The sequence below is a fragment of the Pinus tabuliformis genome, chromosome 6, assembly GCF_031772625.1.
Source record: "Pinus tabuliformis cultivar Carrire ecotype Pingquan chromosome 6, CPIR1, whole genome shotgun sequence".
Classification (NCBI taxonomy): Eukaryota; Viridiplantae; Streptophyta; class Pinopsida; order Pinales; family Pinaceae; genus Pinus; species Pinus tabuliformis.
In genome coordinates this window covers 1,096,698,496-1,096,770,584 of record NC_142292.1, presented here as the reverse complement: position 1 = coordinate 1,096,770,584, position 72,089 = coordinate 1,096,698,496, and the positions used below count along the sequence as shown (strand labels likewise).

The 72,089-nt window shown below is 37.7% G+C and overlaps 2 pseudogenes; both read right to left on the bottom strand.

Moving 5' to 3' along the window:
* Nucleotides 1-36,791: 36,791 nt before the first annotated feature.
* LOC149262744 (putative galactinol--sucrose galactosyltransferase 2 pseudogene) lies at nucleotides 36,792-37,767 on the bottom strand (annotated as a pseudogene).
* A 3,879-nt stretch (nucleotides 37,768-41,646) lies between these two features.
* Nucleotides 41,647-42,629, bottom strand: LOC149262743 (putative galactinol--sucrose galactosyltransferase 2 pseudogene; annotated as a pseudogene).
* Between the last annotated feature and the right edge of the window lie 29,460 nt (nucleotides 42,630-72,089).

Below are 72,089 nucleotides of genomic sequence, written 5' to 3'. Positions count from 1 at the left end.
TTACAAAATCATGGAAAAACAGGCTTATGCACTTGTGAAAGTTATTCAAGACTTCAGAGTCTATATATTGTACTCACATGTAATAACTTATGTGCCAAATGTTGTTTTCAAATATATCGTGACTCAAGATGGAATTGGAGGCAAACAAGGCAAATGGATAACTAAAATACTGGAGTATGACATTGAAATAAAATTTACAAAGCTGATAAAAGGACAGGGATTAGCTAAACTCATGACTGAAACAAACTTTCAAGCCCTAGACATCAATGAACTAGATAATGAACAGGAGATGGCGACTCCACAAATCAGCCAGGCCTTCTTAGAATCACCTTGGTATGCTGATATAATTCATGTATTATTAAACCTGCAGGCTCCTACAGGGTTATCCAGAACAAAGAAAATATTTTTAAAGATTCAAAATTCTGTATTTTAGATGGTGCTCTTTTTTGGAAAAATCATGAATGTATTCTATTGAATTGTTTAATAAAAGAAGCTGACAAAGTTCTCAAAGAATTTCATGTAGGGGACTACGGTGGGCACCTTTACTGGAAATCAACCGCAGACAAAATCCTAAGGGTTGGATTTTACTAGCCATCCTTGTTCGCTGATGTAAAGAAGTTTTTCACTGCTTGCCACAAATGCCAAATTTTTTAGGGCAAGAGAAAACTGCTACCCTTACCATTGAGACCAATTTCCACCAAAAATCCCTTTCAGCAATGGGGTTTGGACCTCATTGGAGAATTACACCCTTCCTCTTCTGGCCAACACAAATGGATCCTTACTGCCACAGACTATTTCACCAAATGGATAGAAGCCATTCCTTCTAGACAAGCCAATGACACAGTGATTATAGAATTCTTAGAGACCAACATATTATCTAGATTTGGCTGCCCTAAAAAGATCATAACCGATAATGTTGCTATCTTCAAATCCAAGAAACTGATAAAGTTCTGCAGCAAATACCATATTACTTTAGGCCATTCCATAGCCTATTACCCTCAAGGTAATGGTCTAGCTGAGTCTTCCAATAAAAGCTTGATCAATATCATCAAGAAACCGCTGGAAGAAAACAAGAAAAATTGGCACAAGAAGCTCACAAGTGCACTATGGGCAGACATCCTTACTACAAAGAGATCAATTGGAACCAGCTCTTATGAGTTAGTTTATGGCATGGAGGCTATGTTTCCTTCATCTTTAGGAGTTCCTGTGATGAAATTGCTGCAAGAAGATCAGGTGGAACCAAATGACACCCAAGGGAGAATAAATCAGACCATCCATTTGCAGCAGACCAGAGAAGAAGTGCACCAAAGATCTCAAGTGTTATAAGAAAAACTCAAGAAAATATTTGATAAAAGGACCAAAGCAGAAGATTTCTACATTGGAGACAAAGTTCTAAAGTGGGATTCCAGGAGAGAAGACAAAGGAAAACATGGGAAGTTTGACTTCCTATGGAAAGGGAAGTTTGTCATCCAGGCATTGCAAGGGAACAATACTTACTTTCTGAAGAGCCTGGATGGTACAGAAACAGAAGAAGGACCAGTGAATGGTCGAATGCTGAAACATTACTTTGATCCAGTTTTTTGATATATTTTGACTCTAACATGTACATAAGGAAATTTAGATTCAACAGCTTGAAAGAAGTGATCAACTTGTTTATTGCAGCAATGAGAATGAGGAGGAAAGTGCAGTAAATGTTGAAATCAATGAAGGAACTTTACCATTTTGTTTTGCCTCATTTCAGTTTATCAGAGCCCCAAAATGCCATTGAATGTCAGATTGCAGAAGAATACTTGGGAGCAGGAACAAATAATCCGGAACAAATAAATCCAACTAAAAGCTATCCAGAATAGATGTATAGTTGTTGGAATCAGCTCAAGAATAGTGTATATATTTTTTACAAGATCCTTTTGTACAGTTTCTAGATCTAGCAAAGGGAGATTTCAGAGCACAACAAAGGTTATTCATAAAGCCATCTAACCTGTTGTTCTTGACTTTCCACCAGGGAAAGCCATCCCCAAGTGGAGCCACTGTTATACTCCTATGCTAATAGGTGTCATATTTCATGATTGACTGGTTGAGCTCTGTAATATGTTCATCCTTTCCTTGTTGCAAAGGTTTCCATATTATCAAAAAATCAAAAAATATAAAAAATTTAAAGAGGGTATGCCCTAAAAGAAAAATCAAAGGGTAAAAAGAATAAAATGGTCAAAAGAAAAAATGAAAGCAATGAACCCCAAATAAAAAAGACCAGGAAAGTGTGCAAGTCCAAATGCCACTATTGTTTCATTTTCTGTAAATAAAGCATTGTGTGCAGTTTGTTCTTTTTTGCCACAATTGATGGATGGCCAAATAGCTTAATCTTGGCTAGTTCATGTTTTGAATTTCCTGTTTTAGAGATAGAGAATAAAATCTGGCCAAACTATTTAATCTTGGCAGGTAAGTAGATAAGTAGAGAAACAAAGGAGCTCAACTGTTTAATCCAAGTCCTTGGAAGTAATAAGGGCATACTTAGGTAGGCTTACCATGCAAAAGAAAAGAAAAGTTGATGAGGGTTTGCTAGTCCAAGTGCACCCAAGTAAAGAGAAAAAAATGTTAGGCAAAGTAGGCTGGGTAGGTAGATGATGCTGCAGAATGAGACTTGTGTTAGGTCTTGTCTCTAAAAAATGTGTTGACTTACACTTCTATCACAAAGTGCTATGGCAAACATTACTCTTGGAGCAGCTCAAGCGAGGCAGATTTCATAACTAATTTCCCTTCATGTCCTTTCCCCAAATCATTTGCTAATTTCCCCCCAAAGGTATTAAGATCTGCTTAATATCACTCACAAAACACTCCATCTCATTTCATAAAGTGCCTAAGTAAAACTTCATTTTACTTAGGAAATCACACAAATATCACATAAACCCCTCTTTTTTCCCTAAGCCTAAGTTTATCACTTAGCGCTTTCATTTACATTTCTTTCATATTAATTATTAACACTTATTATATAAATCCTTTGCAAAACCCTTATCCCGTATTATGTAAATATAATGAAAACCCCAAAAAAATATTAATATCTTGCCCCAGTTAACTATAACCATATCACTGCTTAAAATGGGATTAATTAACCCCACTTTAATTAATAACCTAGCCTCGAACCAATAGAAACGCACCCGAAACCATTAAAAAGTGGTTTATCATGCCGGGCCCGCGCATTAAGCCTCCTCCATATTCTGTGAGCGCCCACCATTTGATCACTGCTCCACCATCCGACGGCCGATAATCAATATCGCACCACCATTTTGACCGATGTTTAAGTCCCTGGAAAATGGAGGTTTTGGCACCTTACCTTTGCCATGCGACACGCTCTCGGGGTGCTCGCTCCCTCCCCGCCCAAAACTGCCCAAGCCCAAAAGCGGTGTGGGCAAAACCATTTACCCCCCCCCCCCACTGACGTCACCCTGCCACATCACCTTCTGTTGACGTCACTTCCGCGTCATTTTTCCCGTACCCTTTGTTGATGTCATCCGTCCTTCAAACCAAAAATTCCCGTCAATATCCATTTTGTCAAATAAAGGGTAAAAAAGTCAATTTTGTTATGTTTTCTTGCATATTACGCTCCGAGCGTAAAAGTGACCAAGGTCATAGTTCCAGTTTTCCACTGCCTCCAGACCACAAAGGCTCCATCAATGAACTCGTAGCCTCAGCCAAGCTGCCAGTTACAGTTTCCTTCCTTCAAAAACACAGTTGAAAGCAAACCGAGGGGCTTCTGAGCTTACAGAAGAAAGAAATGAAGATGTACAGGGATATTTACTACCCTATCCAGTGGAAACCTGTGGAAACATGCATCGCAACAGGAAAAGCGGTGAACAGGGGTCATCTCAGCATTAAAGAGCACCAAGAGAAGTCAAAGAGTATCAGTTCAAGGATTAAAATGTATCAGACGAGCATTGATGATGTCAGAACATAATTAAAGAGAGCAAATCAGAAGTTAAGAGCACATTTAAGGCAAGCAGTTGGCGCAGAGCTACTATAGGACAGTTGCAAGCCAAACCCTAAAGGCCTACCTCCAACACAACATCAGTTATCTTTCTCGAGCTGCTTCTATGTTACTTGTAAACTAATTTAGGTTAAGATCTAGATATTATCTCACAGCTTTTATGAGATATCTATTGTACATATTTTTTTGCATAAATACCCCCTTCATTAGAGTTTTGAAGAGGTTGGGTATGTGTAGATTTTCTAGACTCTGTTGTAATATTGAACTTTGGAATAAAAAGTTATTAGAACCATTTGTTGTTTGGTCTACTGGATGAAGAATTGAAGTAAAGGACTTGTCACAGAATTCTTGAATCAACCTCCGGATCAATAAGTCCCCTATATCTTGTGTTTTACAGTTTTCATGTTTATTATATCACCTGTGTTTCATAATCTGAATGGTAAAGAAAAAGGTTAAATCAGAATTTGATTAACTGCACTCCGTTCTCAGTCTTTATTGTTCTCTGTGTTTTCTTCAAAATTAGCATAAATAGTGAATTCTTAATTGCTCCTGTTTCCTTATTCTCTCATGTTGAGTATTTGCTAGGGAATTCTTAACTGCTCCTTATCAGTAATCATCCATTTTCTCTCTTTCAATATGTTGAAGGATTCTTAACTACCCTTTAACCATTTGAGCCCATTCCATCTGCTTCAAGTCTTTTATTTGTTCCCTGTTTGACTACCTTGCTCTGTGAAGCCATCCTGTGTTAGAAACCAAATCCAGCAAGCCTATCTTCTTTGACTCCATCATGCCCAATGGAATGAACTGTTCTGTTTTACCTCATTGTTCTATGGACTCTCACCACCCAAACTCAAAACAAAACCCTTGAACTTCATAACTAGCCTAACACCTTTAAAAATAAATCTAAATCATAAAGAGAGAGCCCTCTCTAGATGCAGATTGGCTAGAATCTGTATCTAAAAGATTGGTCTATGGTTACCTCGGCTGTATTCCCTTTCTTACAAATTTTGGGAACAACTTGAGTGATAATAGAAACCACTCATGCAAGTAAGGAAGCAATTTGGTTGCAGAGATTGTGTTCAAGTATGGGGTTAGCACAGGGATCTATAAGGATAGACTATGACAGCCAAAGTGAATTTTCTTGGCAAAGAACCTTGCTTACCATTCAATGAAAAAGCACATTGATGTTCAGTATCACTTTGTGAGGGATATGATAGAAGACAAAAAAGGTGTTGTTGGTAAAGGTGGACACTTTGAAGAATATTGCAGATGCGTTGAAAAAATCTGTGAGCTCTGAGAAGTTCTCTTGGTGTAGAGAAACAATGGGCGTTGCAGGACTAGATAAATGACTAAGCTCTCCTGTGGCCCCCTATATAAAGAAAACAATAAGTGTGAGAATTTTGGGTTGTGTTATATTCTTTCCACGACTAGCTGACGTAGTTAACCGGGGGGTTAGAGGGGGGGTGGAGTGCCCCCTTCGTTGTGCTAATTGTGCAGTGGGGGGGTCACAGGGGGGGAAGTAGCCCCCCCTATCTAGGGGGTTTGAGGGGGGTCGGTAGCCCCCCTCTACGGGGTCTGGGGCAGCGCCTCGAGGAAAAAAAATTGGACCCTATATTAGGTGGGGCGAACCTACCTATGGTTTTGTGCATGGTTTTCACACATTGTTTTGGGCACGATGGTTTTTGGTCCATGGTATTGGATGCTTCGGCATGTATATATATGTATTATAACATTGAAATGAACATAATGAAAAATCAAGCTGGTAGTCCCGGTTTTGGGATCTAGGGGAAAATCTCTGTGTATATGTGTTTTATGAGTTATGTTCTCGAATTGTTTATTTTATGTGTTTTAGAATTCGTATCTAGGTAATTTCTGTATGGGGTTAAAACCTACAACCTTTAGACTCCAAGAATCACCCAAAAACTTATTGCTCAGCTCCTCTTGCAACCTCATATTTCTTATTGCTTGATGGTGCTAAAATGTGCTCATATGCCATTTTTTTATAGTATTTTTACATTCACTTATGGGGCTAACTTGAAAAATGGGTTGTGTCGGCCTGCTTGTAATTTGGTTGGTTCATCCTCATGAAATATTTTGTATCTCCTCATTCCTATGGAAGGGAATTTCATATATTGTTGGAAAGGTCTCAGATTAATATTTCCAACCATATGTCCTATACTCCCATTTGAAGTAGGAAGTTAGAGTAAACAATCCTTCAATGATAGGGTATCCAAATGGGGCATCAAAAATCCAAAAATAATATTTCCAACAATCTTCATTTTCCACTCTTTTTCTTGGACATATGTAGTTTCCCCTTGTCTTTGAAATCATTTAGAACAATGTTTCCAACTATATCCCGCTTTGTTAACAATGGAAACTTGTTGTCACTTCGACAAACACCCTCCAAAATGTTTCCAATACTTGAATTTTGGAGCCTACTGTGGATCTTGTGATTAGTCGTTCAATAGTCACTTCTTGTTTTGTCGGTGCTTTGTTAAGGCTTCGAGCTTGCTTTTGGATCGTAAGTGTCGAAGTCACCTACACACACATTCTTAGTCCATAATGCATTCATGAAATCATTCCTTCACGCAATCTTGAATAAGCATGGCACATTCCACTAAGACAGTCCATCTGCAATGTTAAACCCATATCGACAATCGGTGTGCATTGTCATTGACAGTACCTCACTTTGTTTGCAATCGTACTTGTATTTCGGTGAGTTTCTTCGATTGTTTCCTTTTGCGGACTTTCATCTTTTCAATTGTCATTTTCATGCTGATGACTATTGTGTTTTATTGCATTTACTTTAATTAGCATCATTTTCATGTTATTTTCAACCTAGCATGTGTTGTTTTCATCGTTGTTCTTATATCGCAAGTCTCGTTTGCACTTTTCTCTTCATATAGTAAATGTCATCTTTTGGCATATGGAGTGTGGCACAACACATGAAAGCTAGTTTTGGCATGTTTTAAAGGGTAGTATTTGTGTTAATGAGTTGTACTTCCCATGTAAACATGTATCACACTCATTTCCAAATTTTTAAGCACTATCACACAAGTGTCGTCACAGTCATCACAAAGTGTATCTTTGGTGTCGCACTAAAGGAATTTTTTTGTTCTTGTGTTCTAAATGATCTATGTTGTGTCATCAATTTTTCTAAGTGTGTGATCACATTCAAGTCCTATCACTGTTCACATCAACTTCATCGATCCCACACTTAGCCAAAATCGTAAAAAAACTTCCGACCAAGAAACTTAGCCTCATCAAACCCTCTTGAAATTTGCATTGTGTGGTCTCAAACCTCAAGCTGAAACTCGACCTCTTGAAACTATGCAATGTGCAGTTCCTACCTCCCAGGACTATGCACTGCGTAGTATCAGTACTCAAGCCTAGACCTTGACCTCCAAAACCATTCAATCATGCGCTCCATCTAGGCCTAAACTGTGCATTGCATAGTATCAATCCTCAAGCCTCATCCTTGATATCCTGAAATGAGAAATTATGCAATCACCTGGCCTCCCAGCCTCCCAAAACTGTGTACTAGGAAAACTCAAGATTCAATCCTCCATCTTGAGTCCTTGAGTCCCTCAACTATGTATCTCCTTTGCTTAGGCCACTAGAACTACGCATTGAATAGTCTCAAGGCTCAAGCCTCTATACTAATTCCTTGATTCACTCAACTGTGAAATTCCTTGGCCTCTATCCTCCCATAACTGCACTGTGAGCATCTTTAAACCTCAAGTCCTAGCCTTGAACTCTTAAGCCCCTCAACTATGCAATATCTTGAATCTAGCCATCATGAACTTCACATTGCATAGTCTCAAGCCTCAGTCCCAGACCTTAGCCTATGTAACTATACAATCCCTTATCCAATCGCTCAATTAATCACTAGTTCCAGCCCTAACAGTTGAGTTCATGAAACATGTTAGATTATGTATTTTTCAAACCGATGTCAGCTTGTTGTGAATGGTTTTAAGTTGTAGGTACTCTATCTTATCATGGTAGGATGATGAGGGAGGAAAAGGAGAAGGGGAACATGCTATAAGACACATATAGAGCTGAAGAGATAAGATGATAATCATGTGAGAAGACGAAGGAACACTAGATTACAACAAAAGATCAAAGATCAGGACCATCTAAAGACTCCATCTGATTCTCAACCCTTTGGAGGGTGGATGTGAAGAACAAAGCATATCTCTCATGAATATGAAGCATTGTACATCTCTTATTGAAGACAAAGGAGCAGCAAGAATGGCTTGACATTTCCATGTCATCAAGAAGTCCTTGTTAGCAGTGTCATGCCATGTCATGTCATGAGTCATCATATGCAACATCATTTTTGTGGATTATGTAATTTCTTATTCGAAAATGTATTTTAAAATGGAAGTCCAAAGGACATGTACAAAATATGAAGAGTCATGTAAATTTGAAAAGTCATAGAAAGTCAAACAGTCATGAGGGTAGTCAAAGAGTCACAAGGGAGGTGAAGCATCACCCCATTGGTTATATATACACCCTCATTATATGAGAAAATGGATTTTCACTTTGGATTCTCCCGTAAGGCATCAAAGAGACAAATTTAGTAGTTTTGGGGAGCAATTCGTGGCTCCAATACTCCACTATTGGTGCTAGTGATGTTCATTGTATTCATGTACCTTGATAATTTTACTTAATACTTGAAGCTTGATGGATGACACGTTTTCATGCATGGATTGTGAATATTTTTAATATTTTTTCTGTGAATATTTATAATTCATGTTTTCTTTCACCTATACTAAATTAGTTGAACTATTTCAGTTATTTTAGTGCTTATCTAATTGAAAATGTGTTTTAATGGTTGTAACAATCATTGCATCTATGTGGACTATTCTACTTGATGTTAGGTAGTTATCTTTTTGATTGTGTGCACCTATACTAGGGTGGAACTATTACCTCTCTCTTAGAGGCTCACCTTTCCTCCCTCCACAGTAGAAGAACCTAGATACACTTGCAACTAAACATTCACTAGGCACACTTACTTGTTTTTCACAAAGGCACATATACGATCTCTCTCTTGTTGATAGTTAAATCCAAGGAAAATATATAAGAAAATATGGCAACTGGGTCAATACTACAGATGGGTCTCCTATTCCAAATGATGTGAGGTCTAATTGGGACTTCACATCGGGGAAATGCCCTTGGTTGACATATTTCTAGCACCATCAACAAATTTCACTAGAAGGAGGGCCAGACGGTAGGTTGTTACCATTGAGTTTGATTTGAATCTCTTATTCAAAATGGCTCTTCCCCAAATCATCATCCCAAGATGTTTTTCTAAAGAGCTTAATCTTACCATCCCTACATAGGTTTTCCATAACCTGTCATAATTTAAGTTTGATGGCGAGGGTGAATTAACTCTTCGTGAACATTCATTTCAAGTTGTTTGTTTTTTTATTTTGTAAAAAAATACATTGAAAGGATGTCATGGCTAGATTACTCACCCTCACATTTGAAGGTTGTATTAATAGATGGTGCCATACATTATCTGTTGCTTCTATCTATTCATTCGACTAGCTTGTGAAGGAGCTTCATAAAGCATTTGATAGGTATGATTACTGAAATGTTCTGAAAATAATTAATCAACTAAGAATGAAGCTTAATGAATCAATTGACCATTTTTTTTATTGATTCCTTCACCTTTGTTATGAATTTTTGGGAGAAGTCAAAAATGGGGATTTATTTAAACAAAAGTTTAAGCATTTCGTTCATTTCTATTTTCATGGTGAATCTCAACACCCTGATGCTTTTACCTCCCTGACTCTTGTAAATCACGAGGCACCTTGAATTTCAGAGGAACTTACTACTACTTTTGTTCCTTATCCTCCATCATTTCTAGTCTCGATATGGGTGCCTCCTTGCGATGATAATAAATTTAGGAAATACGCAAATCAAATTCCTAATCCATCTCTTCATACTCCTCCCACTTTTCATGATTCAGATCTAATGGAAGGAACCCTACAATGGCTCATGGAGCCCAGGTTGAAGGCTAATCATTGCATTACTCAAGATTACATTGGCACTCTTAACATCAATCTTTAATTTGGTTCCATTGAAAGTGTTACTTCTTCAAGTGACCTATGTCACTCTCTATCATTTACATGTCATGACTCCACGTATCATGATCTTCTTGATCAATTTTCTCCACCAAAAAACTCTTCATGCTCTCCTGATTTTCGAGTTGGTTCAAATTGCGATTAGATACAAAGAAGCCACATTACACTAGTATAGGAGGAGGAAAGTGAAGATGCTTTTGATCTCTCTTATATTTTCAAAATTACTCCATGTCAATATGATGTAGTTCCATTCTTGGATGGTTTTCAACCTGCTAATATTTATAGTGAATCAAATGAAATCAATTCTTCCAATCAATCCGTAGCCTTGGGAAACAATCATTCTGATGGTGATAACTTTGTTGATGTAAGCTATGAATAATTCCCTAGTGCACCAATTGATCTTTTGGTTTCTTATGAATATTTTAATTTAGATATAGAATCTAATTCGGTCAAAGAAGATGTTCTTATCGAAACTTTATTTTCATCTCACTATCCCTTGTGCTCTATTGTTTGTGATGTATCTAAATGCGATGAAGACGCTCCATGCTTTTCAAGTTCTCCATATGATGAGTTAACTTCCCAATTGACACAAGGTAGTGAGGTTATCCATGGAATGAAAGGAAATAATCAAACCATTGAGTATTCTTTACATCCCTCATAATCTCTTGTTTTGCACGAAGACAACTCTTCAAATCAGCTTGCTCGTGAAATTTCTTCGATTCATACATCTCCGGATTTGCGACTAGAAGATTATTTCAATTTGAGTAATATGGTTGTTGAAGTTTCATAATCCATTCAAATTAGTAACATATATGGATTTCATATCGTTAGTAGTGGTCCCATTGAGATTAGAGAAAGAAACTATCCTCACACCATGCATCATCTGATTCAATCTCAAGGATGTGATTTTACAATTCTTGAAAGTTTCGGGACTTGTCTGGAAATCAAAGCACCTCAATTTTCGTTGAGGGTTATGTCAGGCTCTCATGGCTCTGGTAGCTCCCCGAACTAAGTTAGATAGGGTTTCTCTTGCATAATCCTTCTATTTGCATGGTTTCGCTCGAGGTAAATTTATTTTTGAAATATGTTTGACATTTTCGATGTAATCTCTCAAACTTTAGAAATTCAATTTATGAATGGATTCAAGATTTTATTTCACATGATACATCTCCATGCAAGGCTCATGTACGTAACTCGGATTTGGAATATGTTTCTCTCATAGAGTCATGGAATTGCAAAGTTGATCATTTCAAAGGCTATCTTTGGCCAATGGAATCATTCCTATTAGATTCATTTATTAATAGTCAACTCTTGGTTTCTCTTGTAAGTGTTATATTGCAAGTATTTCCCTTCATTACACCTAAAATCCTCTTGAGTGATAATGAATGCACGATTTATTTGCAATTAAAATTCTTACTCGTTCACTATGTCCTGACTGGTCTCATGTGTTTGTTGTGTTGGCATTCCTTTTAAATTATTTCGATGATTTTGATGCTTGTAAAGCTTGTCACCAGTTTTAGGAAAATGGTTTTTCACATTTGGCATGTGAGGAAGTTGATTCTATTGTTCAGAGCATTCACAGAGTTGTTCAAATTAGTTTATCTTTGTTAATTACAAACTAGAACTATTATGCTTTAATCAACCCATTTGATAATGATTATGTCTTTAATGACTATCATTTAACTTACTATTTTCCCATCAGCACATCCAATGACAATTGTTTTACATCCTTTGATCTTTATGGTTTAACATCTCACCATCCGAGTGCTTGTCTATTAGTTGAGGCACCTCCATACATCCTGATGATTATGTCAAGTCCTCACTGCCTTGACATGCCTATTGAATATGATCGGATCTATTTTCCCTCACAAGATTCTCATCATAATCTTGTGCCTCTAATTAAAAATTAATCATTTCAAATATTTTGGGGTTTCAAGAGGATTGTCACAAATTTTATGATCCAAACACTGAATGGTTGGAGCAATCTTACCTGGCAAGTTTCATCACAAATAACAAGTTTCGATCTTTCCTCATTCTTTCTAAGGAGTTCGGTGTAGATGAGGACACAAACGCAAGAAGATTCTTAGGTTTGTTAAATGAAGGTTTTCATAAAAAAGGTAAGACAATGAACTGGTTAGAAGTAGTGGGTATGGCCTATCTTTCTACTGACAAGCAAGACCTTCAAATTTGTGTGCAAGTTATTCAAATTTTAATCATTTCCATTGCACATTGTTTTATATTTTTTCTAATTGATCATATATTTGTGATTGTAGGTTTGGAAAAACTACTGTGGCTACATTGGAAATTTGATTATACGTGGCCCCAACCTTCTAACTGTTTAGGTTAGGGGTAGGAATAGATGCATTCTGTTTCCCCCTCTCTTGCACTCATTCTGCACCTATTCTCCTTAGTCTTTTTTCTTTTTTATTACTTTTATCTTGCATCATGTCTTGGTTTAGCTTCCTTTTTCTTGTCTTTTGGTTTTTCTTTCTTGTTGTGTCATGTCTTTTCTTTTATATTCAATTAATAAGACATTTAATGAAGGGTTTCCCATTTGGGCTCGAAAGATAATGTGGCCAAACAAAAAATGGCTTTGTCACACTACAATATTTGGCTAACCTTCAGTCCTTCTTCTCCACCTTGGTTACACCTTTTTGTCGTTGATGTTCTAATGGAAAATATGATCCTTGCATAAAGAAAGATTTGTGTTGAACCATGATATCTGTGTCTATTCTAGAAACCTTATGCCTTCACCCTTTTGTTGTTTTCCATGCTTATCCAATTAAGCTGAGAAGGAGAAGGGGAAAAAATCTAATTGAGCAAACCAAAATCAGAGATCTTTATATTCTTCTATGAAGGAACAACCTCTTCCACTCTCAATAATTTAGGATCCCTTTTCTGCCCATGAAATGAATAAGTGCCTATGCACAATCCTCTATAAAAGACATAAATAAAAGAAAAATAAGAGAAAGGCTTCTTGCACAGAGAGGTGAAGCAAAGAAACTCCATTAGGGTACTGTCCAAGCTTGCTAGTAGTGGAGAAATGTTTGTGTTCCTGAAGTGACTTCGTCAGGGTATTTTCTAGGCTTGCTGGCAGTGGAGCAAAACCAGAGATGAAAATAATACTTTGAAAATCTAAAGCTCACGAACTATACTACCCTTCTCTGATTCAAAACATTACGATATTGTTGATCTTATGTTTTTATTCAACCCAAAAGGTACAAAGGAGACTATGGGGAGACCAAAGTGATTTTCACAGTGAATAAATACTCCCCGAAGAACTAGACCCTACACAAAAGAATCAACCTAGATAGAGAAGCTAGAGTTCTACCAGTGTGTCGCAAAGTGTTGTTGCTACAACAAACACCCTCCAAAATTTTGCCAATACTTGAATTTTGGATCCTACTGTGGGTCTTACAATCAATCACTCCATAGTCACTTCTTGGCTCGTCGAGGATTTGTTAAGTCTTCGAGCTTTCTTTTGGATTGTAAGTGTCGAAGTCACATGTTCACACATGCTTAGTCCGTAATGCATTCATGAAAGCATTCCTTCATGCAAGCTTGAGAAAGTGTGGAACATTCCACTAAGACAGTTTCCATGCAACGTTCAACCCATATCAATAGTTAGTGCACACTGTCATTGAGAGTCCCTCACTTTGTTTGTGATCATACTTCTATTTCACTGAGTTTCTTCGAATGTCACCTTTTGTGCACTTTCATCTTCGTCGGTGTCATTTTCATGCTTACGACTATTTCTTTTGCTGGTGTTTATTTTAATTAGCATAATTTTCATGTTATCTTCACCCTAGCATGTGTTGTTTTCATCGTCGTTCTCATATAGCAAGTGTCATTAACACTTTTGTCTTCATATAGTAAATGTTGTCTTTTGGCATATGGAGCATAGAACAATGCACGAAAGCTAGTTTTTGTGTGTTTCAAGGGTTAATATTTGTGTTAATAAATTGTACTTACCATGTAAACATGTATCATACTCATTTCCAAAAATTTTAAGCAATTTTGCACAAGTGTCATCACGGTCGTCGCAAAGTGTATCTTTGGTGTTGCACTTGTCGTCACAAAGTTGTCACACTGAGAAAAGTTTGTTGTTCATGTGTTCTAGATGATCTATGTTATGTCATCAATGTTTCTAAGTGTGTGATCACAGTCAAGTCATATCACTATTCACATCAACTTCGTCAATCCCACACTTAGCCAAATTCGAAAAAAACTTTCGACCAAAGAATTTAACCTCATCTGGCCTTCCTGAATTGCACATTGCGAAGTCTCAGCCCTCATGTTGCAACCTTGCCTCTTGACACTCTACAATGTGTAGTTCTTGCCTCCTAGGACTGCACCTACACAGTCTCATTGCTCAAGCCTAAACCTTGACCTCCAAAATTGTGCAATCATGCCCTCCATCCATAACTATGCATTGCGCAGTCTCAGTCCTCAAGCCTCAACTTTGATCTCCTAAACTGTGCAATCATCTAGCCTCCCTGCCTCCCATAACTGTATAGTGGGAAAACTCAAGGCTCAAGCCTCCATCCTAGGCCTCCAGAACTGTGCATTATGTAGTCTCAAGGCTCAAGTATTGAGACTGAGTCCTTCAGTCCCTCAACTGTGCAATTCCTTGGCCTCTGTCCACCTAGAACTGTGTAGTGAGAATATTCAAGCCTCAAGCCCTAGCCTTGAACTCTTAATCCCCTCAACTATGTAATCTCTTGAATGTAGAAATCCTAAATTGCACATTGTGCAATCTCAAGCCTCAGTCTCATACCTTAGCCTCTGGAACTGCGCAATACCTTATCTAGTCACTAGTTCTATCCCTAACAATTGAGTTCATGAAACATGTTAGGTTAGGGATTTTTCAGATTGATATCGTCTTGTCATCAATGGTTTTCAGTTGCAATTACTCTATCTTTTCATGAAAATATGGTGAGGGGTGAAAAGGAGAAGGGGACCATGTTAGAAGACCTATATAGAGCTAAAAAGATAAGATAATCACAGGCGAGAAGATAAAGGAACACTGGATTACAACAAAAGATCAAAGATAAAGACTGCGTGAATACTCTATCTGATTCACAACCCTTTAGAGGGTGGATATGAAGAACAAAGCATATTTGTCATGAATATGAAGTTTTGCACATATCTTGTTGAAGAAAAAGGAGTAGCAAGAATGTATTAACATTGCCATGTCATCAAGAAGTCCTTGTCAGTAGTGTCATGCCATGTCATGTCAGGAGTTGTCATATGCCACATCATTCTTGTGGATTATGTAATTTCTTATTCGAAAATGTATTGTAAAGGGGAAGTCCAAAGGACACATATAGAAGATGAAGAGTCTTGTAAAGTTAAAAAGTCATAGGAAGTCAAATAGTCATGAGGGTAGTCAAAGAGTCACAAGGGAGGTACAACATCATTCCATATGTTATATATGCACCCTCATTGTATGAGCAAAGGGATTTTCACTTTGGCTTCTCCCATAAGGCATAAGAGGGACAAAGTTAGTACTTTTGGGAGAAAATCGTGGCTCTAATGATCCACTATTGGAGCTAGTGATGCTCATTGTATTCATGTATCTTGGGACTTTTACTTAATACTTGAAGCCTGAAGACTGAAACATTTTCATCCATGGATTGTGAAAATTTGTAAGATTTTTGTGTGAACATTTATGATTCATGTTTGCTTTCAACTATACTAAAGTAGTTAAATTATTTCAGTTATTTTAGTGCTTATCTAATTGAATATGTGTTGTAATGGTTGTAAAAATCGTCACATCTATGCATACTATTCTATTTGATGTTAGGCGATTATATTTTCACTTGATTTCACCTCTACTAGGGTGGTAATATTACTTCTCGCTTAGAGGTTCACCTATCCTCCCTCCACAGTAGAAGAACCTGGATACACCTACAACTAAAATTTCACCAGGTACACTTACTTTCTTTTTGAAAAAGCACATATATGCTTCTCTCTCTTCCTAATCCATAAGAAAATAAGAAAATATGGCAACCGAGTTGATACTGTGGATGGGGCTCCTATTCCAAACGGTTTGAGGTCTAATTAGGACTTCACATCGAGGAGACCCCCTTGGTTGATGGATTTCCAGCACCGTCAACTCAAACCTTAGTTAATTATATAATAATGCTATATAAACCCCCCTATCTACAATTCTCCTTGTGGTTGCAACTTCTTCCCCTTTGAAATCAATGGAAAAGGGATGCTCCACCTAAAATTGTGCTTCTCCTTATATGTAACTCTTCTTCTATATGAAACTTTTCTTAGTGTTTGCAATTTTTCCCCTATATGCTATCTCTCCTCCTATCTACATATTTTTCCCCTTTTACATTAGCGGGAAAGAGTTTTTTTTACTTATGGTTGTAGTTTCTCTTCCTGAGATGTTAATGAAAAATAATTACTTTATTTGATTTCTTACTTCTCCTTTTTCTAGGAATAGGCTCCCCATTTCAAATTTATGTCTATATGTCCTTGCATGCAACATTTCCTCTTCAGTAGCTCTAATTTTTAGAATGCTCCCCTGTGCTTGAACTTCCTTTTACTTCTTCTTTTTGGAATTGCTCCCCCTAGGCTTATGCGTCCTTTTTCTGCAACTTAACTCTTTTAACATCAAAGGGTTGCTCTCCCTAAACCGATTCTTCTCCTTATTTTAAACTCTCCCCATTTTTATTTTCTTTCTAATTTAATTTCACCATTTACTTCACTTTTACCACTAATTCATATCCTACAAACTTTCCATTTCATCATCCATCTCCTATAGGTCACTCTCAAAGGTTCCCATATTCCTAATGTTTCCTAAGATGTTGTAGTGTCTCACTCATATTATATTTTTCTTTTATTTATGATTTCTTATGGGTATTACTCCCATAGAGAAGTTTTTCTTTCTTTTAATTACGTTGAGGACACATACATTATTTGCAGACTTGTTTGCATTTTATACCAATCTTCTTGAACCAACTTTTCTTATTTCACATCCTTTAGAATGGAATGTGATATCATACCCTTGATCAAAAAATTGTCCTAAACTCAGTAGATTGTGCTTCATACCATCAACCAATGGAACATTTCGATTTTTTGTCCTTCCATCATCAAGATTGAATGTGCCTTTCCCAATTATTATTCTTGAATCATTATTTCCAAGGATGATGCTACCTCATTTACTTCTTTTAGAGAGAGAAATTGTATTTTATCTCATGTCATATGCCTTGAACACCCACTACTATATACTCGTATTCCTGATATAGCCATTTATTACGTATGCTTTGCAATTTATTGCCTTATGACCATAATTATTGCATGAGAAGCATTAGCCATAAAAATAGATATTAATGGGAGTAAAATGCTTTCTTTGGGAAAGTGTTCTTGTAAATCCATTCCTGGGTCTTGGTTGGTCTTCACTTCCTTTCCTGGTGTTGGTTTCTTTCACTTGAGGATTAAATCTCTACTATTCTCTCCTTCTTTCATGTTTTTGTTTTCATTTATAGATCTTTTCAAAAAATTAACATAGCTTTCAAATTCCTTTTTTCATTTATATTCTAATGACAATGAGCTTGATTCTCCCTTAGAAATTTCATGATATCCAAGACTTGTATTAATAAGAGATCTATAGAAACTAAGAATGTTATCTAATGATTAATTTTCTTTTACAAACTCTAATTCTAGATTCAAATGAGCATTTGCCTTCTCTAGATCCTTCCTTAAGGATACAACTCTAGTTCTAGCTTCTTAGAGTTTCTTTCATTTTCATTCAACTAACTTATAGTGTATCCTCTACTTGGTTAGCTCTTCCAGTTTTGTCTTTTGACGATAATTTATGTTTCATAAGAATCATTATCTTTCTTTTCATATTTTTGTATTAGATCCTTCAACTATTCATTCTTTCTTTTGAGTCTTTCTGTTTCTTTTAAGGCACTGGTAAGTTCTCCCTCAAAATGTATCTTCCCATCAACATATTCTTCCTCTAAATATGATTTTTCTTGCTTAGTGTATTTATCCTCCATTGAAATGAATCAAAATTCCTTTTTGTCATTATCTGATGCATATCTATTACTTTATTTTGATGAGCCACATATTTCCTTTTCACACTCAAAATATTTTCTCTTATCTTCATGTTCTTTGTCGCTATTATTTTCTAACATTATATGGAGACACCTAGAAGAAAGATGACCTATTATTCTACGATTATGATAGAATAATAGCTTACCTACAGATTCTTCTGCAGCTTCTTCACCTTCAACTTATTCACTTTCATTTTGATGATTAGTAGCTTGAGCATTTGTGGCTAGTAGGTCTTCTTCATCATCACTATCTTCCAATTTATCATATGGACATTAAAAAACATAAAGACCTATTCTACCACACTTAAAATATTTGGATAATAGCTTACCTTTGAATTTTCCATATCCTCTTGAGATAGAATGCACTTCTTCTGCATCTAATACATTACTAGAATAGTCACAGTCTTTGAAAATTTCCATGTTGTTTGAATCTTTGAGAAGTCCTTCCTTCTGATATGACTTATCCATTCTTATTTCATATGTAGTATCTATCGTTAGATTCTTCTTATCTGATTTCTTCAATGTCATCTCCTTCATAGGTATTTTGAAATTCATCCCACATTTCTTTTACCATTTCATAATGAATCACCTTATCAAACTTTAATTTCGATAGGTCACTCAAGATGGCACTCATGACTTCTTCACTAATTTTGCTTCCATCTATTACATATTTCCAAGCTTCAACACCAAGAGACATCATATATTCTCTCATCCTCTTCTTCTAAAAGGAATGATCCATCAAACAAAGGAGCTTTAACTGAACCTTCATGAATATCCATTGTCCCTCTATGATCTTACTTCTAGTGGTTAGACTGCTTTTGAAGGAAATTCCTTTCAAACTGACTCTTGGATTCATAATTATACTGAGAAGGGGAAGAATCAGTATAATGAAAAATTTTACTTATTTAAAGCCAATCAAATATCATAAAACATCAATCTCATAAATTGAACAAGTAACATAAGATATACATGGAAACCCTTATGTGAGAAAATCAGATAACTTCTTTATCTGAAATATCTTCTATTCACCAAACTATTATTACATCAATTTGTAGGAACCAACCTACAAGTGATACTAACCCCCTTTCTTCTTTGTAGGGACCAACCTACATGAGACACTAATCCCCTCTATTTATTTAAAGGCACTAATGTATAGGAGACACCAATCCCCTATGTCACTTTATTGGCACAAACATACAGGAGATATCAATCCCCTCTGTCACTTTATTGGCACCAGCATATTGGAGACATCATCTCCTCTACTACTTTATAGGAAAAAACCTGTAAGAGATTCCAATCCCCTATATTACTTGGTAGGCACCAACTTATAGGAGACACCAATATTCTCTATTGATTTATAAGCACCAACCTATAGGACACACCAATCCCCTCTAATGAAAATATTCATAGGCACCAAGCTATTTATTGAATTTGCTTTTTCTTCATAATGTCTATTAGCTGCTTCTTCTTTCACCAAGTACACTTTTTGCATCTGCCTTCACTAGGTATATTTATTTATTTTGCCTTAATTAGGTCTACCTTTTGATTCTTCCTTCATAAATTCTACTTCTCAGAAAACTTGTTTCTTTCGTCTTCTTCCTAATGATGAAGTTACATAACATGCCACATATCCAATTTTTCAAATCTAGTTTTAAATTTTCTACCAAGATATCTAGATATCTGTTCAATGTCCCATTTATATTTCACATTTTGAAACAGCTAAAAAATAAATTATGGAAAAAATGTCAAGTTGGCCTATCTGAAGCATGTTTTAGGAGCATTCAAGAACAGTAAATTCCTTAGATCGTATATCCAAAATTATAGAAAAAAGGTTTAACAATTCTGTTATAGGTACCTTGAGATTTCTTCTCTGCCTCCTCTAGATTTCAGAGTTTGAAACATCATAGAAACAAACTTATAGGAAAAATACCAAATTGACATGTTTGAAGTATATTTTATGATCATTCAGGAATACTAACTTCGTTAGACCATATCTCCAAAATTATAGTGAAATGAGGTATAATATTTAACTGTAGGTACATGAAGATCTCCTTTCTCCATCCTCCAAATTCTATGTTCCAAAACATCCTATAAGAAAATTTATACAAAAAACGCCAGACTGGCCTAATTGAAGGAATTTTTAGGTGCATTCAGGAGGCCTAACTTCCTCAAACCATATCTATGAAATTATAGAAAAATAAGTTATGAAATTTTAATCATAGGTACATGAATATAATCTCCCTAGCACTGTAAAGTTTCATGGTCTGAAACATTCCAAAAGAAAAGTTATAGAGAAAATTCCAAGATGATTTTTTCATCCCATAAATCACATTTTTGCTTCAACATTTAGACTCCAAATATCACCCCAAAAAATTTTCCTCAGCTCCTTTTGAAACTTTAGATCTCTTCTTGCTTTGATGGTGTTCAAATGTACTCATATACCCTTTATTTATAATGTTTGTTCTTTCACTTATGTGGCTGACCTGTAAAATTGGTTGGGTCGGCCTACTTGTACATTGGTTGGGTCATACTCATGAATGATTTCATATATCCTCATTCCTATGGAATTAAAGGGAGTACAAAGTTCTAAAAATGTGCTTTCCAACCATATATCTTGTACTCCCATTTGAGGTAGTTAATTGGAGTAAAAATACCTTAAAAGATAGGGTATTCAAATGGGGCATCAAAACCAAAAACAATATCTCCAACAATCTTCATTTTCTAATCTTTATCTTGGACATAACTAGTCTCCCACTGTCTTTTACATCAATGAAACAATATTTCCAACAAATTGAGTCAAATTGGAAAACAAGAACTTGATATCAAAGAGGAACAGGGATCTAAAGAGCCCACCTAATATCTAGAAATCCTAGTCAATTCCTACATTTAGGAAAAAGTGAGAGGGAATTTAGGAAGGTGACCCATTACACTAAAACAATAGTTTAGAGGCATTGTATCATCATTGGGTGGGTTACACATGAACATGAAATAGGGGTGGACAACACAAGACACCTCCCATTTGGTAGGTGTGTGTGAGTATCCAAATATAATTCTAATACACTACACAACATAATGAAGGTATTCCCTTTTTTTGCACAATAGTTCCTTGAGGATATTCTTCTCTTCAAGTGCTCTTCATTATAAGAATAAAAAGTCAAATATATTGAATGCTTATAATAGAGTGCAAACTTAACACTTGGATATCAAGCTTCCAAAGAGAAGCAAATATGTTGTGGGTCAAGGATTCCTAACTTACTTAACATTTATTCTTACTTACAACCATACATATATCATCCATGGTCTACAATCCCTCTTTCATAGCAATGAATTTCATCTTTTATATTAGCTCATGGTTAGTAAGTGAGAATATGGCAAGAAAAATGTAAAGAACTAATGTGAGAATTATATAATGAATTGAGTGAATGATAATGAGAGAATTGAGGGAAATTATAACTTTTATTTTGAGAGAATAATGCAATACTCTTATGCTTTCCCATAATTATTTCACTCAAGCCATGCTTTCAATAGCTACATGAGTATACTACCCCACCAACACATATATGCATTAAATGATTATATTTATAAGTCAATGGAGGTATATAGGTTCATTTAAAGTACATGATGTTAAAAGAGATGAGATATTAGAATGACACTTGGTAATATAGGATTACCTTCCCACATACCCCCTTTCCTCTTCCTCTCTGGTGTAACTATTTCCCTACTTGTCAACAAGGGTACATACAAAAATTTTGTAAGATATATCACCACCATTGTAAGCCCAAGATCACAATTCAAAAGTGTTGTAACAACCATGTGAGGCCTTGTATTATGTATCCTAAACTTGTTTCTCGTTCTTGAGTTTGTATGTTGTTTCTTTTGTTAAACCATGTTTGATCCCTTGAAGTTCATTTAGGCTTCCTTTTATCCTTTATAGGATTGGAGGGCCTTAGGTGAGCTTTCCTGAGGATTCATGGTTTTATGGAAGACTGCATTTGTAGGGATGATCATTGGTGTATGGGCTAGTTCATCCCACGTCAAGGTGCACCTATTTCTTACCACATGGTTATGGTATATGTAGTTTATAGGTGGCCTTGTATTTGGTACTACTACAAAAAATTGAATATGCGATATGTTGGCGATGTTGTAAATCTATCAACCAAGGGGGTCTCCCCGATGTGACGTCCCAATTAGACCTCACAATATTTGGAGTGGGAGCCCCATCCAGAGTATCAGTCTAGCCACCATAACTCGAAGGTTTTCCTTAGCTGCAATGGATAACAAAAGAGAGTATGCACATAACCTTGAAATCAATAAGTAAGTTGACATTGTGAAACACTAATTGTAATTTGTAAAAGGAGACTTTCACGAGAGGGAAGTAAGATGAGTCTCTAGAAGGAAAGTGATATTACTATCCTAAGAGAGGCACATGAGAGAAAGGAAAGATTCATTAATTATCTAGAGAAATAGTTCACATAGACACAGCGATCATTAAAAAAATACAACACGCATTTAACAAGATAAGTGCCAAAGCCAATGAAGTAATTCAATTTCTTTAGTACATATGAACATAACATATACCAAAAACATCTAAAGAATAGTATTACAATATTCATGATACATGCATGAAAATGTGTTGGCTCAATGAGCTTCTAATGATTAGGTGAAATATCCAAGTACATAGTTACAATGGTGAGACACTAGCTCCAATAGTGGAACATTAAGTCACTTCTTTCTTCTCCAAAGAATGATACTCTCTCCTATGCCAAGCTCCAAAAGCCAAGGCAAAGCCTCCAAAAGCCATTTTCTTGAGTTATGAGTGTGTATTTATAACAAGAGTAATGACCTTTAATATCCTCATGACTCTTGAGCTTCCCCTATGACTCTTGGACTTCCAAGTGACTCTTGAATTTCTACAAGATTCTTGGACTTTTCCGAGTGAATCTTTAGTCTACATGTAACTTTTATTATTCCACATGTGACTCTTCTATTTCCACACATTTAATTCTTTTTCATTTTTGGAAATACATAATTACATTCCACATCATATGGCAAGACCCATTGGCACATATGACATTATGATGACACTTGTACAAGCCATAACTTGTCACTGATGACATGGAACTTCTTGATGATGTGGCATTGCCAAGCTACTCTTCTTGCTACTTTGACTTGATATCTTCATGAATAATCTTACATGTGCTTCATCTTAATCCTCCATAAGGCTGATTGATATGAAGTATTTCTATGATCTTGTGTCCCTTCATCTTCTTTCTTAATGATCTCTTCATAGTTCCAGATTCACATGTTTCTTTCTGCATGATCTCCTAAGCATCCTCCTTAAGAATCATCCTATCATGTCAATATTCAGTACCTAAATATGGAATTAACACATAAAAAGACATCAATAGTCTGAAAATATCCTAGTCTAACTTTATTTATGCAGTTCAATGATTAGAAATGGGACTGAGTGCAGGATAGAGGAGAAAGCTCACGGATTGTGCATTTTACATTTTCAAGAGGTAGGAAAGATGTTCTAGTGACTGTGACTTCACAATGTGTAGTATCTAGGGGTCAGAGAAGGAAGATTGTGTAGTTGAGGGAGTTAAGGAGACAATAGTGAGGGATTTATCACTGAAATTGCATAGTGCATAGTTTTGGGAGACAATGAGGCACATGACTAAGTAGTTGAGCAAGTTGGTGAGACAATGATTAAGGATTTCTCACTACGATTTCAAAACACACGGTTCTGGGAGGCTAGTGATTGAGGATTGCATAGTTGAGCAAGTCAAAGAGGTAGACAAGAAGGCCTTACTCAATGTGATTGTGTAGTGCATAGTAATAGAATGCCAATGATTGCATAGTTAGGAAACTCAGAGATATAGAGAGGCCATACTTCTTACTGAAACTACACAATGTGTAGAAAGAGACTAACTGGAGAAGAAAGTTGCACAGTTTCCAAGGTAGGAGGCTGACTGAGCACTGTTAATGTGCATTGTGTAGTCCTTGGAGGAACAAAATACACAATTTTCAATTCCAAGAGGCAAGACAAGTTGACTGAGGCCTGAGACTATGCAATGTGCAATTTAGAGAGGCAGAAGAGAGGGAGGTTGATCGAGGAAGGGTCATCTTCATAAAATGACTAAGTGTGGGACCAAAGAGCAAAGATATGGGACCGAAAATTGACTTGAACATGATCACACACTTATAGCTGATTAATCACTGAAAAATGAAGCATTTACAACCCAAAATCAATATGACCTCATCAAAATGACAATAGAACAACGCTTACCTCCAATTGTGACACTTAAGATGCACTTTGCGACACAAGTGACAACACTAACAAAACAATGCTCAAGACTTGGGGGAATGAGTCCAATTCATGTCTCTATGATATATAGAATAGATGGGTACAAGAGAATGCATCAGAGCTTCCCTTAAAGAACATACAAATGACTTCCTTTCATTAGGAGCGACACTTCCCTTACCAAAAGGTGACAATAAGGAAAAGGGAAAATGACACTTGAAAAAGCTAAAGTGAAAGCAGAACATATTATAGCAAATAAAACACAAAAGTTCCACTTTTATAAGCGAAAGAAAGAAACATTGACAGTATCAAATGTGAAACCAACACTAACAAAAACCAAAGCACACAAAAGTGACAATTGAGAAAACTAACTGGAATAGAAGTACAAATGCAGCCAAAGTGAGAGGGAGACTGCCAATGGAGAGTGCTCACTGACTGTTGACATAGGTTATGCAACTCATTGTACTAATGTACTAATGGACTACGTGGTCACGGTCAGTAGTGATTGTGCAAGCCTTACTTTTAGGGGTTGCACAATGCCTATGTAGGCTTGCATCAGAAGAAGCACACTTGTGAATTCTTCGAGCACTGATCATGTATGATAAAGTGACTTTGACATTTAGAATCAATGAAGAATACTTGAGTTCTTAGAAAAACATTAATCGACCATGAAGTGACTATGAAATGACAAATCACAAGATCCACAGTAGGCTCCAAACTTCAAGTGTAGACAAAATTTTGGAGGGTGTTTGATGCAACGTCAACACAATAACATGTGTGTGTGTGTGTGTGAATATATATATATATATATATATATATATATATATATATATATAGATATAGATATATATATATCTATATATATATATATATATATATATATATATATATATATATATATATATATATATATACATATAGATATAGATATATATATATATATATATATATATATATATATATATATATATATATATATATATATATATATATATATATATATAAGATGATGCATATTACAATGAGGGTCCCCATTATAAATACCTAGGCAGGGAGCTTTTCCACTAATGGACATGTATTTTTGATAAGACATATCTATTCAAAAACTAATTAACTATCATTTTTTATTTTTCCACAAAACATAGGTAATGAAGGGTGTTGTTGACAAAAATGTTCTATCTCTTAGGAGGAATTTTTTTTTCAATAATTTTTTCCACTTAATGAGATATTCTTTAATTATTTGTGATTGTAATTTCTTTTCTCTAATGGTAATGATTCCTTTTGGTTCTAAAATAACTGTCCCTTCATCATCGTACTTGGGAAGTGTTGTCCCTGTCATATGGTGTTTACCTAGTACTCTCTTGAGGAAAGATACATGGAAAACATTGTGAATGTAAATTTTATTAGGGAGGTTCAAGTTGTATGTTACTTGGTTGATATTTTTATTAATATAATATGGTCCATATAACTTTGGTGCTAGTTTTTTCTTTCCTTCTTATTTCATGGATAACTATTTGAAAGGTTGAAGCTTAAAAAATTATCCATTCCAATCACAAGTTATCTTTCTATTTTGTTTTGGTTGGCTTGTTTTTTCATATGATTTCTTGTGATATTTAATTTTTCCTTGAGTGTCCAGAGGACTTTTAAGTTTTATTCTAATTGATCCTTTATCATTGGAAATTTTGTCTCCTTTATAATTTTCCATTCATAGGGCACATACAACAAAGAGATTGAAATTGATTTATTTTGGCTAAAGTATGATAAGTAGTGTACATAACAATGATGCTAAGCTTCCAAATATCTATTAACAATTTTTTATTGATCATCTATTTGGGAGTGATAAGCTGAAATCATGTTGATGTAAGTTCCAATTTTTATGAGAAATTCCATCCAAAATTTCCCTGCATCTCTATCACTAACAATGTTTTTTGGAAAACCATGTAATTTGTAGATTTTTTTGGAAAATACTTCAGCAATTTGTTTTGCATAGTCAAAGTTATTTACTCCAATGAAGTGTGCATGATTTGTGAGTTTGTTAGCTACTACAAGGATTTTTTATTTTCCATTTGACATAAATAGCCGTTTCAATAATGTCCATCGATATTTCTTCCCACTTTTGGTTTAAAATATGTAGAGGGTGGAGTAATCTAAGAGTCATCGTTTTCATTTTAATTTCTTTGGAATTGATCACACTGTGCTGAATGGAGCCGAGGAAGTCAGTTTACACTCCTGTCCCCTATTAGGATGGAACAAAAGCAAGAGATAAGAACTACTCCCATGATGAGAGGAACCATCTCCCATCCATCCAAGCTATATAAACCCCTCTTTTGCCAAGCTAAACTAGTTTTGGATTGAATTTGAATGATCAGCAAGACATCTATAGATTGTAACTTTCTAGTGTATGTTTGAAGGAGAATAGTGTATTTTGGTTTGGTTTGAGACTAGAGGGAAGAGGCCTTAAAACTTCCATATTTGGGGCTATCCATGAAGTGCTAGCAGAAGTGTGGGAACTCGGATATGTCGGAGGAGACCAACAATGTCAAGGCATTAGTTGTAATCTCTTTCTGATTTATATGAATACAACTATTGACTGATTTCCTACATGAAGTGTTATTTTACATATTTATGGCTTAATGTTCCTTGACCTATTAAGTAGGTTGAATACAATATTGTACGCTATCACGTTTGTTGTTGTTGTTTGTTTGCTTGTTTCTAATATTTGAAGGAAGGAAATGGAAGCTAGCAGGAGTGAGGAGGCAGGATCATCATCATTCTAAGAGGTAGCCCCTCTTAATTGATTCTAGCTTAAGGATATTTTCCATAGATTATTTGTTTGTGGCTAGACCCGCTCTCTCGGTCTAGAGGAATTGTTTGTGTCCACACTGAGAATTTACCCGCACCACAAATTGGTGACTCTGCTGGGGAGCCAATCTTTCTGCTTGATTTATTGTCATTTTATGGTTTTCTGTGAACTTTTCTAGTATCACCATTTCCCTTTAGTTTTCTCTGCTTTGCCTGGTTTACTGCTATGAGCCTGAAATTTTGCAGTGGCAAGTCTGGTTTTAGCCTTTTAAAATTTTTATTTTTTTCCTTGAATCCTTGGTCTGTGCGTTTATGTTTCTAACAGTCGCGCCGATCAGCGCGAGTTTCTCAAAAATAGTCACATCGACCCCCTTCTAGCGCTTGTTTTTAGTTAGGTAGTCACACTAATTCCTATAGGTGAAGATCAGGGTTTACCCTAGATCATAGCCAATGTGTCTTGCCCTTTCTAATTTCTGTCTCTCAACTTGTTTTGACTGTGTTCTCCTTGTCTGGAAAGCTCTTTTAGCTCGGTTTATATGCTTGTTTGATTTTCCATTTCTTCACTTGGATTCTTGTGTTCTTGGATGGTGTATAACCCTAGGGCATCTATATCGTCACCCATTCACTTGTTTGCGTGCTCAGAAAGTCAAGTAGATAGCCAAAGTTGTTCCTTACATTTCGTTTGATTACTCCTCTTGTTGCTTTGATTTTCATTTAACAAGTTTGAAAAGTTTCATTTGTTGTTATCTCTTTTCGAGCATAGATCACATTGCTCATCTTGTTATTGGTTGAATTTTAGCTTCACTGGTGTGAAAAAATTCTCTTTTGTGCTTTGCATCTACTTATGATTGATTGTATTGGAAATGTTTCATTGATGTGAAAAGTGTTTGTGAAAGGTTCATTCTGTCATTTCATTGAAAAATAAATAATTCTAGTTTGCTGAATCAGTATGTTACATTAATTAGCATCATTGAAAGCTAGAGTTGCATCGTCATTTGCATTTGAAAAGAAATGAATTCTCTTTACTAGTGAAAGGACTACTTGAAGTGTGTTTGATAGGAAATCTAGGAATTGGAAAGAGTTTTTCATCATTTTGTTTTCAAAAGAGAAATAGTGAAAAGGTCATTTTGCTTTCAATTGCTTGCTTTGTTGCATTTGAGTGTGTTTTCTACTCTCATTAATGTAGACAATTCATCGAATTGAAAGGGTCTTATCTCATTTAGCTACATATAGGTGTTTTTCGAGTCACATCGATAAGGCCTAAAAACCAAGACATAATTTCAAGATAAACTCTAAAATGTATTCAATTAACCTAAGGCACATTTGAAACCTAACGATCACATTTTAGAAGGTTTAGGCTAGAGACATGTTCCGACGTCTTTAAACCTAGCAGCTATCATTCACTTCAGCACTAGATAGCACTAGTATGGACTTGTGCTCCCTGTACCATCGTGTATATAAAGGGAGACCCCACTAGGTTTCAATCATTTATCCATAAGAATCCAAGTCTACTGCCTTATAAACGTGATACACCGAACATAGCATTCGGGGAGATTGTTTACCCGTACTTCTCGGTTCGCCAAGAGGTATTCTGCAGTTCACGGTTACTTGGTAATCCTTTTTACCTAGATCATCCTTAGTAGTCATTTTGATATTTTTGACTCCCTAAATATAAAATATCACCCGAGCATTTGTCCTTTCGAGCTCATTTCAAACCAAAGTGATAGGGTCACCTTTGCTTCTTTCTCGACTCTTAAAACATGAAAGAGCACCAGCTTGTTTTTGCGCCTTAAAAAATTATTTCCCACAATCTTATAACATTCATGTTAGTCTTTTTCTAGACCACATCATGAGTATACCTTTAAATACATTTTAAAGCCTTGAAATCAATCTCTCTTCTAGTTATTTGAGACAAAATCATCGTGGTTGAACCAACTAGTTCGCCTACTTCCTCTTACTTTCCTCTGTCTAAAAGATTGTCTAAGGAGCCTTTTCCTGAATTTCCACAGCCACTTGAGGACCAAGGTGTTGAGCTAGAAATTGTTCTAAGTATTCAACCTTTTTCATCTCGTCCTCCCCCTTTAGATACTGGGTCACTTTCTGACATTGGCCCAAAATCTTTGGATAATCCTATCCAGGCTCCTGAGAGTCCATCAACTTCTTAAGGTCAGCTTGGACTAGTTGTTTATCCTCTGAATCCTTTGTTCAATCCTATTGTGATATCACCTCAGTGCCCATACAGTTCGTACGATCAACCAGGTATTCCTTTGGAATTATCCCCTTGAACATCTTTGGTCGTCCATCGTCACCTATTTTCACCCATGGAATCAGAAGGCGAAATCCCAGTCTCTTCTATGGGACATCGGAGGCTTCCACTCCACGAATAGTTGAGGAGCAGGAATATCCTTAACATCCTGAAGGTTTCTCTTACACGGGAAGCATTCCAACAAGTGTTCATCCTGATTTACCACATAATTACGTGAATATAGCTTAGTTGGTTTTAGTTACGCCTACTGCCTCATCATTATATCATAACCCTATTTGGGCACCTGGCGCTATGCCTACCACAGGTCCATTCATTCAGAACCTGACCTCCCAACAGACAGTCTTAAAGTACCTTTGCATCAGCAATGAAAACTCCTGCAGCAGCAAGGGAAACCTTCATTGCAGCAAGGGAAACCTTCGTTGTAGCAAGGACCATCCATGTAGCAGCAAGGCCAAATGATGTCACAGCAAGGACAATTGCAACAATCGCAAGGGAAACCCTCGAAACCATTGCAGCAAACCGTGCAGCAGCAAGTGCAGTATGCACCATAATCTTCCCAGCCTATGCCTTCACAAGGTCAACCTCTATAGCCACAGGGACAACCTTTATAGCCACAAGGTCAACCCTTGCAGCAACAAGGTCAACCCAGGAAGCAACAACCTTTATACTCATATCAACAGGGTCAACCCTTGCAAGAGCAAGGCTAGGGTCAAGTCCTGTAGCAGCAAGCCCAAAATCCTTATGTCCAAGGGTAATAGGTTCACTCTCCTTTTGTCCAAGGACAACAAGTCCAAAATCCTTATGTTCAAGGGCAGTGAGTGTAAAATCCTTACGTCTAAGGGTAGCAGGTCCAAAACCCTTTCGTCCAGGGGTAGCAGGTCCAAAACCCTTATGCTCAAGGACATCAGGTGAAAAATCCATATGTCCAAGGTTAGCAAGCTCAACAACCTTTTAACCTATATGTTGCTTATCAACAGCCTATGGCCAGACAGTTTCAAGGCCAGAATCCTCCCTACAGGCAAGGTAACCTATAGTGGGGGAAAAATCAAATGCCATATGGGCAGAATCCTCTGCTATGGGGACAAAATCCTTACCAACAGGGATGGGCCCCGCTAGTTGGGCCCCCTTATCGACCTCAAATGCCTTTCAATACCTAATTGTCATTCTTGGCTACATTGGAATTGATAGATGTGTCTAGACTCACCAATGACCCAATTCTTCATTCGCCATACTGGCCTCCAGTTCCATCCAAGATTCTAAGCGATTGTCCAAATTTTTAAGGAAAAGAGAAAGAGGATCCTCAAGCCCACGTGATGACATATCACCTCTAGTGCTCGAATTCCTATGTTGATGATTCCATTCATCTTCAACTTTTCCAATGAACTCTTACATGAATTGCAGCCAAATGGTATATCGAGTTACCTCAAAATACCTATCATGACTTTAACACTCTCGCCATGGCCTTTCTCACACATTTCCAGTTGTCGGTTCGCTATGAAACTGACACCCATCTACTAATGTCACTCAAGCAAGACATTGCAACCGACATCCCCGATCACATCCATGAATGGTGACGTAGGCACCATCTGATTAAGTTTGATATTCTTGATCAGTTGTTTACCAAGTGGTTCAGCAAATCCTTTGTCAACAAAATTGTTAAGGACATTGCTATGGCTGGATACATCACTGAGGAACAAGCCATCATGCATGTCCAATATCTATACCTCGTCTATTCACAATCCGACATGTTATATGTTGTGTTACCTGATGCGCCCAGACCATCATCTAATATGGCGACATCTAAGTCTCCAACTACACCTCCTGTTGATGGAGTAATTAGTTCAGTGACTCAGTTCCCTGCAAAATCTCCTTCCAAACAGAAATCGGTCTCCAACACTGCTCCTAATGATTCCTCTCTCAATTCATCCAGCCTTGGTAAAACCTCGAATGTTCACGCTGTCCAGTCTGCTGCAGCGGATAAATCCTCTAAAGGTAAGAAGAAAGGCAAAGGCAAAGGTAAATTCGATGCCTCGAAATAGGGTCCTCCCAAGTCATCTATTGGTGATGCTTCCCACCAGAAAAACAAGTATCCATGCTTCATTTGTGAGGAGGATCACTATACTAAGGATTTTACCAGATGGTCCGAAGTTAGTCGTTTGCTCGAAGGGACCCCATTTGTCCTGAAAGAACCCTTTCCATCCGAGTAGACTCAAATGGTAGACTAGCCTCAGTCATTAGTTTCCTCAGGTTCACAAGTGTTCATGATGAGTACCCCGATTAACATGGCTACTAGGTCAAAAGATTATCAAACTCCTACCCCAACAGCAGGGAAAGAGAAAGAAGGTACCCCTTCTTCTTCTTCCCTGTCCAATTTTGGTCCTCTCCATATAGAGCGACCTAATCCCGATTCCGCCATTCAACCACCTTCTCGAGGTGTGCAGCAAAATTCCTCATGCAATCCCAATGCTCAAGCCACTCATCATTATAACATTGTTGAGGTTTTGGCTCAAGCGCCATTAGCTATGTCTACTCTCAAGGTCCTTCAAAGCTTTCCTTCTCAGCGGAAATCGTTATTGTCAGTTATTGGGGGTATTGATCCAGCTGACTCTAATCTCATATGTTTTGACCAGGAAAACCACGTTTTACATTTACCTCATCAAATTGCCTTTCTCATTTAGGTGATCATAAATGAGAAAACCATTCATACGACCACCATCGATGAAGGCACTTCTACCTGCATCATGTTTGTCGCTTGTTGGAAGGAAAATTGTTCTCCTACTCTGAACCAGTCCCCTAACACTCTGGAAGCTTTTGATGGACGTAATTCGTGACCATTCGGTGTCCTCCCCAACCTTGCCATTACTTTGGATGGAAAGACAGTACACGTCGAAGTAGAGATCATTGATGTTAATATTAACTACAATATTCTACTCGGACGAAGTTGGACCCATGCCATGCATGCTGTAGCCTCCTCCCTTTTCCATGTGATTTGTTTTCCCCATCAAGGGAAGATAGTCATAATTGACCAACAGTCCTTCTTTGCCTCTTCCTCCTCAGATGGCAATGTTCTGTATGTCAAGAACATCGGTGCTCCTTATGAGAGTGTGGGGGCAGGACTCTTTAAAGATCCTGCCTTGATGGGAATTTTTCTGCTCCCACCTCCTCATGTTGCCTCTATCAACATGATTTTAGTCAAGTATGATCCTTGGGTCATTCGTTCACTGGATCTTGTCGATACATGGGGCGAGATTATGCCGTTAAGCCCCGCCGATATTGATTACGTGGAAATTGTTTCGACTTCGCCTTCGATATCCTCTGATCATCCTTTTTCGAGAACATCTCTCGATGCGTATTCTCAATCCCTGTGGCTTGGTTCTTCGAAATCTTCTAATCCCTTAGCTGAGAATTTTCTTTCTAACAAGAGTTTCATGGAAGTAATGTCTCCAGAGGAAGTACCTTGGAATGACACTCATCATCCTTCCTTGTTCTTACCTGGCCTGGTGGTCATCTCTATGTGTTTTGGGCAGTTCTCCCCTCTACTGCCTATTGACATTCCAGTTTCTCCTGACATTGTCAATATCTTTCAACTAAAGGCACCTTTATCTCTTCATAGATTCAGGTTTTTTCTCCCTCCCCAAGTTTTCACCGCTTTCCCATCATTGCAATGGGGTTTCCATCTTATGACTCGTAACCCTCCCTTGCTCGGGGGGCATGGGGGCACAACCTTATATGAGTTATACTCTATTATTTGGCCGAGTCAATGCTTACTCATCATGACAACGGTAAAAATCTGGTTTTCATCCATGTCGATTGATTGCTCGAGTCCAAGTATGGATTCTCTAAAAAAGTACCATGCTTAGGTCATCTTGCATGGCTAATTTTGTACAATAGTGTGAGATTCATTCTTGTACAGTGTGGTTTGGTTTGTTGTTATGCAAGTAGCTTTCTTGCTTATTATGTTTCTTCCTGCTTTGTAGATGTCGGTGTCTCCTCACATCAGTTTCGCTGATGGTGCTTGTCGTAGAACCCAGAATCTATCATCCCTAGCATGGGCCATTTATGACCCCCATGGTGAGTTAATTTATCTTCAAGGTATTTGTCTAGGTCAAATAACTAATGACATCGCTAACTATACCGCAATTATCGAATTGTTGTCAGAAGCTATCGCTCGTGGCATCCAAGAATTGGTTGTCAACCTTGATTCATAGCTTGTTGTTCTTCAATTCAACGGGTAATAGAACATCAGAAACCCTCAGATATTGAGAATGTATCTACGTATTTGTCTACTAGTGAGAAATTTTTATTACATTACATATCATCATATTCCTAGGCACATGAATACATTAACAAATGCGTTAGCTAATTATGTGTTGGACAGACATTTGTGAAACATGTAAGAACTAAAGATACAAAACATTTGTACCATAGTAAGCAAGGAAGTATATCATATATATATATATATATATATATATATATATATATATATATATATATATATATATATATATATATATATATATATATATATATCTGTCGATAATGTTTGTCATACATAAAAACCCCAAGAAATAATATGTGTTCAAATACATCAATGGATAGCACGCCTTATACATCCGTGGCTCGCAAGCCTCAAAAATGTGGAATGCTAGACCTATGCACTAAACAACATGATGCTCATGGTAGCATGTAACTACTTAGACTACGCAAGTCAAAAGTCGGTGGATTAGATCTGATACCCTCACCGTATGCCTTTGATACTGGCGTGGGACATCACCCATCCGGGCATACTCTGGGATACCATGGGTCAATCCCTCGAGGTTCCGCACGATCTCCTCCTCATTGTCACTTCCTTCCTGATAAGGAGTGACCTCAAACTATCGAGCAACACGCCTGGCAATCGGGGACATCCTGGCAAGGTGTTTTGGTCCAACATCTACATTTATAAAATCAAAATGTCATGAACACATATATCTCAAAAACAATAAAATAAATAAATTAAAATTGTTTTCTTTTACCTCCATCATCATAATCCTCCCCCTCTAGGAACAGCATATCTAGATCTCTGCAGAAGTCGGTATTGCTGTAAGGCCAATCCTCCACTACGATCAGCTGTCATTGTAGCCACGAGAAGAAGGCAGGATTATAGGACATCTAATGGCCCTCGGTAATCCTAGGCATCAATGCACTCCAACGGACCATCTGTGGGTCTCGTGGTAATGGCAGTTCCACCTCAGCCACCTGGTAGTGGAACAATGGAACCTACTCCAGGAAGAAGGGCACTAGAACAAACCCATAACAAAACTACTTCAGGTTTCCTGCCTTAGCTTTTGATAGCTGCTACTTCATGTTGACCTTCATAGCTTCTGCCCAGTTGAAGGTAGTGGGTGCCGTACAATTGATAGCATACTGAAACTTTGACTTGTTGGTCTCATGTTGCGCTTGGGCCCCAACCACTCTATTGATGGTCAGTAGCAACACTCTCAGCACAAGATCCCGACAGTCATAATCTCGATCTTGCCACCTTTTGATTTGAGTGCTTCTGGGTAGTTTTCTGCAAGTAGCATGGTCACACTTGCCCCAACAGGCCTTGACCCATATAGATTTACTGGCTCCCCTCTTTGTGAAAGTCTTGTGATGAAATAAATTTCTGGAGTTTCCAACTCCAGTTCTTGGTCATGGATCATGAAAAATTCTCAATTCACGTCCCAAAGACTGATCAGATAATGGTGCAACTCATGTTGAGCACGTAGAACTTGTGTAAGGAAGAATTTGAGGATCCCACAACTCCTCAAAGCATTCAAGTAATTTGGGTCATCCATTGCATGAGTGTCAATATCCTCATGCTCGCGTTCCTCCCAATCCACCATTTTTCATGATTTTTTCCTTGCAAAAACCATATAATCAAGTCAATAAACATATTTGGCTAGGAAAATTTGGATTTAATTCGACAAATTAGGCAAAAAATTGAAAAAAGAAATGTTCACGATGTCAATGCGACTATTTTAAAAACAGTAGCATCGACGATGTTCTTGACAGTCTTCATAGCCCCCAATTGGCGTGATTTCGTGCCCAGAAATCACGTCGACCGAGGGCGAATTTTTTTTGACAAAACCTCCTCAAAAAATCCAAAAAATGGTTAAAAATAGGTAAAATAAGCATGAAAATGGAGCTTAAGGTCTTGACTCTTACCTGCAACTGATGAATCGAAGAGTGCCTCCGCATCTCTCGTAATCTGCTCCAAAAAAACTCGGGCACAAGTGCGTATAAAGGTCTTCACACTGTTAGTGCTCAAATCTACCTTAGGCTGAAGGAAGGCAAGATTCAAGATAACACCATACCACGCTCAGCCTCATAGCTAGCCCTACGAGGATAGGAGAGGGCTCTCTTCGGGTCTATCTCGACAAAAGATATTCAATAGAGCCTAAGATGACCCAAATACAAAACTGATAATGATTTTTAGGCTAGTAAACTGATAGGAAAGAGTTAATTCAATAAACGGTCGAGTTTCTGGGCTGTATGGGACAAGGACAGCATGAGCAGAGATTTAACCAAAGGCACAGGATATTTCATAAGGCGAGATAATCATGAGTTTTAGTAATCGAATTGAATTTAAATGGGGTGAAAAAACTGTTTAAGAAAATTGGAAAGGGAATTAATGTATGAATCCTTTCCAGGAAGAAGAAAACACATGAAGTCTGAACACTTTCTCAAGGCAGAGCAATGAGTGAATTCTACCTTTCTCACTTAAAAGTATTCCAATGGAAACTATCATGAATGAATGGTGAAACATAACAAAGACATATGAAACATAAAGGAAGAAACACATGCTAAATTCATATCGCAAGAATCTTATAAATCAGAGCTGCACCATTTAATTAATCCTCTGTCAAAACTGTATAGTGATAGTGCTGGGTTTTTTCCTCCCACACTTTTCCTCAGAACTCTCCCCTCCTCAAAAAATGATTTACAATAATAAAAAAGCTCAGAGATGGGAAAACAAATTGATGAAAATAAGGAGTCGTTTCAACTAAAATTACAAGAATAGAAAAAGTCATCCATTTGCTCTAAAAACATAACATCGTTCCCCTTGAATTCCTCTGATGGCCAATTGAAAGACAAAAACTGGAGTGCAGATCCATTTGAATTGTTAACTGAAGTCATAAATAGGAAATCGAATCCTATTCTTCTGCTGTGGTAGGTATTCTGCGTTTAATTTGGCTTTCAGTTTTTGACTTTACGCCTTCCATCTGCCATTTGAATGAAAACCAGCCTTTCAATAAAAACGCCTTTGAACGAAGACTTTGCCAGAAAATCCATCGGCGACATGAATTTGATTTCCATAAGAATGCCAACATTCCACCTGTACATCTACAGTTCTGTAATAATCCACAGTCCAAGCTGCAATTTCTCCTTTAATACCAGTGAACATATATGCACTAACAGTTCCTCGAGAGTTGAACATTTTGATCAGTCCAATGGGAGTAAAAGAGATGTCGTTGGCTAACGTCTTTAGAGGAACAACTGCAAAAACTTCATGCTTTAAGAGTAATCGATAAACCTGCACCTTTAGAAAGACAGACAAGCTCTTCCCCTCTGTGAGAGTATACAATGGAATCACCGTCCCAATTTTCATCTGCAATATTTGGTAAATAATCTACATCCATTGAGCGAATGGCACCAGAAATAGCTTTGGGTTGGGAATCGTGAACCAGGTTCTTTTTTTCAACCCTACACTACCGGCACCTTGACAATTGAAGACACAGAGAACTCCAGTATGCTTGTTAAATTTCCAAAATTTTTAGGAGGTTTGTCCCATCACGAGTTGGATCAATAAACAAGCAATTTCTTGTAGGCTTTCTTGAAAGCTATGCTCGTAGTAAGGATCCATCTGGAAGAAGGATATTTTTGAACAAGTCAAAATCATGTTTACCAGGTTTGTCACTGACATAAATTGAGCACTCCCCAACAGCTCGGGCAGCAGCATGGTATTCATCCATTGGATGAAGACTATGAAACACATCCTAATTAGGTTGCATAAACTCTCCAGTAGCATGCCAAATATAAATATACTTTAAATTATGGGTCTTCTTTACTTGTGTAACAATGTGTCTAAGGCCCAAAGCGGGATCCTCTTGTCTCTGCCTAGTCTTTCCATCTTTTTGAAACTTGTAATTCTCTGTCATATGTGTCAACTGATTTGCAAAATTTTCTGAACTACAAACTGGAGGAGGCTTTGCATTAGGGTCCATTTCAAAAGATTTCTAGCCATCATCAAGAATCAGAAACTTTGGAGGTGAAAGATTATTTGAATTTGAAAAATCACAAAATGTTGATGAGTTTCGGGCTGGAGGGCTCAATGCACCGCGCGCAAACCCAATGCGCCACGTTGGTTTGGTGCGTCGTGCCCTTGGTTATTTATACTGCAAATTTTCGCATAATGCGCCAAGCGCATTCTATGCGCCGAGCGCATTCTATGTGCCGCACTCCAACCTTTAACACAGTCATGGCCTTTCAAACTGCAGTTTGTTCTTCAACCTCCAAATTCGTCTTTGCTATAAGATTTTGTGAATGTAACTTGACACAAATGATTTATATAACTTGGAGAAATATCTTGCAAGAGTTGGATTTGATTTTTTTTTTTCTTCCTCCCAAATCCCATTTTGTAATGTTTTTCATTTTGGCACTTTATCATTTAATGAAACTTCTGTCCTTTGGCTTTCTCACTGACTTTCTGAGTTTTGAGCTGATGAACTTGGTTGTTTTTTACAGGGATATTGGCGTTGATGTTTGGCAAAGGAAAACCAGAGCCTGCTTTGAAAACTCCATTGTGGAAAAAATACATGATTATTACAAAAAATGAATTCGACAATTTCTTATTCAAAATGAAATGTCCTCAAATGTGTTTGATGATGAACTTTTGAACTAAGAACCTCTTCAAAAACCATCCTCATGGTCTGCAGGCATTATTCGACATGTTTGAAGACCAACCACTAGACCTAGACTCTGAAAATAACTCTTTTTGACCAAAATAGCATAATGACTATGAATGAATGAAATGAACTTTCATGAACATAGAGAAATTTTGACTAGCCTAGGCAGGTACAAGCATGAGGGAAACAAGAACACCAAACCCTTCCGTCAGACAATGGCATGCCCCTAGCGAAATGCAACGAAGTGAGACGAGCGAGACACCTAAAAATGAATTGCAAAAGGAGAAATGATCTCTAATGGAGGGCTATAAGGATCGACTCTAACATGGGCTCTAATGGGGATGGTAGCTCTAGCTCCTTAAGGTGCCAAGAACTGCAGATCTTTGGGAGAGCAGACAGTGCCTTCGTCCATTGGGCTATGGAGTCATTATTTCGACAACCAACACATACTTTGACACATTTATTGACTAAAACTTGACTCAAAGCGACTCAATTGTGAAACTGAAATGACTGAAAAACTGACTCCACAAACTGTACTAAAAAATACTAAGACCTGAACTTAAAACTTAAAGCTTGGTGGAAGTACATGGCCACCCGTGTTTCTTACAAGGCAATATACGATCAAACTATATCAAAATGCCAATGTAACCAATCAAGCAGATGCCTTCTTGATTGATTCTCCTGATCAGATCTCCTGGTCAACAGTAGATACTTGTAACTGGGCATCCAAAAAGCTAATTGACCCTGATCTCCTTCATCACCGAATATTGCAATAAACACCTTCACTGCTGACTGCAACAGATTTGCCATTGGGTCCTGAAAAACATGAAGATTTACCTCCTGCTGAAGAAACAAGGGGTCCATTTCTTGTGATGTTGATCTCTTTTCACAAATAAGAGTATGTTCCTAGTCCTCAAAAAATTCGGAACAAGTAGATGAGAAGATCTCTGTTTCAAAGAACATTTCAAAACATGAAACCTAGGAAGAAGAATCTGAAATGGCATCCTGAATGGTCTGATCTTCGGTAGTATGAACATCTTGCAGGTTATCTTCATATGATATGACAGCCAGATTCTCATTACATTCATTAATCATAAGAAAAGAAACTTCAGATGTTTCGTGAAACTCAAGCATGACATTTCTATCATCTATCATAAATTCATCCAGAGAAACTTTTTCACCTACTTGAACAAAGATATCCTCTTGCTGTTCATGAATTGACTGGATTACCTCGTTAGGAAGGCTGTGTTCTGATGAGATGAGGGCAGTTAGGTCTGTAACTCTGTCTTCTTCATTTGAGGCAACCTCAACAATGCAATTCTCTTCTATGAGAACCGGAACAACATGTTTTTCCTCATCACAATCTGTCTCTCGATTTGGTTTATCATCATCATTTTCTAAGATTGGAACATCATTTTCCTGCGTATCCTCATTTATTTCAACCAGATATGAAATAAAACTTCTTCTTTCATCATTTTCAGCCATATGGAAATCTTCAACCTGCTGATTTTGATCCTGCTGCAATGTTTCCTCTGAGAGTTATGTGTGCTACTGAAATGGTTTTTCATACAATGCTTCCATGATTTCTCTGTCCATCAAGTCATCACGCCCATAAAAATGCTCAAGATCTTCAATAAAACTATGAACATGGCTACAACAGTTCTGAACTAAAGTCAAGGATGGATATGATTCTTTGTACCTTTCAAAGAATACTGCATGAAAATCTTTTAGACAATAAATAGAAGCAGGTGGGAAACTTTCATACCAAGATCGGGCTTCGTCTTCCAGAGTAGCCATAAACATTTTAATCAAACAGTCTTCAGGAAAATCGATCTTTAATTTATGCACATGAATGTGAAATTTCACTAGATGAAGAGCAGCGGCATTACCTTCACATTTCTGAACATAGGCAAATTCTGAAGCCAATCCACCTTGGGCATTTTATTTGGAAAACCTGGGATGTGACCTCGACTCATGGGAGCATATCTTCTTGCAACCCATTCCATCTTGAAACTCTTCCAACTACTGATCTTCCTGTAGTGGAGTCACCATGAATTATTGATTGCTGAATTCTTCAGTGAATGGAGTCGCCAGGTGAATGATTTTTAGCCTTCTTGTGTCTGATCATTGTCCACCATCAACAATCAGCTCTGAACTTGAGATATGTACTGGGGCAAAACAATATTCAAGCAAACCATTTTCTTCCCCAGTGGAGTCGCCACTATGTTAGTGCTCAAATCTGCCTTAGGCTGATGGAAGGCAGGATTCAAGATAACACCATACCACGCTCAGCCTCGTAGCTAGCCCTACGAGGACAGGAGAGGGCTCTCTTCGGGTCTATCTCGGCAAAAGATATCCAATAGAGCCTAAGATGACCCAAATGCAAAACTGATAATGATTTTAGGCTAGTAAACTGATATGAAAGAGTTAATTCAATAAATGGCCGAGTTTCTGGGCTGTATGGGACAAGGACAGCATGAGCAGAGATTTAACCAAAGGCACAGGATATTTCGTAAGGCGAGATAGGCATGAGTTTTAGCAATCAAATTGAATTTAAATGGGGTGGAAAAACTGTTTAAGAAAACTGGAAAGGGCATTAAAGTATGAATCCTTTCCAGGAAGAAGAAAACACATGAAGTCTGAACACTTCCTCAAGGCAAAGAAATGACTGAATTCTACCTTTCTCACTTAAAAGTATTTAGCTGGAAATGATCATGAATGAATGGCTAAACATAATAAAGACATATGAAACGTAAAGGAAGAAACACATGCCAAATTCATACCGCAAGAATCATATAAATCAGAGCTACACCATTTAATTAATCCTCTGTCAAAACTGTATAGTGATAGTGCTGGGTTTTTTCCTCCCACACTTTTCCTCAGAACTCTCCCCTCCTCAACAAATGATCAGAGATGGGAAAACAAATTGATGAAAATAAGGAGCTGTTCCAACTAAAATTACAAGAATAGAAAAAGTCATCCATTTTCTCTAAAAACAGAACATCGTTCCCCTTGAATTCCTTTGATGGCCAATTGAAAGACAAAAACTGGAGCGCAGATCCATTTGAATTGTTAACTGAAGTCATAAATAGGAAATCGAATCCTATTCTTCTGCTGTGGTAGGTATTCTGCGTTTAATTTGGCTTTCGATTTTTGACTTTACGCTTTCCATTTTCCATTTGAATGAAAACCAACCTTTCAATAAAAACGAATTTGAACGAAGACTTTGCCAGAAAATCCATCGGCGACATGAATTTGATTGCCATAAGAATTCCGACATTCCACTTGTACATCTACAGTTCTATAATAATCCACAGTCCAAGCTGCAATTTCTCCTTTAATACTAGCGAACATATATGCACTAACAGTTCCTCCAGAGTTGAACATTTTGATCATTCTAATGGGAGCAAAAGAGATGCCTTGGCTAACCTCTTCAGAGGAATAACTGCAAAAACTTCATACTCCCGTGCTTTAAGAGTAATCGGTAAACCTGCACCTTTAGAAAGACAGACAAGCTCTTCCCCTCTGTGGGAGTATACAATGGAATCACCATCCCAATTTTCATCTGCAATCTTTGGTAAATAATCTACATCCATTGAGCGAATGGCACCAGAAATAGCTTTGGGTTGGGAATTGTGAACCAGGTTCTTTTTGTCAACCCTGTACCACCGACACCTTGACAATTGAAGACACAGAGAACTCCAGTATGTTTATTCAATTTCCAAAATTTTTAGGAGGTTTGTCCCATCACGAGCTGGATTAGTAAACAAGTGATTTCTTGAAGGCTTTCCTGAAATTTGTGCTCGTAGTAAGGATCCATCTGGAAGAAGGATCTTTTCGAACAAGTCAAAATCATGTTTACCAGGTTTGTCATTGAGATAAATTGAGCACCCCCCAACAGCTCAGGCAGCAACATGGTATTTTCCCTTTGGATGAAGACTATGAAACATATCCCAATTAGGTTGCATAAACTCTCCAGTAGCATGCCAAACATAAATATGCTTTAAATTATGGGTCTTCTTTACTTCTTTAACAATGTGTCTAAGGCCCAAAGCGGGATCCTCTTGTCTCTGCCTAGTCTTTCCATCTTTTTGAAACTTGTAATTCTCTGTCATATGTGTCAACTGATTTGAAAAATTTGCTGAACTACCAACTGGAGGAGGCTTTGCATTAGGGTCCATTTCAATAGATTGCCAGCCATCATCAAGAATCAGAAACTTTGGAGGTGAAAATTTATTTGAATTTGAAAAATCACAAAACATTGATGAGTTTCGAGCTGGAGGGCTCAACGCGCCGTACGCAAACCCAATGCGCCGCGTTGGTTTGGTGCGCCGTTCCCTTGGTAATTTACACTACAAATTTTCGCCCAATGCACCGCGCGCATTCTATGCGCCGTGACTACTTTGTGTGCGCCGCACTCCAACCTTTAACACAGTCATGACCTTTCAAACTGCAGTTTGTTATTCAACCTCCAAATTCGAGAAATATCTTGCAAGAGTTGGATTTGATTTTTTTTTTCTTCCTCCCAAAACCCATTTTGTAATGTTTTTCATTTTGGCACTTTATCATTTACTGAAACTTTTGTCCTTTGGCTTTCTCACTGACTTTATTTCTCACTGACTTTTTGAGTTTTGAGCTGATGAACTTGGTTGTTTTTTACAGGGATATTGGCGTTGATGTTTGGCAAAGGAAAACCGGAGCTTGCTTTGAAAACTCCATGGTGGAAAAAATACATGATTATTACAAAAAATGAATTCGACAATTTCTTATTCAAAACAGAGTTTTGAACAAGAAATGTCCTCAAATGTGTTTGATGATGAACTTTTGAACTAAGAACCTCTTCGAAAACCATCCTCATGGCCTGCAGGCATTATTCGACATGTTTGAAGACCAACCACTAGACCTAGACTTCGAAAATAACTCTTTTTTACCAAAATAGCATAATGACTATGAATGACTGAAATGAACTTTGATGAACATAGAGAAATTTGGACTACCCCGGGCAGGTACAAGCATGAGGGAAACAAGAACACCAAACCCTTCCGTTAGACAATGGCATGCCCCTAGCGAAATGCAACGAAGTGAGTCGAGCGAGACACCTAAAAATGAATTGCAAAAGGAGAAATGATCTCTGATGGAGGGCTGTAACGACTGACTCTAACACACACAAAGGTAAAATGGTAAATGGTAAAAAATAATTACTTTTTCCTCCTTTAATTCCTTTTCCATGAAATATTAGGGTTTTTTAAGTATTTTTGACCTATTTTGCCTCCGGAACTGGATAATGCATTTTCCTTTTGTGCAGCAACAGGTGATGGATTATCGATAATGGTACTAGAGTCACGTTTCAGCTCTTTTCTCAACTCATAAAACTCAAATGAAAAGAGTGTAGAGTATTTTTCCCTTTTTGACTCGTAAAAGAGAATAAAATGGGGGGTTTTATTTCAAGCTCTTTTCCGACCCTTTAAACACGAAAAGGTTATCGAGCGCTTGTCGTTTTGAACTCGTTAAAGGCTGTAAAACATCATTCACCCAGTATACGTTTACCCCTTTTTCAGGCTGGGATTAACTATTTACAAAAAAGGTACTCCTTGACTGAAATGGTCAAGCGGTTCTCTCAAGTATCATTTTCTACCTTTTCAGGCTCGAGAGACACAAATGTACGAAAAGGGACCATGTGTAGTTTTCTTCTCTATGTCTTTTTCAAACTCTCTAAACATGAAAAAGATACTTAGTTACACCTTTGTCGGACTCGTTAAAACATTAAACAACAATGGATTTGTCGCCATGATGGACGTGAGCTTCTCCTTCTTAAGGCTCATTAAACTTACTAGGTCGAATTGGTCCGAAGGATCAACTTACAGTGCAAGCACATGCTATCCCCCTCAAGCTTGCGTTAAAAAATAATTGGGGTACCTGCCACAAATGGTGGGGGAAAATTAGAAATTATATCAGTTGTGTTAGTAGCTCACTCTTGAACATGACACTTTCTGATTCGTGTTGGGTTGGGGTATCCTCCTTTTCATCATTGACCTTCCTAGTTTGGTCCGTTCATTTTTTCCTTCCATTTGATCTCTGCCACATCATCATGACCAATGATCTTATGGATCCAAAAGCTATCGAACTCTGGAGTTGTGTCACCAATATGTTCAAGAGGTAGTCCTTCTGTAGTTACACTTACTCCTGATTTTCTGTGTCATCTGAAATCATTTACCTCCCTTTGTCTCATGTCAATGATGTGGGACACATCATGGACCTCCTTCGACATGGTCACTTCCTATCAAGTTCAGCTCATTATCCAGGAAATTGGCCAAGGGACTCCCTTCCAGTACCTTAGATCTTGCATACCCTAATGGCAAGTTCTTCACACTCGACGACAATCTCACATCATGGGCTTTCGATCGGGTGATTTCACAAGTGTTCGACATCAGTTCCTTTATTCACATTCCCTGAACTGTGCTACTGGTACCTTGAGATCCATTGTCATTATTGGTGGTTTCTCTCGCGCTTATTAACAGTGCACATCATTGACCACTAATCAAGCGACTTTATAGAATTTTCGACTTCAATACATTCATTCACATGTTAGGATTTGTACTTTGATCAGGTCGTTTGGAGCATAAGACCCTGGGCTCATATCACACCAGTCTAGGTTGCGAGGAAATGTGACATGATCATGTTGATATACATGTCTATTTCAGATGGATGGTTGCGACCATACCTTGGTTTCGTTATGATCCTTTCTATTGGATGGCTACGCCCATGTCTTGGATCCATTTACATGATATTTCTCTAGATGGTTACATCCATACCACGAATCATGTATCATTTTTCAGAGCTTTTAGTGATGTATATGTATATATGCTTGCTTGTAGGTTTTCCGACGATGGACTCTGGTTCCCTGCATCCACTTGTAAAGAATTTCACCCCTCACTCTAGTTCGACCTTCATGCTTTAGGGGTAATCTGTTACACATCATTTTTTCACTGTCCCTGTACTCCCCATCCATGATCCTAGAGGACCTCTACAGTGAACCCAACATGCATTCCCATCATGAAGAAACTCGCAGTATGTCCCTCTTCATGAGCAGAATAATTCCCCTTTGCATCATTTCCCAAGAATCTTCCTTTTATCCTAGTTTACAGGACCTGCGCTACTAACCAGTTTCCTCCTCACACTGATTTTTAGAGATTAAAACTAGCCCTATCACCATGCGGAGCGATTGACACCTTTTCCAGTTGCCCCGATCCTCTTTTGGAAATTTTTTAAAATATGGATTCGAAGCTTCCAGCTCTAGAAGCTTCGTAACGAAACTCTGGTAGATGGTTGGGCTGGATGGAGATGAGGAAGTCAGTGTGGGCTCCATTCCCCTATTAGGATTGAACAAACTCAAGATTTAATACCTTCTCCCATGATGAGAGGAACCATCTCCCATCCATCCAAGCTATATAAACCTCTATTTTCCCAAGCTAAACTAGTTTTGGAGTGAGTTTGAATGATCAGCAAGACATCTATAGCTTGTAGCTTTCTAGTGTATGTTTGAGGGAGAATAGTGTGTTTTGCTTTGGTTTGAGACTAGAGGGAAAAGGCCTTAAAACTTCCATAGTTGGGGCTATCCATGAAGTGCTAGCAGAAGTGTAGGAACCCGGATACATCGGAGGAGATCAGCAACGTCAAGGAATTGGTTGTAATATCTTTCTAGTTTATATGAATATAATTATTGATTGACTTCCTACATGAAGTGTTATTGTACATCTTTATGGCTTAATGTTCCTTGACGTATTAAGTAGGTTGAATACAATATTGTATGCTATCACGTTTGTTGTTGTTGTTTGTTTGCTTGTTTCAGGTATTCAAAGGAAGGAAATGGAAGACAGCTGGAGTGAGGAGGCAGGATCATCATCAAGTGGAATAGCATTCTAAGACGTAGGCCCTCTTAATTGATTCTAGCTTAAGGAGATTTTCCATAGATTGTTTGTTTGTGGCTAGACCCGCTCTCTTGAGCTAGAGGAATTTTTTGTGTCCGCATTAAGAATTTACCTACACCACAACCCCTTCCAAAAAATGCTCTAAATAAACACACATGTATTTCTCTTTGCAAGTCCTGAGATTCCTTGAGAACCTTGGGTTTAAATATTTAAATTGGGGTTAGGTAAATTCTTCCTTGATAAGAAAAGATGTAATTTTTCTATTCATATTTTGAGTTTTGAATAGGATTATGGTCCACATTTATGGATTATTTACATATTCACTTCAAATTTCATTGAGCCATTCTAGAATTACAATTGAAATTGAAACTGGTGATGACTCTTTGTCTTTTCATGGGAGAGCATCTACTACTATGTTGTCCTTTCCTTTCTTGTGTAGTATCTTCATATGAAAAATGGAAATTTTATTGACCCATTTTCATTGTTCTATAGAAAGTGTCTTTTGTTGGAGAAGGTGTTGAAGACTATTATGATTCTTTCATATCAAGAATTTGCTTCCCAAAATATACTCTCACCATTTGGCTAGAGTTTGCAAAATGGCGAGCATTTCTTTGTAGTATGTAGATTTTAGATATTCTCTTCTATTGAGATTCCTACTTTAAAATGCTATAGGGTGGACATATTGCATCAACACTGCCCTATTCCTAAGCATGAGGCATCAAACTCAATTAAAAAAAGGTTTTGAAAAATCTAGATTTAATATAGGGGTGGTGGACATAATCTCCCTTAATATTTAAAATTGTTCTTCTTTATCAACCCATTGGAATAAGTTCTTTTTTAAAAGTTTTCTTAAGGGGGTGGTTATGCTAGTATAATTTCTAATAACCCTTTGAGAATATCTTGTTAAGCCCAAAAATCCTCGTGACACGGAAATGTTAGTTAGCCTGGGCCATTTTATGATCGATTTACTTTTGTGTGTGTGTGTGTGTGTGTGTGTGTCATCAAAGAAGACTAGAATAAATTTCTTTAGGTAGGGCTAGAAAACTTAATTAATGGTTTCTTGGAATGTGGTTGGAAGATTAGTTAATAGGAATGGAATAAATTTGAATTCATAGTGCCCTTCATGATTTCAGAAAGCAGTTTTTCCACATATTCTAATCTTGCTATGATTTGTTAGTATCCTAATCTCAAATCTAGCTTAGAAAAATTCTTGGCTCCATGAAGCTCATCCAACATTTCTTTTATGAAGGGAATACATTTTTTTTTTAATTGTTATCTTATTCAATCCTCTATAATGTATGCATAGATTGAAATACTCATCCTTATTTTGTACAAGGACTACAAAATTTGCATAAGGGACTTCTACATGTTGTGATAATACCACATCTTAGTAGATCTTGGTGTTAAATTTCCAAATACCAACCAAATTTATTTTCTCGCCACAACTAATTTTATTCCCAACAATTAATTTATTTAGCCAAATAAATATTGAATTAATGAAAAATACAATCATTGGTATTTTTAACGTCTAGAAATGAATATATGCAACAAAATTTAAATAAGAAAGATCAATCACACATTGAAAAAACAATTCACCCACAACAATTATCCATCAGTTATTAATATGGAAAATATAGGTTTTCAACCCATAGAGTATAAGGAAAATACAATAACTAGAAATTCTAACTCGGGCCCACATAAGATGAATTCGACCCAAGTAATTCAAACACCTGGAAATCAGCCTCTGGAAGAAATCAACCTAGAGAAATTTAGCCCAATCAATTAGCTATAAATCGACCTTCTCCCTCCTTTCACATTATCATTGTGCCTTAGGAAAACTCGCCCCCCCAACAATTCTAATTTCTCCAAATCAATTTGACCTTCCTCCAACAACTTGACCCTGCAATCTCCTCAAGTTGGCCTCCTATATTTGTCGTCAATTCTCCTATACTTCTCCTCCTCTGTGCTCTAGTCCACTAAGCCATTCCTACTAGATAAAATCACTCTCTTTGTGATGACTCACTCTCTTGAGTTCTTATGTTCCTTCCCCTCTTCATTAGGCCTCCTTTATAATCTTCATTAAGCTAAAATCCCTAACCCTAATCTCCCTTATAGAAGATATTGGACATAAATGGTTGAGATTATTTCTAAGTCACTTAAATAGTTAAATCATTTGGTTAGGTCTCTATACTACTAGTGTAACCCCTTATTTTATTAATGCAACCCCATTATTATGTTGTTGTTCCCATGTGGTTCTCATATTGTTATTATTGTGCCCCATAAAAGCCCACTATTGTTATTTTTGTGCCCTTACATTATTATTGTTATGTCGGCTTTGATTATATTATGACCCCTTAGACTCCTATATATAGAAAGGAGGTCTTGTCATTTGTATCCTCAAAGAATTTCTCATTTGTGAAATGTAAATGAGGTTTCCCCCTTGAAGAAGTTGATTTATAAGGCTCTGATATTTCTTTTCTATTTTTTTGTGAGCTTATTTCATAACATTTGGTATCACAACTTGCATTCTAGGGTTTCGTAATGCCAAATAGGCCATCGTGGAATTTTCACTATATCGTTTTCTCTGCAATGGTTCAGAAGCTAAAAAAAAACCCATTTGAGCCAAAATCATTCTTAACTTCGGATCAAATCTTGTCTCGCTATAGATTCGGAGATATGATCTGAGGAAGTTATGGTTCTTGCAAGTTCGAGAATTCCATATCAAACAAGTCATCGTGGCACTTTCACTATAATTTGTTTTCTATGATGGTTCAAACTCTAAAATTAAAACCCATTTGATCCAAAATCGCGGTGAAGCTCGGGCCCAAATTTTGGATCTTGTTTCACTATATGTTCGGAGATACAACCCAAGACATTTAGGGTTTCTGCAGGCTCCCAAATTACATCCCAAACATGCGACTTGGGGAAAATCATCATAACTTTCTCTCTGAGCATCAGATTGAAATTTTGTAAGAAGCTACAGAAAGATGATAGATTTTACTTTTCTTTATATTGTTTTTAGGCCCGAAGGTAGAAATAGTAACACATGGAACTTCATACAATATAAGAAGGTAATCTTGGGAGATTGGGCACAACACTTTCTTGGAGAATCCAATTTCGATCAGATTGGTGACGTTGGAAAGAGTATGCAGAGGGCTACTGCAGGTTGCAATTTCAAACCTTGGAGATCCAAAATTACTTAGTTACAGTTGTTTCAATATATACTTTCTAAAATCAAGAAAAGGCAATATGAGGAAGTTTGATGGAAAGGATCCGGTAAATTGGATACTACAGATGGAACAATATTTTGATCTACATGATGTACAATTGTTACAAAAGGTACATATTGCATCTTTATATTTAGAATCAAATCAATTTTTATGGTATAAAGGGCTTTATTCTCATAAACCACTTGTCACTTGGTCAATTTTCACGGAGGAAATGATAGCACATTATGAGGATACAAAGAGCAACACCTTATTTAGTCAATTGATAAATCTCAACCAAAAGGGTTCAATGGCAGAGCACATTAAGGAATTCAAAAAATTGAATATAAGGGTAAATGATATTCCAGAGAAGCAAAGGATTGGTGTCTTCATAGGGACTTTAAAGGATAACATTAGACATGAGGTTCATCTTTGGGAACCTGATTCATTGGAGAAGGCATTCAGGTTGGCAAGAAAAATTGAAAGCGGAATTATTGAAACAAGGAATCCTACCAATCACAACTATAAATATGGAAGTGTTTTTTCTTCTAACCTTCCACAACCTACAAGTTTTACACCACAACAATTGGAAGAAAAAGGAGAAAAAGGGCTTTGTTCATTTGTGATAGCAAATACACTAAAGGTCATAAGTGTGCTGAGAAGAAATTATTTTACATAGATTGTGAAGAGGAGGAAGAAAAAGATCAAGAAACTTCAAAAGAAGAGGATATACACTAGGAACCAACCCCAAAGAATGAATAAATGAATCCAATCATATCTTGTAAAGAATTGACAAGAATTACCACTCCTCAAACTCTCAAGATCGAAGGACATATCAAGAAGAAAAAGGTTCAAGAAGTGAAAGATCACATCGAGCATCAAGAAATGAATCCAACCATATATTGCAATGAATTGGTAGGAATTACCACTCCTTAAACTATCAAGATATAAGGACATATCAAGAAGAAAAATGTAGTAGTGTTGATTGATTTGGGTAGTACCCATAATTTTATTCATTGTAAGATAGCGAAGTAATTGAATTGCTTCCTATATCCAGCACGAGAGTGTCAAGTGATGGTTGCAAATGGAAGAACCATAAATTGTTCTGGAAAGTGCCATATTATCAATCTATCCATAGGAGAATATGTTTTGAATAGTCCAATACTTTCCATTCCAATGGGTGGTTTTGATGTTATACTAGGAGTCCAATGGCTACAATCTTTGGGTATGATAACTTTTAATTTTCAAGAACTCTTCTTGAAACTTTTTTTCAGAAGGAAAGGAAGTTGAATTAAGGGGTATTGCAGGGAAGCCGGTAAAGATAATCAGCTCTAACGACATGAAAAAGATTCTAAAGGAAGAACAACGTGATGTAATTGCACAATTATGTTCGCTAGAGGTTCCCACGTCGAAATCATCTATTTCTCCATATCTCCAAAAAGTCTTGGACAATCATTCCAAGGTATTTGAGACTCCCAACGGCCTCCCACCTATTTGTGATCATGATCATGCTATTCATTTTCCAAGAAGTGTTCCTCCAAACATCAGGCCTTACAGATACCCCTTTTCACAAAAGAATGAAATTGAACGTATGGTTGCAAAAATGCTAGAGGTTGTTATAATTCAACCTAGTGAAAGTTCTTTCCCTGCTTTAGTATTATTGGTGCACAATAAAGATGGATCATGGTGGATGTGTCTAGATCATAGAGAGCTCAACAAGCTCACTATAAAGATAAATTTCCCATTCCTCTCATTGATGAATTATTGGATGAATTGCATGGATAAATTTACTTCAGCAAGTTGGACCTTCATGCAGGATATCATCAAATCATAATGAAGATTGAAGACATTCTGAAAACAACACTTTGAACTCATGAGGGTCATTATGAATTTTTGGTCATGCCTTTTGGCCTTACCAATGCACCTTCTGTTGAAAAGTGTGCAACAAGAAATGCTTGTTGAGAATGCAACAAGATGATGGAGCTTAGTGAAAAGAGTTTCCTTCACTAAGTGGGCCCGCAGGCAAATTATGGCGCAAGTTCTATTTTTGGATCCCAGCAAGGATGATCACAGCAGGAGTGACCACAGCAGGGATGATCACAGCAAGAGTGACCACAGCAGGGATGATCACAGCAGGAGTGACCACAGCAGGGATGATCACAGCAGGAGTGACCACAACAGGAGTGATCACAGCAGGAGTGATCACAACAGGAGTGATCACAGAAGGAGTGATCAAAGTCTAGTTTTAGACTGGCTGTCAAAAATAGAAAAGTCAAATATTATTGTCTCATAATAATATTTGGACTATAAAATTGATCTTATTCTCTTGGAGCACTTCAGTTTGAGCTATAGATGTGGCACATGCAGCTATCAGAAGGAAGTACACTTTCTTTGTGGGTCAGTTGAGTTGTTGCATGCATGACTTCAGTTAGAACTCAATCAGTTGAGTTGGTGGAGTTGATTGTAGAGTTGATGGAGTTGTGTTCAGTTTGACTTGGTTAAAATAGTTGTAATTAGTCTAACTAGAAATAGACTAATGATGAGTTGTTAAACTAATTATTAACTCATAATGCAACTATAGAATACATCAGTTAACTCAGTTGCATGTCAGTGCATGTTCAGTTCAGCAGGGACAGGTGTTAGAGGATCAGATTGCTATCAGTTGTGACTATAGTTGTGCATGATGATTTGCGCAATCAAAGGGATTGAGTATGCCAATGAGTTGGCCAATACCAAGTATTATAGCCTCTACTCACATCTTTCCCAGTGTAAGTGATTCTTTGGAGGTTAAATACGAGTTTGGTAAACCATTCTCATTCATTCTTGAGCAGGTATTGAGTTGTGGAGGCAGGCAAGCAGTGGAATAGATTTGGAGATCAGATCTGAGTTGTATTGTGTGTAATAGGTCGAGATGGTACTGGATTGCTTGTGATAAGCATTATACTTTGTAATGCTACATGATTCAATCAATATAATATACAGATAGTTGGGGTTTTAGTGAGATGCTTTCCCCGGGATACATATTGTGTTAATGAGTTTGATTAATGCTTCTATGTGCGCCTGTGAATGTTTCTGCTTCTGTAAATTGATGATCAACGTAGACGAGGTTATGTATTATGCATGTTACACTTATAAGTGTATAATCAAGATAATCTCTATGAATATGTGTCATATTATTCAAAATTTCTACATGTTATCAGAGCTGCTTGATTTGTAGAAGAGAATTTTACAGGATATCAAGCGAGGATTGATCATAGGATCTATTATTCAGAAAGTGTTTACATTTTATTTCTTCAGTCAGAGTCTGTAATCGGGCCAGGTAGCCTCTGGATTCATCCTTCTTTTGGAAGGTGAGATATCCGGTGAAAGCCCATACAATCGATCTCTGTACAAGAAATATTGTGTTCTCACGAATTCTAGATCGAAAGCAGTTGAGTTTTGAGCCGGTGGAATTCAGATTTAATTCCAAAGCAAGAGATAAACTCAGAAACATTCAGTGTGAGAATGGAGACAGTATGCCCCAGTATCTCATGAAGTTCACCCAATGCCGGGATGAGCTGGGAAGTGTGGGGGTGATTTTCGGATGAGGATAGTGAGTCTAGCACTCCTTGACCTTCCTAAGAGTTGGCATAGCTACCAGGACTCGGTGAATGGAAGGGAGAAACTGCCAGGATGGGAGAGACTTTGGTCGGATCTTGTGCAAAAGGAGATTAGATGGAGCACCAGAGACGGTTCTTCATCCATGCAGGATGAGGAGAACTGTGCCTTAGCGAGTAAGGTGAAGAAGGGGAAGCTGAAGGGTTCTCTTTCCGAATCCAGTTCTTCCAGTGGTGGGAAGAAGGTTGAAAAATCGAAAGTGTGATGCTTTCGTTGTCATGAGGAGGGTTCACGGGTCAAGAACCTATATGCTCTTGAGGTTCAAGATACATGCAAAGCCTTGAGCAGCAAGGCAATTGATGGAGACTTGGTGGTTGAGAGGGAAGGTATGTTACCTTTCAACATGCAGAGCCAGAAGAAGTCTCAGACGATTGTGGAGGAGCCACGATTGGTGCAGCAGCTTCAGGAGGTTGTGGAGGAGCCACAACAAGGGAAGCTGAGAGGAGATCAAGTAGAGACATCTACTCATGCAGAGACCTCCAGTAGGGGGAAACTTCGAGCCAGGTGGGCTGAGGGATCACATGCAGCCATACCTCCAGGTAGGAGGTAGGGTGATATAGAGTGATCGTCCCAAGGAGGAGGGGCAGGATCCTTGAGGTACCCAACCTCTTGGATGAGACCTTGCTACGGGAGCCCCGATGTGTAGTAGCAGGAACTGACTGATTGGGTAGAGATAGATGCAAATGGAGCGGCAGAGAGAGAAACAGTGCAGGGAATCCCAGGACAACGCATAGCTAGTAGGCTGCAGCAATGCAAGAGGCACAAGTGTTTTTCATAGTACTAGGTGGCACAGAGAGGTGTGCAATGGTGCGAGATGCATGGAGATGTTGCAGTAGCGCAGATGTCAGAGAGGGAGCACTTGTCAGCAGCAGGTAAAGCTTCAACATCAGAGGGTGTTTCTAGCCCAACAGGGAGGTCAGTTGGGAGGTGTAGTGCGGATGCAATGCTGGGAGATAGAACTAGCAGCAACACAGATGCAGTCAGAGATCAAAGTGAAAAAGGCTAGAGTAGTCAGATACTGAAGAGCACATAGATGTAAAGTTTTCAGTCGACAGAGGCAATAACAGTCAGAGACTTTGATGACAGAGCAAGTGGGCCGGCCATATGTGTTGCATGGAGAACATTCCAGAGTTACAGGATCAAGTTTGAGAGGAAGCCTTTCTTGTTGAGAGGGAGTGTTGAAAAGTGTGCAACAAGAAATGCTTGTTGAGAATGCAACAAGATGATGGAGCTTAGTGAAAAGAGTCGCCTTCACTAAGTGGTCCCGCAGGCAAATTATGGCGCAAATTCTATTTTTGGATCCCAGCAGGGATGATCACAGCAGGAGTGACCACAGCAGGGATGATCACAACAGGAGTGACCACAACAGGGATGATCACGACAGGAGTGACCAAAACAGGAGTGATCACAACAGGAGTGATCACAGCAGGAGTGATCACAGAAGGAGTGATCAAAGTCTATTTTTAGATTGGCTGTCAAAAATAGAAAAGTCAAATATTATTGTCTCATAATAATATTTGGACTATAAACTTGATCTTATTCTCTTGGAGCACTTTAGTTTGAGCTACAGATGTGGCACATGCAGCTGTCAGAAGGAAGTACACTTTCTTTGTGGGTCAGTTGAGTTGTTGCATGCATGACTTCAGTTAGAACTCAATCAGTTGAGTTTGGTGGAGTTGATTGTAGAGTTGATGGAGTTGTGTTCAGTTTGACTTGGTTAAACTAGTTGTAATTAGTCTAACTGCAAATAGACTAATGATGAGTTGTTAAACTAATTATTAACTCATAATGCAACTATAGAATACATCAGTTAACTCAGTTGCATGTCAATGCATGTTCAGTTCAGCAGGGATAGGTGTTAGAGGATCAGATTGCTATCAGTTGTGACTATAGTTGTGCATGATGATTTGCACAATCAAAGGGATTGAGTATGCCAATGAGTTGGCCAATACCAAGTATTATAGCCTCTGCTCACGTCTTTCCCAGCCTGAGTGATTCTTTGGAGGTTAAATACGAGTTTGGTAAACCATTATCATTCATTCTTGAGCAGGTATTGAGATGTGGAGGCAGGCAAGCACTGGAATAGATTTGGAGATCAGATCTAATCTGTATTGTGTGTAACAGGTGGAGCTGGTACTAGATTGCTTGTGATAAGCATTGTACTTTGTAATGTTACATGATTCAATCAATATAATATACAGATAGTTGGGGTTTTTTGCAAGATGCTTTCCCTGGGATACATACTGTGTTAATGAGTTTGATTGATGCTTCTATGTGCGCCTGTGAATGTTTCTGCTTCTGAAAATTGATGATCAACGTAGTGGAGGTTATGTATTATGAATGTTCCGCTTATAAGTGTATAATCAGGATAATCTCTGTGAATATGTGTCATATTATTCAAAATTTCTACACCTTCTACATTCCAAGGTTTGATGAATTCCATTTTCAAACTCTTCCTTAGAAAATTTGTGTTAGTATTTTTGATGATATACTAATCTACAACAAGTCTTGGAAGGATCCTGTTCAACATGTTGATAGAGTGCTCAGACTATTGGATGAGAAACAATTATATGCAAAAACCTCCAAATTTTTCTTTGGAGTACAAGAGGTGGAATAGTTGGATCATATTGTATCTCATGAAGGTGTTAAGGTAGACACTCAACAACAAAAATTTATCCAACTCTTAAAGGATAACCTCACTTTGGCACATAATCGAATGAAACAATAGGCAAACCAACATCGCAAAAAAAGAAGTTTTGATATAGGTGACTAGGTATTTTTATGAATACAACCATACAAACAAATGTCCCTCAAGAAAGCTAAGAATGATAATAAATTATCACCAAAGTACTATGGTCCTTACAAGGCACTACAAAAGATTGGTACTATGGCATACAAATTGGAGCTTCCTGCATCTTCCCGAGTGCCCCCAGTTTTCCATGTTTCATGCTTAAAGAAGTTTATAAGTGACAAGATCCCAGTTCAAACAATGTTGTCAGAACTTGACAAAGAAGGAAAAATCATATTTGAACATGAAGGAGTCACGGAAACAAGAACCCGATAGCTATGAAATCGATCAATTTCAGAGTATCTCATCAAGTGGAAGAACTTACCCACTAAAGATTCCACATGGGAGGTCAAGAATTTTATACAGAAGCATCTAGAGCTACTCAAGTGTTGAGGACAACACTTTTTTAAGGAGAGGGACATGTTAGGTCCCTATACTACTAGTGTAACCCCTTATTGTTATTAGTGCAACCCCCTTATTATATTGTTGTGCCCATGTAGTTCCCATATTGTTATTATTGTGCCCCATAGAAGCCCACTATTGTTATTTTTGTGCCCTTACATTATTATTGTTATGTCGGCTCTGATTATATTATGACCCCTTAGACTCCTATATATAGAAAGGAGGTCATGTCATTTGTATCATCGAAGAACTGTTCATTTGTGTAATGTAAAGGAGGTTGCCCCCTCGAAGAGGCTTATTTCTAAGGCATTGATCTTTCTTTTCTATATTTTTGTGAGCTGGTTTCATAACGCATTTATCCTTAGAAAATGACTTAATAGTCAAAAATAATTAATTGAATTTAATTATTCTACTTTTCCTAAGTTAAACTTAGGAAAGAAGACGTAAATCACTTACTCCACAAAGGAAGCAGCTAAAGAGGAAATAAATCGTCTCCCACATGCTAAGACACTAAGCCTATGCAAAAGACCTTCCAAAGCTACCACAAGTTTCAACACTCCCTCCTAGCAAGGAAGGGGTTCTCCACCACACCTAACTTATCTCGGTACTTCAAAAACTTCACTTTAACTAGAGGCTTAATGAGAACATATGCTACCTTCTCTTATATAGAAATGTATTCCAATCTCATAACACCTCTCTAGACCCTGTGTCTGATGAAGTGATATATGGTCTTGATTCCCTTGAACATATCATGAAATACAATATTCTCAGAGAGATTAATGTATCTCTAATTATCACAGTGAATCATTCTTGGTCGCATATGTAGATCAAATAGTATTGCAAGCATCTTGTGAATCCATATTGCCTCACATCTCACCATACCCACTACCTTGTACTCTACCTCTGCTAAAATAAGTGCCACTAACTGTTGTTTCCTTCTGTACCATGAGATATGGTTGATCCCATGCTAAAACAAAATCTGGAAATTAATTTTCTACCAAAATATTCTCATCCCAATCAGAATCCATGTACCCGTGCAACTTCACTCCACTTCTAACATATCTCACTCCAAATTCCATTGTACCTTGAAGGTATCTCAACACATGCTTCATTACCACCCAATTATCATGTCTCAACTCCACCTGAGTGTGTTCACAACAAAAAATATATCTAACCTAATGTTGACTAGATTAATCAAGGAACCTATTAGTTGTATGTATAGTGTGGGATCCATAAACTCACCTTCATAAACACTTAGATTCTTCAAGTTAGTGATCATCGATGTAGACATAGGCCTACAATCCTCCATCTTGAACCTCCTCAAGGTCTCAACTACACATTTTCCCTATCCACGGAAAATCTCTCCTAGATGATGCCACACCTCCAATCCAAAAAGTAGTGCTTTAATATGATATACTTAATATCTAACTACGAAGCAAGATACTCCTTGCACATCCTAATGAGATTCCATGATCCTATCAAGAAGAGATCATCCACATAAAGTACCAAGATGAGTGGATCACCCTCAATAGGTACATAGTAAAAGTTGGGATCCACCTCACTCTTGGTGAAGACCAAACCAAGAAGATATCCATTGAACATGGAATACCATGTGCATGGAGCATACTTCATCCCATAAAGGTCCTTATTCAACCTGCATACATGATAATCTCTCCCATGCACCTCAAATCCATGAGGCTACTCAATATACAGCTCCTCCTCAATCACTTTGTCAAGGAAAGCAATCTTCACATCCATATGATGTATCCTCCACCCCATCTCTGAAGTAATGGAAATAATTTATCTAATGGATGCATATATAGTGACAGGTGTGAATGTATTTTCATAATCCACTCCCTCCTTCTAAGATAACCCTCTCCCCATGAAGCTCACTTTGTACTTCTTGACAATGGCATCAACTGCATGTGTTATATTATAGATCCATCGAGAATTGACCATAGACTTTCCCTCCAGTCTTAGCAATATGTCCCATACATCATTTCTCATGATGGATCTATACTCCTCAAATATGGCATCCCTACAGACCTTCTCATCTATATCCTCCTCAAAAGTGGAAGGCTCACACCCGCTGATGTTCCTCATCAATGACAAATAACCCGAAAATCTCATCGATTTTATTATCTACCGGAAAGTGCTACTAGGAGCCTCCACATGCTCCTCAACATCTCTCAAGCTCTATCCATCCCATATCATCCTCCTCCTGGTAGAGCTCAAAGTAATATCTAGCTCCCACTATATATCTGTTGACTGTGTCCCCACTAATGGTCTTGTTAGTCCCTATTTAGCCTTAGGATCTTCTCGCTCCCAATCATATACCACTACTGAATCTTCCTCATGAGATCTCCTGAAATTTCTTCCCTCATTGATTATGACATCCCAAATCAAGATCACCTTTCTTTGTCATGGAATGTAGACTCAGTAGGCCTTTGAGACTGCATTGTACCCCACAAATACCCCCCTTTCTGACAAGAGCTCCAGCTTAGTCCTCTTCTTTGTGGGATTGTGAACATAAATTGGACTATCAAATATGTGAAAATGGCTCACATATGGTTTCACTCTTGTAAATAACTCCTTAAGAGTCACATCCTCCAATATCATGTGAGGGATCCTATTTTGTGTGTGCACATTTGTATTTCAAGCCTCCGTCCACAAAAACACAAGAAATTCTTGATCATAGATTATTTCCATTGTTGCCTCCATTATGGTCCTTTTCTTCCTCTCGGAAACCCCATTTTGTTGGGTGTTGTAAGGTACAATGAAACCCTTCTTAATCCCTTCTACCTTTCAAAAATACTGGAACTCGTTGGAGGTATACTCCCCTCATTATCACATCTCAACATCTTAATATTATTCCTAGTGTGATTCTCCACAAGAGATATAAACTCTTGAAATCGATCAAAGAGCTCATCCATGGAATTTAGGAAGTAGATCCAAGTTTTCCTTGAAAATTAATCTATGAATGTCACAAATTATAAAGACCTTATGATCAATTTCAGAGACATATGACCAAAAATATGTGAGTGCACCAAGTCTAGCACTCACCTAGACCTAGTCTCACTATGAGGATACATAACCTTAACTTTCTTTCCAAGTGCACACCCTTTACATACTCCATCCCGCTCCACCTTGACCTTTGGAAGACTAGTAACCATCCTCTACAACATTGAAAGATATCTATAATGTAGGTGTCTTATCCTCCTATTCCATATCTCACTTTGGCTGTCGCTCCCATGTATGAGAGTGTTCATTAGTTTTCCTCTCAACAAATATAAATCCCTCTACCTTCTCCCAATCACTTGGTTCTTACTTGGATCAGTTTCTTTTGGCCCAACAAACACTTCACCTCCCATAAAGATAACTTCTAGTCCTCCATCTTCTGTGGCTGAAACTGAAAGGATATTTTTCTCCAAACTCGATACATACACTACTTCATTCACCTCCGTGATACCACTTCAGTCCATGTGAAACTCAATACTTCCAGTTCCTTCTACTACACAATTTTCCTTATCACCAAGCTCCTCATGTACATCCCTAGGCCCCCTAGTCATGTTGGTGAATATGTCTTTATATCACGTCATATGATGAGATGCTCCACTGTCCAAAAACCAAACACCTCTCATGATAGTTCCAAAAAGGAAAGACACCAAGGAAAAGTTTTTCTCAAAATTTCCAACCATCTCTTTCATCTGCGTAGTGGTTATCATAGCTATATTTCCCTTTCCCTTCTTCTTGTTTGGGCACTGACTCGAAAAATTCTTGAACTTGTGACAAGAAAATGTTATGAAACCAGCTCAAGAAAAGATAGAAAAGATAAATCCACGCCTTAGAATTCAGCCTCTTCGAGGGGGCAACCTCCTTTACATTACATAAATGAACAATTCTTGGATGATACAAATGACAAAACCTCCTTTCTATATATAGGAGTCTAAAGAGTCAAAATATAATCCAGCCGACCTAACAATAATAATATAAAGCCACAAAAATAACAATAGAGGGATTCTAAGGGGCACAGAAATAACAATATGGGGGTAATAGGGGCACAACAATATAAATAAGGGGTATAACTACAATAGTAATGGGGTAATCACTAGTATTATAGGGACCCAACATGCACCTCTCCTTCAAAAAAGTGTTGTCCTCAACGCTTGAGCAGTTCTGGATACTTCTGCATAAAATTATCATCCTCCCATGTGGAATCTTCAGCGGATAAGTTCTTCCACTTGATAAGATACTCTGGAATTGATCGATTTCGTAGCTGTCGAGTTCTTGTTTCTGTGACTGCTTCCGGTTCCAATATAATTATTCCTTCCTCGTCAAGTTCTGGAAATATTGTTTGAACTGGGAGCTTGTCGCCTATAACCTTCTTTAAACATGAAACATGGAAAACTGGGTGCAATCGAGAAGCTTCAGGAAGCTCCAATTTGTATGCCATAGTACCAATCTTTTCCAACACCTTGTATGGACCATAATACTTTGGTGATAATTTATTATCCTTCTTAGCTTGCTTTAGGGACATTTGCTTATATGGTTGTAGCCGTAGGAATACCCAATCACCTACATCAAAACTTCTTTCACTGCGATGTTGATCTGCCTGTTGTTTCATTCTATTTTGTGCCAACACGAGGTTATCCTTTAAGAGTTGGAGGACTTGTTGTTGATGTTCGATGTGATGTTCCACTGCCTGAACCTTAGAATTTTCTCTTAAATATGATGTGATTGATGGTGGTTGGTACCCATAAAGTGCCATAAATGGGGTCATTTTTGTTGCTGTATGGAAGGAAGTGTTATACCACCATTCAGCCAGAGGCAACCATTTGACCCATTGTGTCTGTTTATCAGATACAAAGAAACGAAGATATCCTTCCAAACATTTGTTTACTATCTCAGTTTGCCCATCAGATTGAGGATGATAAGATGAGCTATGAGCTAACTGAGTACCAAGACAAGAAAATAATTCTGTCCAAAAATTTCCAGTGAAAATGGGATCTCTGTCACTTACAATAATCTTTGGGTTTCCATGTAGCTTTTGAATTGTTTCCATAAATGCAGTAGAAACTGTACTGGCTTTAAATGGATGTGATAATGCACAAAAGTGTGCATACTTGGTAAGTCTGTCAACTACCACCATGATGACACTCTTTCCCTCAGACTTGGGTAAACCTGTGATAAAATCCATTGAAACCTCCTCCCAACGTTGGCTTGGAATGGATAAAGGTTGTAATAGACCCGGTGTCTTAATTGTTTCAACTTTATTTTGTTGGCAAACCAAACATTCCGCCACAAACTTTTGAATATCTGATTTAAGGCCATCCCAAAAAAATTCCTTCTTAACCCTGTGATAAGTTTTTAAAAATCCTGAGTGCCCTCCTAAGGGAGAAGTGTGCAATTCCATAAGAATCTTTTGTTTTAGCTAGGAATTCTTACAGAGGTATAAGCGATCTTTGTACCATAACGAATCATTTTTCCAGCTAAATGTATCAGAAGTACTGGAATCTTGTTGTAGCTTTTGAATAAGTGCCCACACTTCTTCGTCATTCTTCCATTCCTCCTTTGCTTCGTTTATCCAATCTGGTTGGATAATAGAAATGGCACACAACAATGCTTCAATATCCTCATCCTTTCTTGAGAGTGCATCTGCCACCACATTTTGCTTCCCTTTTTTGTAGATGATTTCAAAGTCATAACCCAACATCTTTGTGACCCACTTTTGTTGCTCTTAAGAGGATAATCTTTGTTCTAAAAAGTATTTAAGGCTATCATGATCCGTTTTTACCTTGAAGTGTCTTCCCATTAGGTAGGGTCGCCATTTCTTAAGTGCATGGAGTATTGCCAACATTTCCTTCTCATAAATAGCTTTGCTTAAAAACTTTCCCTTGATTGGACGACTTTCAAAAGCAATGGGTCTTTCATCTTGCATTAAAACAGCACCAATTCCATTTCCTGAAGCATCACATTCCACAATAAAGGTTTTTGTGAAGTCCGGTGTAGCTAAGACCGGTGCTTGGCACATTGCCTCTTTAAGATGTTTAAAGGCCTTTGTTGCTTCCGGAGTCCATGAAAATGAATCTTTCTTCAATAATGTTGTTAGAGATGCTGCTATTCTCCCATAATTCTAAACGAACTTGCGATAATACCCTGTCAACCCAAGAAATCCTCGCAGATGCTTTATGGATGTGGGAATTTTCCATTCCTTAATGGCTTTAATTTTGCTAGGGTCTACCTTAACTCCTTCATGAGATACAATATGACCCAAATATTCCACCTCCTAGACTCCAAAGAAACATTTGGATCTTTTTGCATATAATTGTTTCTCCTCCAATAGTTGTAGCACCTTGTCAACATGTTCAACATGATCCTTCCAAGACTTGCTGTAGATTAGTATATCATCAAAAAATACTAACACAAATTTTCTAAGGAATGGTTTGAAAATTGAATTCATCAAACCTTGAAATGTTGAAGGTGCATTGGTAAGGCCAAAAGGCATGACCAAAAATTCATAATGACCCTCATGAGTTCTAAATGCCGTTTTCGGAATGTCTTCAATCTTCATTCTGATTTGATGATATCCCGAACGAAGATCCAACTTGGTGAAGTAAATTGATTCATGCAATTCATCCAGTAATTCATCAATGACAGGAATGGGGAACTTATCTTTAATAGTGAGCTTGTTGAGCTCCCTATAATCTAGACACATGCGCCATGATCCATCCTTCTTGTGCACCAATACTACTGGAGCTGAGAAAGAACTTTGACTCGGTTGAATTATACCAGCCTCTAGCATTTCTGCAACCATACGTTCAATTTCACTTTTTTGGACATATGGATATCTGTACGGCCTGATGTTTGGAGGAACACTTCCTGGAATCAGATGAATAGCATGATCATGATCACGCATAGGTGGGAGACCTTTGGGAGTCTCAAATACCTTGGAATGATTGTCCAGGACTTTTTGGAGATCTGGGGAAATAGATGATTCCAATGTGGAAACATCTAGTGAACATAATTGTGCAATGACACCTCTTTGCTCCTTTTTTAGAAGCTTTGTCATGGCATTAGAGCTGATTATCTTTCCTGGTTTCCCTGCAATACCCCTTAATTCAACTTCCTTTCCTTCCACAGAAAATTTCATGAAAATTTCTTGAAAATTAAAAGCTATTGTACCCAAGGATTGTAGCCATTGGACTCCTAGTACAACATCAGCACCTCCCATTGGAATGGAAAGCATTGGGCTAGTCAATACATATTCTCCCATGGATAGCTTGATATTATGGCACTTTCCAGAACAATTTATTGTTCCTCCATTTGCAATCATCACTTGACACTCTGGTGCTGGATATAGGAAGCAATTCAATTCTTTTGCTACCCTACAATGAATAAAATTGTGGGTGCTTCCTGAATCAATCAACACTATTACCTTTTTCTTCTTGATTTGTCCTTCTATCTTGATGGTTTGAGGAGTGGTAATTCCCGCCAATGCATTACAAGATATGGTTGGATTTATTTGTTCTTCATATAGGCTTTGTTCCTGGAATATATCCTCTTCTTTTGACCTTTCTTGCTCCTTTTCTTCTTCCTCTTCACAATCTATGTAGAATAATTTCTTCTCAGCACACTTATGACCTTTTGTGTATTTGCTATCACAATTGTAACAAAGCCCTTTTGCTCTTTTTTCTTCCAATTGTTGCGGTGTCAACCTTGTAGGTTGTGGAAGACTATGGGCAACAACACTTCCGTCTTTATAGTTGTGAATGGTGTGCTTCCTAGTTGCCATAATTTTGCTTTCCATTTTTCTTGCTAACCTGAATGCCTTCTCTAATGAATCAGGTTCCCAAAGGCGCACATCATGTTGGATATTATCCTTTAAAGACCCTATGAACACATCAATCCTATGCTCCTCTGGAATATCTTTTACCCTTATGTTCAATTTTTGGAACTCCTCAATGTGCTCCATTATTGAACCCTTTTGTTTGAGACTTATCAATTAGCTAAAAAAAGTGTTGCTTTTTGTATCCTCATAATGTGATATCAATTCTTCCGTAAAAATTGCCCAAGTGATAAATTGTTTACGAGAACAAAGCCATTGATACCATACAAACTGATTTGGTTCCAAATATAAAGTTGCCATACGTACCTTTTGTGTGTTTTGCACATTATTGAGATCGAAGAATTGCTCCATCTGTAATATCCATGTGGCGGGATCCTTGCCATCAAACTTCCTCATATCGATTTTTGGAACATGGTGAGTCTTCGATCCAACATTAGCGTCTATGGTATCATGATTAACATTTCTTTTGTTCTCATCATGAGTTTCATTTACTACCTTTTCACCATTAGTGACACTTTCTTGTAGCAACTTCTTCAATTCTTCCATATCTGTCTTCAAATCTATCTTCAAATCTGCCATGTCTCTCTTCAATTCTGTCTTCGAATCATCCATCTTAGCTTCCATGCCCTTTATCTTAGATTCCACACCACTTATCTTAGCTTCTGTTAGCTTTTGTGAGCGTGACATTTGTTGCACTTGTTCACTTAATTTTGATATATCATGTAGCATTTCTTCTTCTTCTTCATGAGTCATGCTAGAGCTTTCAGGTTCCTTACTAGGTGTTTGCATTTTCTTTCCTCGGGGCATCAGTTACCGATAATAATGCTTTACTATGCCCTTTGAATTCCGTTAAACCAAGCTTACACAAAAATTTAAAAAAAAACTACACACCTTTTTTCACTTTATAGAAGCCTGATATTGAATTTGTTGTATCTCTGTAATTTCGAATCATCCAGTTCTGAAATTTCTACCTGCCATAGCCTTCTGTGTCCTCTTTCCAATGCCACAAGTCTGAGCCAAATTGGATTCTCCAAGGAAGAGTTATGTGAAATCTCCCACAGTGACTTGCTTTTAGACTGGTTTAGTAGAGCGAACTTGTACGACGTGCCACGAGTCACTGTTTCAACCTTTGAATCTGAAACACACATACAAGAAACTACAGTCCGTCCTCTTTCTGTACCTTTTTACGAAATTTCAATCCGATCTTCAGAGAGAGAGTTATGACGATTTTTCCCAGGTCACCTTTTTTGAATGTAATTCAGGAGTCTGCAAAAAGGCCAACTTCCTCAGATCATATCTCCGAAAATATTGCGCGAAAAGCTCTGAAATTCGGATCCAAGGTTTAGCGCCAATTCTTCTGAAATGGGTTTTTTTGGTGACTTCTGAAGCATCACAGAAAAAAAGTTACAGTGAAAATTCCACGATGACCTGTTTGGAGCAGCGAAACCCTAGAATCCAAAGCTCTGATACCAAATGTTATGAAACCAGCTCAAGAAAAGATAGAAAAGATAAATCCACACCTTAGAATTCAGCCTCTTCGAGGGGGCAACCTCCTTTACATTACATAAATGAACAATTCTTGGATGATACAAATGACAAAACCTCCTTTCTATATATAGGAGTCTAAGGAGTCAAAATATAATCCAGCCGACCTAACAATAATAATATAAAGCCACAAAAATAACAATAGAGGGATTCTAAGGGGCACAGAAATAACAATATGGGGGTAATAGGGGCACAAAAATATAAATAAGGGGTATAACTACAATAGTAATGGGGTAATCACTAGTATTATAGGGACCCAACAGCAAATCACTTGAATTTTCTCATGCCCTTTCCCTTTTTGTTCTATGAATATCTCCTCCACTCTGGTTTTTCTTTTACTTCACTTTTACCTTTTTCACTTGTGTAGCAAGATAAATCTCATATTTCTCCTCAATACCCTTTCATTGTCCTTCGGTTAATGAGTTATCCCATATCTCCTTCTAGATGAAGTCATCTCACAACTAGCTCCAATCAGTGAATTGTTGCCTAATAAGGATCCCATCCACAAAAGTAGTCTAGTTCTTAACTCAACCTTTTAGAGAAACTTTTACTAGCTCTAAATCACTCACGGTTTCCCCAACAGCTGCAAGCTCATACGATCTTGTTAAATCCTCATGAGGTAAGATGTCAAGATCTTAGATATGTTCATTTTTCATGCTATTTAATTTTTCTTGAAACATCATTGTGTTGTTTTCATTTGAACTTTGGGAAAGACCGGTCATAGCTACCCACATCTAAGGTCTATTGTCCTTCCCTAATATGTGAGGAATTTTGTAATCCCTCACAAAATACAAAGTTATATGCCTTTCTTCCATATCTTTAAGATTGTGTTTCGATACAAGTTTTGGATCTGAAGGAACCTGAATGTCTCATAATCATGGTAATCAACTCCTTTCATGGATTTAAATTTGCGGCCCCATCCAACCTGTCTTCATATTGCAGATTTCCCAAAGATGTCATCTTCACAAATTGACCACAACCATAAAACCCAACTGCAAAATTTAAGAAAATAATTCTACTTCCATAAAAAGGAAACTTGCTTCTACAAATAGTTGCGATCTCATATCTCTCTTCTCAGAGTCTTATAGATAGCTCTGATACCATGTTAAATTTCCAAATACTGACCAAATTTATTTTCTCACGATAATTAGTTTTATTCCCAACAAATTTTTTATTTATCCAAATAAATACTGAAATCAAAAACTAAAATCATTGGTATCTTTAACTTCTAGAAATGAATATATGTAATGAAATGTAAATTAGAGAGATCAATCACACATTGCAAAAATAATTCACCCGCAAAAATTCTCCATCATCTATTAATCTAGAAAATCTAGGTTTTTGACCCACAAAGATACAAGGAAAAATACAATAATGGAACCTATAACTCGGTGCCACACAAACATAAAACAATTCTCATTATTTTTTGATAGATATTTGAAGGGAAATCCTGTTGAAAATGCAACAAGAAAATCCCAATTTAATGTTTTCCTTGAATTAAATTAGGAATAAAATTGTAATTCCATATCACATGACAACTTGTACGAGTTAAATAAGTTAATTTTTCTTAGTTGGCTCAGTTAATTCGAGTTGAGGGTCTAACTTGAGTATTGTAGAGTGTCTCCTACTTTATAGGAGCCCTGGTTGAGTTTATTTTGAGTTGTAACTAAATAATTTAGTTTAATTGATTTAAAGTCAATTAAACTAGTTCCAACTGATAGAGGAACTAGTAGGAGTTCAGACAGTGGGGTGTTGCTTCATGTGTTCAACCATTTAACTAATGATTCACTCATAAATAACTCCTGCATGTCAGATCTGAGAGTTAACCAATTGAGATTGGAGTTCAAGGGCAATGTACTATCAGTTGTATAATCATATGAATTGTACATGTGGTACATGCAGTCAAAGGAAGGCCTATGAGGATTATGCAAATCCAGTTGACGAATTTCACTAATTAATAGGGGCTAATTCCCAAGGAAGCAACACAAGGAAATAGGGACTTGGGAAAGCCAAAATTTGGTTAAGTATTGACCAAAGCTTGTCTAGGAAGATGTGAGACAGATAGAGATAGTGCAGAGGTTGCTCGGGCTTGAGAAAAGCATTGTAATATTCTCATATTTTCTTACTAATGCAATATATAGATAGCAGGGGTTTTTAGTTGTGGCTTTCCCTAGAAAATCATTGTGTAATGTGTTGATTGAATTCTTTCTCTTGTATGCTTCATGATTTTGTGATCATTTTTAATTGTTTTCATTGATGAGTAGAGTAGATTCAAGTTTATTGTTGTAGTAAATTACAATTAACAGTTTGAAGATACAAGAAATTTCTACATGGTACCAGAGTAGAAATCACTCTAGAAGAGGAGAATACGAGTTTTTCTTTTGCAGGTGAAATCAAATTTGTAGTATCATTATTTAGTGCCAGCAGGGTGTCATTCCAAGGATTGAAACTCAAAAATTCCCTTGAGGGTAGTTCGAACTATATTGCTTGGAAGGACAGGATGGAGGCAATGTTGGAAGATAACTAGTTGAAGGAATTCATAGACAAAGATATTCCTAAACCTTCAACAACAGATGCTCAAGATCTGGAAAAGTGGAGAAAATTTGTTGCAAAGGCGAGAAGGATCATACTAGAAGGAGTTTGAGATCATATTGTCTCGAACCTCCATGGGAAGGATACACCATATGCAATGTGGCAAGCCTTGATCAACTTGTTTTAGAACAAAAATGACCACATGAAGCTAGAACTAAAGGATAAACTTCGAAAGATCAATATGGACAAGGGCGAAAAAATATTACAATACTTGAGTAGGTTCACCCAATTTGGGGATGATATTGAGAGTGTCGGAATTATAGTTGTTGAAAATGATTTGGTCTTCCTAGCACTTCTATGCCTTCCCAAGAGTTGGAACAACTACCAAGATTCGGTAAATTGGACAAAGCATCTACCAAAGTGTGACCATTTGTGGTCTAACTTGGTTCAAGAAAAGATAAGGCAGAGCACCAGAGATGGAACCTCATCCAAGCATGATGATGAGGAGAATTGTGCCTTAGCTAGAAAATCAAAGAAAGGTAAAGGAAAGAAATTCCAATCCAAAGGAGATTCTATTCAAGGCGGCAAGAAGAAGGACTTGTCAAAGATTAAATGTTTTCACTATCATGAGCTAGGACATAATGCCACTAAGTGTCTGCACAAGAATACCGAAAAGAAGCCCTTAGGAGGAGCAAAAGGTGAACCTCTTGTTTCACAATTCAAGTTGGATTTCACCTTCATTACTTTCATGGTGACATCGGTGATGGGTAGTGTGTGGTATATGGATAGTGGAGCCTCATCCCATATGAACGACAACAAAGAATTTTTCGGTGACTTGGAGGACAAGGACCTCGATATGCACATTGAAATGGGAGATGATGGAAGGTATAGCACGACTAACATCGATACTTTAACTTTTCAGAGGGAGTATGGTTCTTCTATCATATTAAAACACATCATGTATTTCCAGGTCTAAATAAGAATTTCGTTTCAGTTTCTATATTGGAGGACTGTGGCTACGATGTGATATTTAGCAAAGGAAAGGCTTTCCTTCATCACATAGCCTCGGGACAAGTGAAGCGAATCAGGTTTTGGGTGAAGAACCTCTACAAAGTGGATGTAGAATATTGTGTTTCTTTGAGCAGAAAATCATACAAGGTGCAGAGCTAAGACATCAGTGAATTGTGGCATAAAAGATTGGGTCACTTGCACATGGAGCTTTGAATATCATGCAACAAATTTCTACAAGACTTCCCAAGGGTGCACTAGAGTATAGAGATACATGAAAAGGGTGTACATTGGGGAAGTACATGAAATCAACCTTTCATGATAAGGATAGTTGAGCACAAGCGATCCTTGAAAGAGTTCACTCAAATGTGTGTGGAATATTATCGACAACCTCAATGGCCAAGCACAATTATTATGTAATATGTGTAGATGATTTCTCATGTAAGTGCTGGATTTCCTTCATGCAAAAAAAATATCCAATGATATTTAAGTTTTGTGAATTTAAAGCACTTGTTGAGAAAGACACTGGCAGGAAATTGAAGGCTCTCAGGAGTGATAACAATGAAGAATATGTGTTGAGTGAATTCAAGAACTTTTGTGCATTAGAAGGCATTCGACGAGAGTTAACAACACCCATAACCCATAGTAGAATGGGGTCATTAAAAGGAAGAACAGAAGTATATTGGGAGCTACATGGGAGATGTTACATGATTAGGGCCTACCATTGCACTTGTGGTTTGAAGCATGCAACACAGTTGTATATGTGCAGAACATGAGTCCTCATCAGATTCTTGAGATGAATACACTAAAATAAGCTTTTTCAGGTAAGAAACCAGATGTGGCACACGTCAGGATCTTTGGTTCATCAATTTACTGTCATGTTACCAAGGATGAAAGGAAAAATCTAGAGCCAACAAGTGAGTTGGGCATACTTTTGGGGTACACTGATACACCTCACAACTATCATGTGTACCTTCCATCTCACATGATGACATTGGTTCGTAGAGATGTGAAGTTCGATGAAGAGAAGGCCATGAGATGTTCCCTTGATAGGGAGATTTAATTACATGCAGATTAGGAGCTTTTAGCTCCAAAGGAAGAACCTTATGATGATATGGAGAAGACACATGCAGAGGAGAAGAGAGTGTGCAAATACTTCCAAAGATGGAAGGAAGTGCACCAAAGAAGTTGACATATATATGCGTGATGCTAGAGAGAATGTGGGATCACCCACACCATAGCGTAGGCAGAGGAGGTCACCAGATTGGTACATTATCTACATGGCTCTGATGAGCGAGAGTGTAGATATTGAGTCATCCTCATTCGAGGAAGAAGAGAAAAAACTAGTATTTGTTGATGCCATGGTAGACGAGTATGTCTCCATTATCATAAACAATGTTTTGGAAGTGGTCCCAAGACCAATAGACAAGTAATTAGTTAGTTCCATATGGCTTGACAAGGTAAATCAAGCAGTAGATGTGAGTGTGGAGAAACATAAGGCCATATTTGTGGCTAGAGGGTTCTATTAGGAGGAAGGAATTGATTACGAGTAGACCTTTTCTCTAGTAGCAAGGTACTCTTAAATCAGATCTATTCTAGCACTTTCAATGCAGATGGGATGGAATATACATCAGATGGATGTGAAGACAACATTCCTCAATGGAGTGATTAAGGAAGAGGTGTACATTGAACATCCAGAAGGATTTGAGACCTTCAACAAAGAGTCGCATGTGTGTAGACTCAAGTGAGAATTGTATGGATTGAAACAAGCACCCTGTGCTTGGTACACCAGGATCAACAACTATTTCACCAGGTAGGGCTTCACCAAAAGTGAAGCAGATTCAAACCTTTACCATATTGTGGTGGAAGGTAAATGATTGATTATAGTATTATATGTCAATGATTTAACTCTAGCAGGTAATGAGAAGCTGGTCAAATCTTGAAAAGAGGATATTGCAAGAGAATTCGAGATAAAGGATGTAACAACCTCCTTCGACATCCACCTAAGTAACCGGCCAACCAGGGTAAACATGTGACTAGAGGCTACTATGATTAGATTCAACCTCCTATGTGACCATAAGGAAGTGGAATAAATGGAAACACAACATAAGACCTTCCACATTAGCTACAGGACTCCCAGGAACCATCCTAACCGGTTAGATATCTAGCCCCTGGGTCCCACTGATGTTTTAGACCACTTGACCCTCAAACGCTCCCATGATATGGACCTGACAGCATCCAGGAGGCTTTGGACACTCTCATGCCAAAGCATTCTAAGCACCCAAGGACTATTTTTCTCAGTGTTGTGCCAATGTCCCCGAGATTTGAGCCACTTTTTAAGGCCCATAGCCCAAGTCACTACCCATAATTGAATGACACCTTCAAAATATAAATATAACAAGGAAATAATGATGCAAATGTAAATACTTGAACAAGCCCTTAACTGGACCCCCACTAGCCATGACATGTATTTCAGCAAACATATCATAAATATGTAATCTACAAGTGTAAACAACATATTTAAGCAAAGGCTCCTGGATGTGGGTGCTTGACAGATCAAAGGGTATGAGGATGGTGTATCACGTGGGCAGGTGTCAGCCCAAGCACGCCATGAGTTATGGCGCAGGACGAGCGAGCTAGTCTCGCACAAGCCTATTAATGGAGGCATTTACTCCCTCCATCCGCTTCATGGTTTACTGTGCTATGGCGCTCCATAAGCTCATCGCTTC